This window comes from Rosa chinensis, chromosome 1 (genome assembly GCF_002994745.2).
Source record: "Rosa chinensis cultivar Old Blush chromosome 1, RchiOBHm-V2, whole genome shotgun sequence".
NCBI lineage: Eukaryota > Viridiplantae > Streptophyta > Magnoliopsida > Rosales > Rosaceae > Rosa > Rosa chinensis.
The window spans coordinates 19,130,812-19,202,900 of record NC_037088.1 but is presented as its reverse complement, the minus strand read 5'-3'; the positions used below and the strand labels follow the sequence as shown (position 1 = coordinate 19,202,900).

Sequence of the window (72,089 nt, the reverse complement as noted above, 5' to 3'; positions counted from 1 at the left end):
GCGTTCCACATGTCCACGAACTCGTATCGACGCGCTCTACAACTTTCGTGAAGGAAGTTTTCGGAGAATCCCAACGTATAAAAAGTCAACCTTTGGCAACCCCCTAAAACCATACTTTTCAAATAATTATTCGCCCGAAACACTTCCGCTCCATCCACGAGCCACGAAACGTCCAAAAATCACAATTTAGATTCCGGAAAATCCTCGGAAAATAAATACGAATTTCTGGGGCATCACACTATATGCCTATGTGTGCACTCAAAGTGCCTTGTCTGCTCTAAATAGGCGGCCAATTCCTTACTTCGTCAAATGATCGCTACCACCTAGTGGTAGGGTGAGACTAAGTGTCGTCGGATTTATCCTCCCGCCACAACATAGTAGGAAAACTATGCGTATGGTAATTATACTACGTTGTAATCGGGTTACATATCGAGTTATCTTTCCGTTATGTCACCGCTAAGTCAAAGCAAATAATGTTACCAGTAGAACGCTCTTTGCTAATTCGTGCCTAGTTGAATACGATTATTTGATATAGACTCATAATAGTACTTTAGGATGTTCTCTAGATGCTTATTGTAATCAGGGGTTTAGGCTCATTGTCCTCCCCCCTGTATTCAACAATTTCATTAATCAAAGCTTGAGAGCAGCCACACTAGCCCTTATTCAAAAAAAAAAAAACTTTTATGAAAATTTGCAGTCGAATATCTGGTTATTTTTTTTTCCTATTGAGGCGAACCATTATAAGTACATGTTGGTACAAAAGTACACAAACAAATGAGAACAAATAAAAAGACTTGTCTGAATTGTAACAATTGGACTAGGATGAAGGACTCTCACTGTTTATTCCGATGTTCTTCCTCCTCACACATATGTTATCTAGAATTGAAGAGGTTTATTTGGCCCACTCAAATGTTTGATGCCATTGTTACGTTTTATTTTCGATTGACAACACGACAACTTCTCCACATAGAGTTGCTCATCATTCTTAATCATCTCCCTGCATGCACCATCTAATTATAAAGAAGATCCTCCTCAAAATATGTCTTCATATATATACTAGAATTATGGCTATAGGACACCATCAAGTTTCTGTACTCATTGTTGACGAAGGCCACTGATAGCTTCAGTAGCCACTATACAGCCACCAATCACATGTCAGTCCCCTATGGAGAAGTTTCCATTGTTGCATAGACCACCATTTCAACATCGGTGGTTCGTTCTCATCATATTTTGCTTTAACATTTGAATAAAGTACACCTACCGAAAACTGCTGTGTCAGCTTTCGCGGTGGCAGTTCACACCATTTCCTATTCTCTTCGGTGTATTCAATTGGTGTCTAACATTATATTATATTAATTTTTTTTCATCATGCAGTTACAATTAAAATGGTGTCAATGTTCATTTATTTAAAAAATAATAATAATAGGCTCCAATCTGTATTTCCTATACCCATACCAGTTCCAATTACAACTAATGCCCGTCATGGCATGAAATTCATCTATTTTTATTTTTTGGCTTTCCTTCTTCTGGCCTTCACAGGCTGTTTCAACTTTCCTGTCAATTACAAAGTAACAATGTGTAAGCCACATACAGTCACACTCATAAAGATAATGAAAATATGGACAAACTATTGATTTCACAAATACCTTTGAGCATAGTCTGTGGGCTGTTTGACCTGTCAATTCCTGCCCAGTTTTACCAACATAAACCTGATGGCAAACACCAGAGCATTAGAACTAATGTAAATAAACGCACACGAAAATATTAATGTATGTAAATAAACAATTATAAACTCTTGTTTCTTTTGTAAGCAGAAATTAGAACAAATGTAGGATTTAACAGACATTATACTTTGTGATCGTAACTATAATGGCAGAAATTAATAACAATCCATGATGAACTTTTATAGCCTCCTAAACTGTCTATATGTATTAACATCAACCTAAGAAAAAGCTGACTCCCTAATTGCTACTAATATTAGATCTATGCAGAGTTACTGACAAAACCAGTAAAATGTAGAGTTTTTAACTTTTAACATACCTTCCTTCCACCAGGGACTGTATACCAATGACGACCAAGCACAGACCACAGAAGTTGGAACATCTGAAATATGATTCTTTTTTCTTCCAATGCTATGGTAGGATGATTGAGAAGTTAAAACTCCACTTCCATGCAATGGGACTTTAGGACTACTATAGGATGTTTGATATTGTGTTGACCGACGCACATCTGCTACAAATTTGGCAAACTTTGAAATAAACATATAATTTATGGTGTTCACAGACTCTTATCTTGCTCAAGTACAGACCACATATAGAGAAGCAAGAAAAGAAGCTTACAATCTGAATAATCAGTCAACCGCAACTAAATGAGATTGGGACTAAAAGTATCCCCAAAATTGGATCTGTCTACTAAAAGACTCATAACTTCTTGCATTGCAGATTGCATAGCGACCTGAACAACAGCTGCACCAAGAACAAAGCAACCAAAATCAGAAGGCCAAACCATATATGGCGAGATACAAATTGTAACTAACTCTGCCAATGATTAATCAACCGTTAAACCTGCTTGCTTATGCGCATAAATTTTTCAATGATTGAAGAGTAGTTATCAACCCTAAGATTTAACCCAATTCCGTTAAATCATCTGTTTACCATACATAGTTTCTTGTCATACTGCTAGACTTTAAAAGGCATTGTAACATAATGAAACCAAAAGTTTTTACCTTGTGGATCATTACCGCAACCCCCAAATTATCAAAGTCAGTCTCCTTCATCAAAACACCCATTAAATTACATCCGCAAATCTCAACAAATGCTAGATTGTTGATCTTATTGGTTACTGCTGGCTTTTTCTTCAAATTTGTAAATAAAACAAAAAGAGAAAAATTCACTTCCTCCTCCAAATTATGTTCTTCACATCATAAACAGAGACTAATCAACACCAATTAATAACAATCCCTCATTATTATTATTTTTCTCACAATTTCATCAAAAAAGATGAAAAATCAACTTTTTTTTTTCCACAAGAAATCGCAAAATCTCATCTCCACTCAAAACATCAATAAGCAAAAATCCAAAATATTAAGAGAAAAAGACAAAGAAATTACCTTGATAGTATCTTCGGGAGAAGAGAACTATTCTATATCATCTTCCATACTCCAAAACGGCTATGGATTGGTGATGTAGATTAGCGCATAGTTGAGAAGCTGGTCCAGTGAGAGCCAAATCGAGTATGGTGATGACGTGGCAAATGACCGCGGCGGCCACAACAACGCGATGGTGGAGATTGCTGTGGTGATGAGAATGGAGGAGAGAAGAACGATTTGGAATGAGAGAGAGGGGGGTTGGGGACTCGAGTGATTTTAGATCCCTAAATATTTTTATTTTTTGGGGAATGAAAACATCTTCTATATTTTCTTCTATGAGCGATATTTGCTTTTTTACTTAATTTTTATTAAAAGTGTGTACTGGTCTGTCAAAGTATGGCACGTAACTTGTACCAAAGAAAAAAGTATGGCCGTTGAGCCATCAAATATATTTAAAATTTAAATATCTATGTTGTCAAGGGCGAGTACAATGCACTGGTACTATTTATAATTTAATATAATAAGGCCAAGAAAAAATATAATATAATAGCCAAATGACTTCTAAGTTCTAAGAGCAAGTTCACCCGTATTCAAGAAAAGGCAAAGTCGAGAAGTCAAGAATTCGACCAGTCAAGTTACTATTCACTACCACTGGACATGGGTTTACACCCGTTGTTTTTCTTGCCCGGTCAACACAGTTCACTTTTACTGTTTATAATCACTGTTCACTTAATTTTGATGTTCACCAGTGATTTCACTATTTAAATTTACTGTTCATTTTTTTTTACTGTTCATCGAAATTTAAAAAAAAATTTTGAAAGATAAAATATATTTATGGATACTTAATGTTATAATTATGCAATTTACTTTTTTCAAAAATATTTTTCAGTGGACAAATTATGAGCCACCGACAATTTATCTTGAAATGAGTGAAAGCACAACGGACAAATTATGAGCCACTGACAATTTATCTTGAAATGAGTGAAGGCACAACAGACAAATTTCCTTGAAATGAGTGAAGACACAACTGACAATTTTTGAACAGACCAGATCATTTGCATACTATTCAATCTAACGATTATTGTTGATGTAATCTTATCTAAAATTTCGTATCAGATTACGTTGAACCAGGAGTGGACACGTGTCCTCGAAGTATGATCACGTTTTATGTGAAAATTGTAAATAAATTGAGCAAGATGCAGCACACCATTCCTCACAAGCTGATATTCACAAATCTCATTCGTTTTTATATTCTCCAGATCCAACACATTTCCTCTCCTTACCTCATTTCAATGAAGAGATTGTGGGCTAAGTATCGACAATCTCGAGATGAGGATCTTGAAGAGCTGTGTACGACTAATGCTCTTGTGGTAGCAGCAGTCGCTGAAGCTGAAGCTTCCTCCGGATCACGACGATGGGTTCTCAACCAGGGCGTGCACCGAATGAGGAGCGATTTAGGGAATCAAGAGGGAAAAACATGATGGAAGATTACTTTGTGGAGCGTCCAGTTTTCAGTGAAGAGGTATTCCAGACAAGGTATAGGATGAGTCACAATGTGTTCAACCGCATCTCCAGTGACCTTTGTCGCTATGACCCGTACTTTGTCCAGAAATCAGATGCTGCAGGCAAAGTCGGACTACTTCTCCAGCAGAAGCTGACATGTTCCTTAAGAATGCTTGCTTATGGTGCCGGGGCAAATCAATGTGCTGAGTATTGTCGGATGGCGAAATCTACCTCCATTGAGGCTCTGAAACTATTTACAAGAGGAATCGTTAATCTGTACTCGGCAGAATACCTCCGGGCTCCTAATCCGGCCAACCTCAGAAGACTTCTCGCCAAATCTAAGAGAAGGGGCTTTCCTAGGATGATTGGAAGCATCGACTGCATGCACTGGAAATGGAAGAATTGCCCAACAGGTTGGGCTGGAGAATACAGCGGTCGAAAACGTGTGCCCACTATCATCCTCGAAGCAGTCGCTTCTTATGACACATGGATATGGCATGCCTTCTTTGGAATGCCTGGATCATGCAACGACCTCAACGTCCTTGCTAAGTCCCCGTTGTTTGACGAGCTCACTGCTGGTCGAGCCCCTTGGATCCAATTTCAAGCAAATAACAGGATTCACAATTTAGGGTACTATCTCGCTGATGGTATCTATTCGCAATGGGCGACTTTCGTGAAATCAATTCCAAGGCCGACACGACCCAAGGATCTAAAGTTTTCCCAAGCTTAAGAGGGGTACAGGAAGGACGTGGAGAGATGTTTCGGCATTTTACAGACGCGCTTTAGTATTGTTCGAGGAGCGGCTCATGGCTGGGAAAGAGAAGACCTTCGATACATCATGCTGACTTGTATTATATTACACAACATGATAATCGAGGATGAAAGACCAGATGACAGCGATGAGGATTTGGAGTCCGACGAAGAAGAGGATAACAATATGAGGCCCAGGTTTGGGAAGAACCGACTGGTGATGACGTCAATCATGTTGGTAGAGATGGTTATTACTTCAACGGATTCATGGATCGATACGATGCCATTAGAAGTACAAACAGTGACTCAAACCTTCAAGAAGATCTGATAGAGCATTCCTGGAACGTTCAAGGCAACATGGAGATCTAGATCATAAATGAAAATTTTTTGGAATAATTGGCTAATATCTATGTTTTGTTATATTTGTGTGCTTTGAATTTGGCTTGTCTCTAATGACCAATATGGTGGTATCCTCATTTTATGGAATTCCTCTACTGTGAATTTAGAAGTGATTACTTCACATGCTAGATCTATCCATTGTCAAATTACTGATCTTGCTAATGATAAAACTTGGATCACTACCTTTATTTACGCCTATCCTCATAAACCTTTACAGAGTAATCTGTGGAATGATCTTAAGAACATTCATGCTCATAGTAATTTCCCAAGACTTTTGATCGGAGATTTTAACAATGTCATTGATTCTGAAGAAAAAATTGGTGGGAATTCCCCTTAGAATGTTTATATGCAGAACTTTATTAGATTTTGGAATGTTTATATGCAGACTTCCTTGAAGGCTGAAGGTCTACCCTTCACTTGGTCAAATAAACACAAAGATCACACTATAATCTTTGAAAGATTAGATAGAGTTGTGGCCAACTCTTGTTGGCTTAATTTATTTCCATATTATAAACTTGAGAATCTGCCCATGGTGGGCTCTGATCATGGCCCAATTATTTTGACAACTTTGTCTAGAACTATTATTAGAAAAAAGATGTTTAGATTTGAAGTAGCTTGGTTGTCTCATCCTGACTTCATTGATATCACTAAAAGAATTTGGTCTAATAGAATTGATTTGGATCCTATTAAGAATTTTGTTGCTATTACTGGTGCCTTTGGTCACCAACTTACTCTCTGGAACAGACATGTTTTTGGTAGCATTTCTAAGAAACTTAAACAATTGCATAATGATGTTAAGTTCTATCAGGATCAACTCATGCTTTTTCCTCATTCTTATTTCCTTCAGGAGAAGGTTTTTCAACTCAATAATTATTTATTAGAGGCTTAAAGAAATAAAGAGATTTTTTGGGCTCAACAAGCTAAAGCTAACTGGCTAGCTCTTGGTGACAAGAATACTAGATTTTTCCAAACTAAAGCTACTATAAGGAAGAAAACAAATAAGATTAGTAGAATCAAGAATGATGCAGGATTTTGGCTTCAGAACCATAATGATATTGCTGATCTCTTTGTGCAGGTTTTTCAGAAAAGATACAAGGTTCTAAACCAAGCTTCTGCAGAGGATATCTATAACTTTGTCAATATTATAGAACCAATTATTACAGAGGAAGATAACAATAGATTATTAAAAGAAGTTTGTCAAGATGAAATTCTAAATGCAGTTAATTCTATTGGTGCCCTGAAGGCCCCAGGACCTGATGGCATTCATGTCATATTCTACCAGAAACATTGGGAAGTAGTCAAGGGAAGTCTTTCTTCTCTTGTTTGTGATTTCTTTTTTAACAAGTCTTCTTTAAACTTGCTGAATCATACTAATATTGCCTTAATCCCTAAAGTTGAAAAACCTGACCTAGTTTCTCATTACAGACCAATAAGTCTTTGCAATGTGGCTTACAAGGTGATTTCCAAAATTATAGTTACTAGATTGAGGAAGATCTTATATAAATGTATTTCAAAAAATCAGGGGGCCTTTGCTCCTGGAAGACCTATCCTGGATAATATATTAGTGGCCCATGAGATGTTCTCAAATTTTAACAAAACCAAAGCGACTGATGGAGCAATGGCTGTTAAGCTTGATCTTGAAAAAGCTTATGACTATCTAAATTGGGACTATATTAGATGTTGTCTTGCTAGATTTGGTTTCCATTCTAGTTGGATTGAGATTGTAATTGAGAGCATTTCTTCTGTTTCTTTCTCTCTTATTATTAATGGGAAACAAGAGGGACACTTTACCCCTTCTAGGGGCTTCAGACAGGGAGACCCTCTCTCCCCTTATATCTTCATTCTTTGTATGGAACCACTTATAAGACATTTGAACAGTGCTTCTGTGAGAACAAAAAATCACATTGGTCTCCTCTCCTCTGCAGGAGGATTAAGAATTTCTAATTGCTGACGATTGTTTAATCTTTGGCAGGGCCATTTCGTCTACTGCAAATAACTTAAAGACTATTCTAACCAGATTTGCCAAAGCCTCTGGACAGAAGATCAACTTAGATAAGTCTTCGATCTATTTCTCTAATAAAATTTTGGCTAATAAAAAAGTTGTTATTTCTAACATCCTTGGGATCAAACACAGATCTACCATTGGTAAATATTTGGGTATCCATAACATTATTTTTTGGAAAGATCCAGTGAATGCTAAGGAATTGTTACTCAAAGTAACTAACAAGCTTAGTGGTTGGAAGAATTCTACTTTGTCTAGAGCTGGGAAACTAACCTTGATCAAATCTAATATTTCGGGAATTCCTAATCATGTTATGTCATGTTTCATATGCCCTACTAAGGTAACTAATGCTTTAGATAAAGAAGCTAGAAATTTCTTCTGGGGGAACGATGTCCATTCTCCTCCAGTTGCTTGGAGTCAGGTTTGTCTTCCTAAATCTGCTGGAGGTCTTGGAATTAGACCTACTGCCTCCTTCAACAAGGCTGCTTTAGCTAAATTAGGATGGAAAGTTCTCACCAGCCCTAACAACTGGTGGGTTGAGCTTGTCAGGAGAAAGTATCTTAGGAAACATTCGTTCTTTACTTTTAAAAAATCAAGCCAATCACTCTTTGGCTTGGAAAAGTAGTTTGGATTCTAGAGATCTTATCTTAGAGGGTATGAGATGGATTGTTGGAGATGGTTAGGATATTATGTTTTGGACATTTAATTCGGTTCTCCTTTTCCTTTTATTAACCTGCTTGTTGATACAAATGTTAGCTATCGTGTTGATTTGAATGACAAAGTGTGTGACTATATTCAGAATGGTTGTTGGAATGTTCCTAAACTTGGACTTGTTTTAGATCAGCATACTATTAGTACTATTCTTAGTATTCCTATTCCTTTTAGTGATTTTAAGGATGAGTTTGTTTAGGGCCCTGCTGCCAATGGACAATTTTCTATAAAATTTGCTACTTGGATGCAATATAGTGATATTCAACCTCACTTGAATGCCAAGATTATGAATGTTATTTGGAAATTAAATATCCCTCCCAAAGCAAAAATCTTTGCTTGGCTGCTTATGAGGGGTAAATTGAAAACTAAAGTAAGAATTGCTCATTTTAATAACAGCTTTGATACCAATTGTGATCTTTGCCATTTTGGTTTGGAAGATATTAACCATTTATTTTGCTCTTGCCCATTTACTGCAAGAGTTTGGAATTTGTCTAGAATCACTGCTGACTCCAATCTTCCTTGCAATTTTATCAATATCTTTGATTGATTTCATCATATTTTTAACATTTCGAAAAATCTCACCTTTATTGAGAATGCTATTGTGCTTTGTTGGAAAATCTAGCAAGCCAGAAATAATCTCATCTTCAGGAACATATCTGCTAACCCGAACATGGTGGTGCATGCTGCAGCTACAGCTGGGAATTCTTATAGAGCTCACAATCCTTCCCACACAAAGAGCTCTGTTAACAACTATGGACTGATCAGGTGGCTTCTCCCCTCGAAGAACAAATTCAAACTCAATTTTGATGGATCTGTGAAGCATGACAGGATGGCTACAGCTGGTTTTGTCATTAGAAACCATGCTGGCTCCCCTGTGGTGGCTGGAACTAGGAAGATTAGCTCCACTACTATTCTTGTGGCGGAGAGTAGCGCGCTCAAAGATGGTCTCCTCCATGCGCTGCATCTCAACTACTCTAAGATTCTAGTGGAGGGTGATTCAAAGCTAGCGATCGACTGTGTTAACAAGATTAGTGACCCTCTTTGAAAAATTCGTTCTCTTGTTCGTGACATCCAAGGCATCTCTAGTATGTTTGAGGAAATCTCTTTCTCTCATATTCCTCGTGAAGCAAATTTTGTGGCAGACGCAATTGTCTTCCTTGGACATCAATCTTCGGATGCGATTATATGGCGAGATAAACTTCCTCTTTCAGCTTGCTCAGCTTTTAATTTAGACCAATTTAGTTTTGGTGTTGTTAGAGACTTTGTGTTATAATTTTCTTTTCCTCTTAAAAAAAAAAACTTTCATAAATCATTAAAAATAGCTTGATTGTTCGAAAAGTCCTCCGAAAATTTTTACGAACTCGTAACGACGACATCTAGTTTAATCTTATGAGCTCGAAAGATAAATTTTGACAAATCAAAAATTTGAAAGCTATAAATAGTTTAGAACTAATAGAAATTTAACTAAAAATAGCTCAAAAATTAATTTTCCTTTTAAGAAAATAGGAAACCCAAATTCTGAGATCTCACACAACTGTTTAGAAGTCATAAGTTCATAACAACACAAACTTAAAAACTTATTACATAACCTCTCTTGGTTTCTCAGCCATGAGTTGGCATTAGAATAGTGACAAAGTGTTTTACTTAACTTCAAACTAAAAGTATTTTAGTATAAAATAAGCTACTATTATAAGTTTGGTTGAGTAAGTTTCTAGTTTTGGCTCTAAAAAAAAATTAAAAAAAAAAACTCTAATTTGAACTAAAAAACAAAAAAAAATTAAAAAATAAAAATAAACAGTGTTGTAAAAATAAACAGTGTTGTAAATATTATTATCTATGTAGATGTTCATGTAAATACTCATTAGTTATGTACTTTGATGTAAACCATACCTCTATATAAAGAAGGCTAATGAGACTGAATGATAATACTTCTATTTCCTCCCAACTATTCTCTCTCCGTCTTCTCTCCACTTTATAACACGTTATCAGCACGCTCTGTTATTTTTTTAAAAACTCTATGATGATCTACGAGTTTATAGTGCAATGTTGTTGCTCTTAACTATAACTCATGATCTATGAGTTTGTTTATAATCTATGTCAGTTATGCATATCAAGGTTTACAAAGATAATACGGCTATGATTTTCCAGCCAATGTTTGTTAATTACTCAATGCCATGAGCACTGTTCCTTATATATGCCATTTTGAGATATAGGAATCACAGCCCACTTTGCCCTTAATCATAAGGGTGCCATCGATTCCTACTTAATATACTGATTACATATGTTTATTTATTATAGATATATGTTATTTACCAGAGATAGTGTTACATATAGCTGTTATATTGACGAGAGATTTATAGCATGTTTTCATTGTATATTATGAAGATCTTAAAGACACATTGCTAAAAGCAAAATCTCAAAAGCAAAGTGTCATAATAAGCGTATTGCTTAACAAATCCTCATGGAATTCAAATAAATGAATGATTCAAGTTCATGAAAGGTTGAAAGAGCCTGAAGCTCACTCATGGAATCAAAGAGTCTAAAGCTAGCTCATATGTACTCATTTCGTTCTAGTCAACGAGATCTAAATTGCCTTAATGAGTACTATGAAGAGACTACTATCAAATTTGAATTATGAATATAATGTTGCAACTTATTCTAACTTTCGCAAAGTTATGAATTATTTAGAGATTATATGAGACATATCAATACACAAAGATATTGATGTGTATGACTAGGTATGCCATGATGATTTTTCAATGTTTTAAACTATACAGAGTTAAATGGGTCAATTTCTTTATATTGTTTAGCTATTACTTTGTGTATGATTTTGAGCATATGAAATTGTTTGCTAACCTTATCATATGAGGTAAGGCTTATTGAAAATCATCTACCTTTGTTAGTATTGCTTTAACTTTGTAAATATGAAATTTTTGATGAGCCCCTATATGCAAAGCAACAATGGTCTCACTTCAGTGATAGACACATCAAACTACTATACATGGTACATGTAGCTTATCGCATACATGAATGAGGCTTGCAACAATCAGGGGGAGATTCTCATTAGGGAGAGCATCCAGAAGCATGCTACCTAGGACATATGCATGTTGTGCTCTTTTTGTCCTTCAACCAGGGTTATTTTTGTCCCACTGGATTTTTGTTACCTGGCAAGGTTTTTAACGAGGCAACAATAAGCGCGTCCACTACCATCATTCATTGGTATTGACATCCAAGAGGGAGTGTTGTAAATATTATTATCTATGTGGATGTCCATGTAAATACTCATTAGTTATGTACTTTGATGTAAACCCTACCTCTATATAAAGAAGGCTAATGAGACTGAATGATAACATTTCTATTTCCTCCCAACTATTCTCTCTCCATCTTCTCTCCACTTTATAACACGTTATCAGCACGCTCTGTTATTTTTTTAAAAACTCTATGATGATCTACGAGTTTATAGTGCAACGTTGTTGCTCTTAACTATAACTCATGATCTATGAGTTTGTTTATAATCTATGTCAGTTATGCATATCAAGGTTTACAAAGATAATACGGCTATGATTATCCAGCCAATGTTTGTTAATTACTCAATGCCATGAGCACTATTCCTTATATATGCCCAGTGTTCTAAAACTCGGGCGCCCAGGCCGCCGTCGGCTCTCCGACTCGAGTAGTGTCAAATCGGAGTTTTTGGGCGGGCTGGGGTTGGGCGGCCGTCCAGGCGGCCTAGGCGGGCGATTAGGCGCCCGAACGGTTGGGCTAGGCGGGCTTTGGGCGTTTTTTCATGGTTATTCATAATTAAAGCTGGATGACCCTCTGGTCTGTGGACAAACTGATGATGAAGGTGAAGAAGACGAACTGGGTGAAGAAGATGAAAGTAAAGAAGACGAACCAGGTCAAAACGACAATGATTTAAAGCGTTTAATTAAAAACAAGCTGGACACGTATGTGTCCTTTGCCAGTCGATGAAAGTGTATGAATAAAAAATGAGTGGGCTAACTGACAGGCTTGATAGCATGCACTACACCAAAAAGAAAGCCGGTCAATGAAAATATATGAATAAAAAATGAGTTGGCTAACTGACAGGCTTGATAGCACTACACCCAAAAATAAATATTTATTTACATCAAACAATTAAACCAATAATTTGCTACTCTTTTATTTTTATCTATTCAATTGATCAATGAAAAAGAAAAAAGTTAACCGTACATTATTCTACCTTCATAATGCTGCTTAGTTGTTAAGTTATTAATTAAAAAAAAATTACTAGTTTCCTACTCTAATATAAAACTATGGACTATTTTGAGTATTTTCAATAAATCTTTATACTAGATAAGTCTTTATATATTCTTTTATATAATTATATGCTTAAAAAAAATAAAAACCGCCTAGGCACCCGCCTAGGCATCTGGGCGCTAGTCCCTTGGCCACCGCCCGACTAGCGCCTAGCGATTTTTCGAACCATGTATATGCCATTTTGAGATATAGGAATCACAGCCCGTCAGCCCACTTTGCCCTTAATCATAAGGGTGCCATCGATTCCTACTTAATATACTGATATACATATGTTTATTTATTATAGATATATGTTATTTACCAGAGATAGTGTTACATATAGCTGTTATATTGACGAGAGATTTATAGCATTTTGTCATTGTATATTATGAAGATCTTAAAGCCACATTGCTAAAAGCAAAATCTCAAAAGCAAAGTGTCATAATAAGCATATTGCTTAACAAATCCTCAAGGAATTCAAATACATGAATGATTCAAGTTCATGAAAGGTTGAAAGAGCCTGAAGCTCACTCATGGAATCAAAGAGTCTAAAGCTAGCTCATATGTACTCATTTCGTTCTAGTCAACGAGATCTAAATTGCCTTAATGAGTACTATGAAGAGACTACTATCAAATTCGAATTATGAATATAATGTTGCAACCTATTCTAACTTTCGCAAAGTTATGAATTATTTAGAGCTTATATGAGACATATCAATACACAAAGATATTGATGTGTATGGCTAGGTATGCCATGATGATTTTTCAATGTTTTAAACTATACAGAGTTAAATGCGTCAATTTCTTTATATTGTTTAGCTATTACTTTGTGTATGATTTTGAGCATATGAAATTGTTTTCTAATCTTATCATATGAGGTAAGGCTTATTGAAAATCATCTAGCTTTGTTAGTATTACTTTAACTTTGTAGATATGAAATTTTTGATGAGCCCCTATATGCAAAGCAACAATGGTCTCACTTCAATGATAGACACATCAAACCAATATACATGGTACATGTAGCTTATCGCATACATGAATGAGGCTTGCAACAATCAGGGGGAGATTCTCATCAGGGAGAGCATCCAGAAGCATGCTACCTAGGACATATGCATGTTGTGCTCTTTTTGTCCTTCAACCAGGGCTATTTTTGTCCCACTGGATTTTTGTTACCTGGCAAGGTTTTTAAAGAGGCAACAATAAGCGCGTCCACTATCATCATTCATTGGTATTGACATCCAAGAGGGAGTGTTGTAAATATTATTATTTATGTGGATGTCCATGTAAATACTCATTAGTTATGTACTTTGATGTAAACTCTACCTCTATATAAAGAAGGCTAATGAGACTTAATGATAACACTTCTTCTCCTCCCAACTATTTTCTCCTGCCATGATCCACTTCTGGTGGTATTTCATGATATAGTCATGTCAATCGGCTTTCTTATTATACAATGAGATCCATGAGCGGGAGAGGTTATACATCTCTGGTAATATTGGAGGCATAGGATGCAAAGAGACAATAATATGTGCTCTTCTAGAGCCATCAATCAGATATGTAAGATCTAAGATGATTGTTATATTAGTCCCATAAGCATAAGTCTCAGTAATGTTTTCTGGACACCATGGATAAAATTGCATTGCCTGAAAGTCACTCAAAACATAAAGTTTGAAGATGACACAAATCAAATTTGCAAGAATTGAACAGTGGATCTCATAGGATATACACGAAGTTTCTTGTTTGCCTTATACAGGTAAAACATGACGTTCAATTATTGTATTGTTGTTTGATGTAGATTAATAACATCAAATGCATTTTGAACTTCTGGCCAAAATGATTATTTGAAATATCGAGTTTAAACTTTATGACCATTGAGGGACTTTAGATAATCATTCACATAGATAATAATATTTACAACAAACGGTTGTTTTTAATTTTATCAAAAACACGATATTATTCATTACTTTTAGTTTAAATTGCTTATAAAGCTACCCAAACGCAGCCTGATCCCTCGTGTCCTTTTCGTTAAAGTGGGAGCAGAGCGGGTAAAAGACGAAAGAGAATAATTGAACTGGGACCCAGACAAAAGCTGTAAAAGGACTTGGTTTAAAATAGCGATAGTTCTCGAATAATTGGATCAATAGTAAATCTACAATCAATGCATCGTATTTTGGTTGTCAATTTTCTTGATGATTGATGGAAATGCATAGACCTCCTTTTCCAGAGTTCTCTTCGGTTATCATATTAGGACTGGTGCCTTTCGTGCAAGAACTTTTAGTAGTGGGTGACGAAGACCTAATCATAATGCAAGAACTTTAAGCATGAGTCATTCTCCCAATATTTTTTCCTGCATGGCTAGCTTTTTAATTAATCAACACATATTAGTGACTTTAGTAAAGTTGCCTGTTTGGATTTTTCTTGTCATCCTTTTCTGTGTATTATTAATTAGCTTTCTCGTACGTGATCGATATTACTAGTGAAGTCAGAATTGTTACTCTGCCAAAGCTATCTATCTTGATTTTTCAGAACCAGATCGATACATTATTTTTGTTCGTTTGGACTCATCAGGACGAAAGTGGTAGACAACTGCAGGGCTGATCGATCTGACTTTCTTTTTTCTTTTTTTTACTATTGAAAGGGTCAATCTGCTTTTTCTTTCACGTTATTGTTATTAATTTTGGAGATGAGCTCCCACCGGTTCCAATTTGTTTATTGACATTTTGAGCGAATTATTAGCATCTAACTATCCAAAGTGCAATAAAGTTATGTTTGAATCCAAAATTAACATTTTTTCCCGACAAGGGAGACTCGAAAAAAACCGGGCTAATATCAGTGGCCAAACCTATTTATTTTCGACAAGTTCGGAAAATATTGTTTAGAGGTTAAATAAGACCTACTTGGAGATCAAGCAATATCGAAGCAAATCTGAATATTCCTCGATTTACTATTTAATTATCAAATATTTTATAATTAATGGTGATTTGTATGCTTGATTACCAAGATTATGCAAAAGAGAACAATAACGTGGCCCTGTAAGTATTATGGTTTCCCATACAATTAATGTGCAATGGCATATATGGAAGCATGCAATCATGCTTGATAGTGGCCATAATGATGTATGTATGGTGGCTCATGCATGGTTAAATTAGGGAAAGTTACCATGCAATCAAACATGGCAACGTGCTGTGCTTCTCTACCTATATTCAAGAGTACTCATGCAATTAAGTACTATCTATGGTGGGCCATCATTCACTACCAATGGTGTGCAAGCGAGCAAGTCTTCCATGCAATTAAGGTTTCATGAAGGTGGAGCAGTTTGAGTAAGTTACAATCATGCTTAATTGCAATAAACAAGGGGTATATATTCCTGCATGCCACTATGCTACGGAGTTTTCGCAGAGATATATATACTAAGATACGTGCATATCCTACAGTTCGCATCCAAGAGTTTACATCCTAAGAGGCAATTAACCTTTACCTATACTCTAGCGGCGACAGAGGATAATTATTAATTATTGTACGATAGATATCAAAACTATTAAGTGTTTTGATTTGATTCAAGGCCAATAACTGTGGCCTAAAATATAGTATTGCATTCCTATTAAGAAGGAGAATCTACGAGTAGCCTATATATAGAGGCTAAAGACGATATACAGGGACAACTCTCAAATGAATAAATCCCTCGGATTATCAAGCCTCCCCGAAGCAAACCTTCAACCTCGTTGAAACTCGGCGACCGTGCTTCCAGTCCTAGTCTCTCCAAGAGCCGACTGTTAGTGCTACTGCCACCGATACGACCAGCGAAGCAAGGATAACGCCCTCGCAACCCCGCGAAGCTAAAGTCACGCTTTAGCAAAACCCGTGCTTTCTCCAATTTCCTAGTGATTGCTCTGCTTAGTCTACAACACTAAGTATCGATTCGGTGAATGCAAGAGACCACAACCAAAGCCCTTATCCGTAAGGCAAGAAGTCCTTTTCCGAAAGGCAAGAGAAGAACCTTGTGACGAGGTTGGTGCTCTCCTCGTCCACATCGTTTGAGAAGAAGTCAGGTCGAGGGACGCCCCGACGACTACACCCCACAGTGCTGGCACGCTCGCGCATTCAAAAAAGACAGTTTGTACCGCACTGATTTCCATGTCAAACAAGTTGTATAAAGTTATATTGCATTCACAATCAAAATTAATTGGCAGTGGTTAGTTGACTTGTGTTTCATAACTGAAAATGGCCCAAATTATTATAAACACATAAATCATCTTGTTTGTGTTTAAGGACACCTAGTTTGTGTGTCTAGCCCAAACTCTAGTTACTTGTCTAAATTGTAATAGGGTTAGTCTTACAGATAGATACTTGGATATTTCAATCATTTGTACGATTCAATTTCTTTGTAAGACTCTAATTCTTTACTTATAATCCTCTGTATAAAAAGGCCCCTATTATCAATGAAAGTACAAATCATTCTCCCCATATTCAGATTCCCTGAAACACGTTATCAGCGTGAGTCTCTAACCCTTATTCCAAAAATCCAAAACCCTGGAAAAGAAAAAAAAAAAAATATATATATATATATATATAGCTGCCGGTTAGGCTCGCTCCAGCCGCGTTATGTAACGTCCCGAACCTAAATTTACCAGTTTACGAGTCTTTCGATTGGTAAACGACACTTACATTTACTTTTTTGCTCCGTTTCGACCTTTTAGGGGGCCCTAAAAGTTGACTTTTTGTTCGGTTCAAAATTTGAGAAAATTTCCTTCCTGAAAGTCGTAGAGGACATTAAACCGGGTTCGTGGACATGCAGCACGTTAAAATTGGAGCTGTAACGAAAAAGTTATATAAGTTGGAATGCAATGGCAATTTTGTAAATTGGGGGATTTTTTTTTGGTATATGGGGGTTTCCCAAAGGGGAAATTATTTTCGGGGGCTTCCATTTCTGGAAGCTGAGGAGAGAAAGAGAGGGAACTCGAGAGAGAGAGGGAGATAGCCGGTAGTGGGCTTCCCGACCTCACCACTGGCGTTTCCGGCCACCCCCGGCCGTGCAACCGGGCTCCCATCGACGTCTCATCTTCCTCTTCCTCCCTATGGCAATGATGCATGATGACAATGGCAGAATATGGTGCAGTAAGCTTGATTTCCGGCGAGCTTGCTTTTTGGTTTTTTGGCCAATTAGCAATTTTTCGGCCATGTTAGACTACTCCACCATCTGGGCTTTTTAGCCCCTTCCTCCACGGTCCTAATCCACCAAGTTTCATGTTCCAATTCAACTGGAGGAAGGTGAATCGAAGATTTGAGCTAGATTTGGAGATTTCGGGTTTGAGGACAACGGATATGCGAGTTGAGGACGGGAAAGTTGGACGGCCGATGTAGCCGCAAACCTTGAGTGGACATTTATTTTAAATTAATTGTGCATGCAGTATATTATTATTTTCTAATTGAGGTTTAATTTATTATTTGAATTATTGAGTTTTATGATTTTATGAGCTTGATTTCTTGAGATTTATTATGCTCTATGAGTTACGGGATTATTAGTGGATTTCCTTCCCAAGGGCTTTCAATAGATTTTCAAACTATTTATTTATGAGTTATTGAGTTAATAAGTGATTTTCGGGAAGTGATTGATTAAGAAAATATTATGAGAATTATTGATTTCGAATATCGATTTATATGAGGATACATGAGTACGAATGTTTTATCAAATATTTGAGCATGATTGAATTATCGAGATTTCTTAAGTTATGAGCTCCGAATTTATCATCTTTGAAGTTATATATTGAGATTTCTTTCCAAAATCATTTATTGATTTATCGAGTATTGGATTTGTGCTTTCGAGGATTTGTTGAGATATTGAGCTTGAGTTATCGAGAAATTCCTGAGTTATGCTTTCGATGAATTATTGATGATTTAGTGAATTAATATCGAGTTTCTTTCCGAAAGCAATTATTTGAAAGAGCTTGATTCCATTTTATTGAGGAGGTAAATAAGTCAGCGCATGCATGTATTACCTGGTCGGCAGTCCCTTCCAGAATATTCCGGTCGACAGTTCCCTCCAATGCGTCATCTGGTCGGCAGTCCCCTCCAGATGGCATGAAGTAGTTAGTCGGCAGTCCTCTCTAACTACCTATGGTTAGTCGGCAGTCCCCTCTAACCATCACCTGCTCGTCCGGTCAGCAATCCCCTCCTATGTGTCACTGGTCGGCAATCCCCTCCAGGTGGCATGAGATGACTACTCAGCAGACCCCTTTAGTCATCGTCTATTTTGAGATATGATTTGAGATTTTAAAGAGATTTCGAGATGATCGACAGGACATAGTTGAGATTTTAATCAAGATGATGATTAAGAGTGTTTCTAAGATTTTTATTGCATGCGAGGTTTTAGAGAATAACTTGGGAAAGCATTAAGTTTCACTTGTTTATTCGAAATTACTTATTCTTCGTCCACTCACTCTAACGGTTTTCAAATGTTTTTCCCCTGGGCCCTTTGGTTTCAAATGCCCAGTTTGCAGGCCAGATTAGCTTGAGGTCAAGCGTACATGGGATTGAGGCATAGTTGTCATAGCTTTCGGATTATAAAAGTATATGTCCTTTATCTTGTATTCTATCTTCTTGTACGCATGTACATTAGATTGCTCTGATATTTGTTTTGTGAAACGGGAGATGTTGTGATTTAGGGAACATGGTGGCTCCAAAAGGGTGGATTATTTTAGAAGTGTAAATGTCTTTCTACAGGTTTTGGGTAATTCACTTTTAGAGGGAGTTCTGCCAAATTGTTGGTAGAATTTCTTCTAAGGTGGGCCCCGCAGGGCCACTTCGGATTTCAAGGTGAAATCCGGGGTGGGTCCTATCACGTTAGCCTCTCTAGCATCTACTTGCGTACGTCTGCACGCTCTCTGCGTACGTCCTGCAGGCATCAGCAGCCTTTGCTGAGTGCATTTCTGATTCTTGCACGATTCACTCTCGATAGCTTTCACGCACGTCTGCTGCACAAGACATCAACCAGCCTTGCCAGTTGCAATCTTGCACGTCCGCCTACACATGGCATTGAAGCTTGTCTGCAGTCCCACCCAAGGATCGAAAGCACCCTGCAATCCTACAATAAGGATCGAAAACCACCCTGCAATCCTACGAGGAGGATCGGAAAGCACTTTGTAATCCTAGAAGGTAAACTTTTCTAAAGTTCGTTCTTTTGAGTACTTTAATTCTCGTTTAATAAATATATTGGGTTTGGGTTTAAATTTTCAACATGATTATTAAATTGGTTGAGTTTGAGTTTGTCTTCTGTGACACGACAAATACCTTGACTTGACACGAACCCAACACAACACGATCCATTGACAGCCCTATTCAAGAGTGAGTACAACTCTTGGGTGAGAGAGTGAGTTCTTGGAAAATTCTATGAGTGTGGGTGTACAATGGTTACAAGTTTGAGTTATGGCGATTTAGCTCAATCATATCTCTTGTATTGTAATTGTTCTCATAGTGAAAAACATGTATCTCTCCGGATGAAGTATGCATGGATTTGTGTAGAACCTCGTTAAATTTCGGTGTTCTCTTATTGCTTGTTTTGTGATTTGTTTATTTTTCTATAGTTGTATTCTGTGAGCCTTGATGGGAAAGATTGTAATTACCTAATATCAAATCTTTATAAATCCATAAACAAAATTATATTTTTCCAACAATAGAGCTTTGTTTTTGTATTCCCACTTTCAACTAGGCCTCATCAAAAAGCCCGCGGATCAAGTGGGCCGATGGATGCCCGCCGGCCCGCAGGGCTTTTGGCTCGGCCCGGCCTGTCAAAAAACCCGCAAAACCCCGCCTTGGTGGGCCGATGGACGCCCGCAAAAACCCGGCCCGACCCATAGGCATGGCCCACCAAAAGCCCGCTAGGCCCGGCCCGTAAAAGCCCGTTAGGCCCGGCCCGTAAAAGCCCGCAAAATATTATATATATATATATATATATCTGTGTGTGTGTGTTTATAAATATATATATATATAGACACATATAGTATATATATTTGTGTGTGTGTTTATATAGATATATATATATATATATATATCAATATATCATATATGTGCATGTGTGTGTGTGTTTATATATATATATATGTGTGTGTGTGTGTGTGTGTGTGTGGAAGTTTTTATACTATTATATTTCTATATAAAATATGTGCATATACATATTCTACATATCGGTTGACCAATCCGATCGGATTGAAAATATGGTGAAATTGGCTAAATTTTTTACCACACTCATAATTTATTGTAATAAACTCATCCAACGGTCGGTTTTTCCATTTTCTTTGAATTGATAGGGGTTGCTCTTTGGAGTGTATGATATATAAATATAGGTTTATAAGAGTAACTACGTTTGACCTATTTGATCGAATTCGAAACGAGAACCAAATTGGCTGGATTTTCTACAACCACCATAAAACATTACAATCTCTCCATCGAGCGGTTGGTTTCTCCGAATTCATTTTCTACTTCATGGTTGCTTTAGAATGAACCTAAACAATTTAAATGCAATGTATAAGTCATACAACTATAGGAATAAAATTGGTATAGACCAATGTGTTTGTAATTAAAATTAATTTTTTTTTTATCTTATGTCCACGCACATCCATTGATGGAATATATACAAACGTGATGTGAAAAAATAAGCACGTTTCGCAGTTGTCACGGCATCGGTCAACCAATAAAACATATAAGTGACTACGGTTGACCAATCCGATCAGATTCGAAAATATGGTGAAATTGGCTAAATTTTTTACCACACTCATAATTTATTGTAATAAACTCATCCAACGGTCGGTTTTTCCATTTTCTTTGAATTGATAGGGGTTGCTCTTTGGAGTGTATGATATATAAATATAGATTTATATGAGTAACTACGTTTGATCTAGTTGATCGAATTCGAAACGATAACCAAATTGGCTGGATTTTCTACAATCACCATAAAACATTACAATCTCTCCATCGAGTGGTTGGTTTCTCCGAATTCATTTTCTACTTCATGGTTGCTTTAGAATGAACCTAAACAATTTAAATGCAATGTATAAGTCATACAACTTTAGGAATAAAATTGGTACAGACCAATGTGTTTGTAATTAAAATTAATTTTTTTTATCTTATGTCCACGCACATCCATTGATGGAATATATACAAACGTGATGTGAAAAAATAAGCATGTTTCGCGGTTGTCACGGCATCGGTCAACCAATAAAACATATAAGTGACTACGGTTGACCAATCCGATCGGATTCGAAAATATGGTGAAATTGGCTAAATTTTTTACCACACTCATATTTTATTGTAATAAACTCATCCAACGGTCGGTTTTTCCATTTTCTTTGAATTGATAGGGGTTGCACTTTAGAGTGTATGATATATAAATATTGGTTTATAAGAGTAACTACGTTTGACCTAGTTGATCGAATTCGAAACGTGAACCAAATTGGCTGGATTTTCTACAACCACCATAAAACATTACAATCTCTCCATCAAGCGGTTAGTTTCTCCGAATTCATTTTCCACTTCATGGTTGCTTTAGAATGAACCTAAACAATTTAAATGCAATATATAAGTCATATAACTTTAGGATTAAAATTGGTATAGTCCAATGTGTTTGTAATTAAAATTAATTTTTTTTTATCTTATGTCCACGCACATCCATCGATGGAATATATACAAACGTGATGTGAAAAAATAAGCACGTTTCGCGGTTGCCACGCCATCGGCCAACCAATAAAACATATAAGTGACTATGGTTGACCAATCCGATCGGATTCAAAAATATGGTGAAATTGGCTACATTTTTTACCACACTCATAATTTATTGTAATAAACTCATCCAACGGTCGGTTTCTCATTTTCTTTGAATTGCTATATGTAGCTCTTTGGAGTGTATGATGTATAAATATAGATTTATACAAAATTAGTGTCTTTAAAAATTTATTTATCGACAAATTAGTATCTATATATAAATATAGATTTTTTTTGGTAAAATATAGTTATATAGATTGTTATCTTTGGTTGTATTTGATCATTATCCATTGAATTTCCAAAGCTTGATTAAAAAAAAAATACTTGTGTCTTTAAATATTTATTTATAAATAAAGCCCGCAAGGCCCGGCCCAAAAAAGCCCGCAAGGCCCGCTTTATATGGACGGGCTTGGATCCTTTGATTTTTAATAAAGCCCGGCCCAACCCGACCCGTAATTATTTAAAAATATAGCAAGACCCGGCCCGGCCCGTTGACGACCCCTACTTTCAACAACCCTTTCCAGTGTTCTCTTCTTTTGGTGGGTGGGCAATCAAGAGGAGTCTGAATCAGTGAATCCCACGTTCATCACGCCAAAGATATCATATCATTTTAGATTCATGACCGCGTGGCAAAGTAAAAAAAGGATTCAAATAGTACGTTACGTGTACATTCCAATCACCGCATAGTGGCACCTAAAAAATAAAGAGTAGCTACAAGGAATCCAAGACAAAAGCTTAAACTGAATAATTAAGAATCTGATCATCATTCAATTTCCTTTGATTGTCATGTACTCATGTGGCGTGGACTGAATAGTGTTTAGGTCTAGTATTTACCAACTATTAATTGGAGATATAGTTAAGCGATAGATGGATAGAAAAGCTTAATACTGTTGTTTTGAAGAAGTAATATGACTGCTCTCTATGGATTATTTAAAGTTTGAAACTAAGTATAGTTTATACACTGATCATCGAATTTTCCATAATATCAAATATCGAAATGAAATTTTTATGAGAGGGCCTCCGAAACTTGAGGAGCGACCCGGTAAGATGAAACCTAGGTTTCAGTATGGCTGCGGGGAGTCTCGTGCTCTCCTGACCAAGCAGAGGCTAGACGACGGCGACGTAGGCTGGGAGCGTCCATGGTTTCTTAGGCAGCGGCGTTGGGATCTCGACAAAGGTTCTCCCAGGCCCCGGTTGAGGCGACTCTCGACTGAGGGTGTTTGGTTGGTTGTGGAGTGGTGGATCGTGTCAGAGAGGCGTGGGTGTCGGGGCCTGCCGTCTTCGAAACGATCAGCCTTTACATCGTGGAAGCGTCGGGTGGCCGAGGTCAGATCTGAGCGACAGGAGACGCTGGCTGTGGTGGCGTCTGGCCATGACGAAGGCGACTCGGGCTGTGATGCAGGCTTGCAGCTGGCAGCGATAGGAGATCTGGGACTGGTTTCTGTAGCGCAGTCGGTGGCTGGGTCGGGTCTGATGGCGGGAACAGGTCTAGTGCTGGAGACGAGTGCGACAGCGGCCTGAGGGTTAGAAGAGCCTTCGGAAAAATAGGCGGGAAACCCTAGTTTTGACCTAGGGTTGACCGCTGGTTTGACCGAGCTGATTATAGCTTCTGGGCCTGCTGGGTTCGGGGCTGCTTTCAGTGGGCCGTTCATGGTGATCACTGGACCTGATTGGGGAGGGCTCAAATTTGGAGACAAGCTGCAGTGCCTCAAGAATAGCCCAAGGAGCAAACTGTTTCCGAGGTTGTTGGCTACTGAGGAGACTGAAGATGGTGCAGGTTCCAACCCTAAGGAGGTGGGACTAGTGCTATCTTAAGTTCTCTCGGCTTTAGACATTCTGGACTCAAGCCTTTTGAAGTAGGGGTAATTTCTATAAGCTTTCCTAAGACGTGTCTAGTTGATATTTGTACCACAACTGCGTGACTGGCATATTAGACTAGATGAATATTTCTTCCTTAGAGAGCGAGACTACTGTTGCTTAGCTTAGGCTTGCTGTTCAGCGAGCGTCCCTTAGATCTTAATGAGTTTAGAGTGGCTTAGATAGGTTATCCGGTTTGTCCCGGGCTTTCTTATGTAAGTTCTGTTAGACTCTGGCCTGTTTTTCATGGCTTTGATATCTAATAAAATCAAATCCTTTAAAAAAAAAATAGTTTATACACTGAGTCCTGATTTGAACAAATGAAACATTGTTTTGCTGTTCGGTAAACAAACTTTTAATAATTCCTAGCTGTGTATGTTCTTTTTTTTTCTTTTTTTTTTTTGATAAAATAGCTGGTGCGGCTGCCCTCAAACCTTGATTAATGAAACTATCGAATACAAAGGGGGACATTGAGCCTAAACCCCTTATTACAATAGGCATCTAGAAAACATCCTGACATAATATCATGACTTTCTACTAAACAATTGTATTCAATTACGCACCAACTAGCAAAGAGCGCTCTACAAGCGACTCTATTTACTTTACAGCAATGACACAATGGAAAGATAACTCGATCTACAGGAGAAAAAAAAAATATTAACAAAGCATACGATAAATAAAAATTCATTTCTCCAAACTAATAGGATAAAAACTTTTGTGGATATTAAATAATTGGAACGCCAACCATGATTCCCATTCCTCTTTCCCAATATCTATAAGTTGCAAGGGTAGCAAGCACATGCTTTACTCATAAGAGAAACTTTAAATTGCAGAAACCCTCAAGTCCTATGGCCTTAGTAGTACATGGGAAAATGCTTCTTATGAAACGCTCATTAGTCTTATTAGCAGCTGCAACGACATTGCTAGCTGATAAAACCCCCTCGCCGCCTCAAGCCAAGCCCAACTGCCCAGACCGCTGTGGTAACCTGTCAATTCCATATCCATTTGGCATCGGTGAAGGCTGTTATTTACCACTGAAGGGAAAGAAAAAGCAATTCGAACTCGCTTGTAATTATTCTACTAAACCCCCATCATTGACCTGGCCGACGGACCGCTCCGCCAGTATCTCTGGTTTTCACCTTGCTGAGGGTGAGTTGGAAGTCATGAATTCGATAAGCAAGGATTGTTACAACAAGAGCGGTTTTAATGTAGAGGAATACTTCTCTCTCTCTTGGTCTCCTCCTTTCAGCCTTTCCGGTCGAAAAAACAGCTTCGTCGCCATAGGCTGCGACACTTCTGCTGCTTTCCTGGGTTTTCGTGGCCAAAAACAAATCATGACGGGGTGCATGTCCGTGTGCCTCGATATTAACACCGTGGATCTAAACTCTTGCACCGGTGTCGGTTGTTGCCAGACCAAGATCCCTGATGAACTGAATAATTTGACTGTGAGATTGGATAGCTATTTCAATCATTCGTATGTACGGGAATTCAATCCCTGCAGCTATGCCTTCGTTGTGAAAGATGGCTACTTTAACTTCAGCGGTACGAGGAGTTTCAAAGAGCTCAAGAACATGGAGCAGGTTCCACTTATCGGTAATTGGCAGATTGGAAATGAGACATGCGATGTAGCTAAAAAGAATGCCGTGAGTTATGCATGCAAGGCAAATTCCGTGTGCGTCAACCGGAGCAAGAGCCCATGGCCTGCAGGTTACTACTGCCAATGCTCACCAGGCTACGAAGGGAACCCATACATCGGTTGCCGAGGTGATCAGTTTGCCGATCGATACAGATCTAATTTATATTTAGGAATCATATATGATATAACTTTTATTTCCTTTCAGATATTGACGAGTGTTTGGCTGAAATTAACCCATGCGGGAATGGAACGTGCAAGAATATACCTGGAAGTTACTCTTGTAAATGTAAAAAAGGGTTCAAAAGTGATGGTCCTTTCAAGTGCATTGCTCGTCCCACGGCAAACAACAGTGCTCTGAAAATTTCACTGGGTATGTTGCAGCCATAGTAATAGCTATTTACATAAGGATGTTTGTACTATACAATATCTATACATGACAAACAAGTGACTATCTTACCTGTATTTCCAAACAAAAAGTTATTTTACAATGTTGAAGACCCACACACACACACACGAAGAGGATCAGAGGCGAACCTCCGCACTGCTCTAAAAGTGCAGACATCGATGCTTCTGCAGCGTTCAAGTGACGACGGAGGCGTGGGTCTTGTCGGACTGAGGCTAGGGGTTGATCTTGACCTTCTTCTTGCTGGCAGACTCGCCGGTGACCAGTTTGAAGTTTCACCTCGATCTCCATGGTGAAGCGGTCTGGGATGCCCCTGGCCTCTATCCAACAAGATTCGGGCCTCCGTCGGCACTTGAACGTTGTAGAAGCATCGACGTTCGCCACTAGATCAAATAGTATTAGGAAAATATATATATTTTTATTTAGTAAAAAAGAAAATTACTTTGATGAAAATATGCATGTATAGAAAAACATCATAACATGCATCCATTCATTTATAAGATCTTAACAACAGATCCTATGCGACCCTAAGCAACAGAATGAGGGACCATTGAAAACATGATCTTAAATAGTACTTGCATCTATAGTAGTATTAGAATTATTACTGATCGAACTCACCAAGCCCTAAAAAAACATATATGTGTGCGTGCGCCCGCACCAAGTTTACATATCAATGCTAATTATATAATTTGATGAGATAATATACAAATTGAAGTGCGATTGAGTTATGATTTTTTAACTGCAGGTATTTGTATAGGCTTCTTTGTTCTATTAGTCGTGATTTTTGGATTATATCGCGAATACAAGAGAAGACAGTTCAACGAAATGAAAAAAAAGTATTTTGAAGCAAACGGCGGGCCAAAATTACAACTACAATTGAAGCAATTGGCTAGTCAAAAAGAACCTCTTGCAGTGCAAATCTTTACTGAAGAAGAACTTAAGAAGGCAACAAAGAATTACGATGAAAATGAAAAACTTGGAGAAGGAGGCTATGGAATAGTCTACAAAGGCGTACTCGATAAAAGAGTGGTTGCAATAAAGATATCCAAAATGACTGCCCAGGTTGAAAGTGATCAATTTATCAATGAGGTCATTGTTCTTTCTCAAATCAGTCATAGAAATGTGGTGAGGCTGCTAGGCTGTTGTTTGGAGACAAAAACGCCTATGCTAGTTTACGAGTATGTTGGTAGTGGAACTCTTTATGACCACATTCATAAAAAGAAAGGACAACTACTTTCATTTGCACAACGATTGAAGATAGCAGCAGAAACTGCGACAGCACTTTCATACTTACATCACTCCACCACCACGCAAATTGTTCATCGAGATGTCAAGGCAACGAATATACTGTTGGATGAGAAACTTATGGCCAAAGTGTCGGACTTCGGAGCTTCAAAACTTATTCCTGACGACAAAACTCAACTTTCAACTCTAGTGCAGGGGACATTGGGATACTTGGACCCTGAATATCTTCAGTCCAACACTCTGACAGAAAAGAGTGACGTTTATAGCTTTGGAGTCGTCCTCGTGGAGCTACTGACAAGCGAGAATGTAATTCGTTTTGATAAAACCGAGGCAGAGAGAAACCTGGCCAACGTCTTTGTTTCTACAATTGAAAAAAAAGGCCTGCGCGCATTGGGTCCAATTCTTGACGATGAAATAGTCAAGGATGGAAACTGGGAGATCATCGAAAAAGTTGCCAATCTTGCCCAAAGATGCTTAAGTGTGAAAGGAGACGAAAGGCCTACCATGAAAGAAATAGAGAGGGAGCTAGATGAAATACGGAAAACTTCCGCAAAGCAACCAGATGGGAAGAAGCTTTATGCCTCCTCTTCCAAAGAGACGGACCCCTCTCTTGAGTCACATTCAGACGCTTACAATGTGGAGATCAGTGATGAAGGCGATGGTGGTTCTACTGGCATTATTAGCAGTACAGAGTATGACGCCAGCATGCAAAATCAAGCCCAAAAGTCGTCCAGTTATGGTCGATAAAAATTCTTCGGCCTTTTAGCCTTTTCGTATCGGATTAGGAAATCCAAACCTGTGTGTTCTCTATTCCAATTTCACTCCCATGTCTTGTAAAATAAAAGGTACATGAGTAGTGCTGTTAATACCTTAGCCAAGTGTCCACTAGTGATAGATCGATCACTGAAAATACACAACACTTAATAGTATTGTCAAACGCAAGAATTACTTTTATTTACAGTCACATGAAGAACCATTAATTCCATCATCTCCACAGATATAAGGCTAAACGCCTAAACATTGTTCTAGTTGAGATATATCCAAGGCCATTGCCAAAAGGTTTCTAATCCTACCAAATGCACAGTAAATAGAGAAGTCAAGTAACAGAACCAAACTTACACGCGTCCTTGTCCTTTAGTCTGGTAACATGTCTTGCACTCGTGTTCACTTGAGATTGAGGCCCCTGGATGAAGAAGAAAGTGAACCATCAGAAGAAGCAGCATTGCCAATGTCCTGTAATTCTTGTAGTTCAAAAAGCTTATGAGCAGCTAATTATTGTGGTGTAGGAGGCACACCAACTAAGGCTGAGGGAGCTACTTTCTCTCCTTCAAGGAGGCTATAGTATGTATCAAGTTGGTGGGATCGGGTCACAAGGACACATAAGATATCTTCCCTACAACAAACCACTGGACGACGACAGCAAACCGCCTGACCCAGAGGGGGAGTGGGTCTTGATCTTGTTCAACTCACATTCGAAAAGCACGGTGCTCCTCAAAAATCGATTTTGAAGATGAATGTCGACAGGGCTATGAGGCTCGAACAGAGTAAAAGTGAAGGAGCGGAATCAAAATCTTCTAACTCAGGAGTGAAACCGTAAGGGATACAACATATTCCAGGCCTCCTGCTTCAACCGGCATGTTCACGCCCCGACCTTGTAATAAGTAATAACCCTACTATACTCCTAGACCGTTATCTAGCTTCTTATGCAAAGTAGGCCTCATCAAAAAGCCCGCGGATCAAGTGGGCCGACGGAGGCCCGCCGGCCCGCAGGGCTTTTGGCCCGGCCCGGCCCGTCAAAAAACCCGCAAAAGCCCGCCTTAGTGGGCCGATGGAGGCCCGCAAAAAAGTCCGCAAAAACCCGGCCCGGCCCGTAAAAGCCCGCAAAATATTATATATATATATATATGTGTGTGTGTGTGTGTGTGTGTGTTTATATATATATTAATATATATATGTATATGTATATATGTGTATATATATATATATATGTATGTGTGTGTGTGTGTGTTTATAAATATATATATATATAGACACATATAGATATATATTTGTGTGTGTGTTTATATAGATATATATATATATATATATAGTCATATAGATATATATATATATATATATATCAATATATCATATGTGTGTGTGTTTATATATATATATATATAGAGATATATATATACATATGTGTGTGTGTTTATATATATATATATATATATATATATATCTGTGTGTGTGTGTGTGTTTATATATATATATAGAGAGAGAGAGATATATATATATATATATATATATATCAATATATCATATATGTGTGTGTTTATATATATATACATATATATATATATATTAATATATGTGTGTGTGTTTATATATATATATATACATATATATATATTAATATATATGTGTGCGTGTATAGAGATATATATATATATATATATATATATATATGTGTGTGTGTGTGTGTGTGTGTGTGTGGAAGTTCTTATACTATTATACTTCTATATAAAATATGTGCATATATATATTCTACATATCGGTTGACCAATCCGATCGGATTCGAAAATATGGTGAAATTGGCTAAATTTTTTACCACACTCATAATTTATTGTAATAAACTCATCCAACGGTCGGTTTTTCCATTTTCTTTGAATTGATAGGGGTTGCTCTTTGGAGAGTATGATATATAAATATAGGTTTATAAGAGTAACTACGTTTGACCTAGTTGATCGAATTCGAAACGAGAACCAAATTGGCTGAATTTTCTACAACCACCATAAAACATTACAATCTCTCCATCGAGCGGTTGGTTTCTCCGAATTCATTTTCTACTTCATGGTTGCTTTAGAATGAACCTAAACAATTTAAATGCAATGTATAAGTCATACAACTATAGGAATAAAATTAGTATAGACCAATGTGTTTGTAATTAAATTTTTTTTTTTTTATCTTATATCCACGCACATCCATTGATGGAATATATACAAACGTGATGTGAAAAAATAAGCACGTTTCGCAGTTGTCACGGCATCGGTCAACCAATAAAACATATAAGTGACTACGGTTGACCAATCCGATCGGATTTGAAAATATGGTGAAATTGGCTAAATTTTTTACCACACTCATAATTTATTATAATAAACTCATCCAACGGTCGGTTTTTCCATTTTCTTTGAATTGATAGGGGTTGCTCTTTGGAGTGTATGATATATAAATATAGATTTATATGAGTAACTACATTTGATCTAGTTGATCGAATTCGAAACGATAACCAAATTGGCTGGATTTTCTACAATCACCATAAAACATTACAATCTATCCATCGAGCAGTTGGTTTCTCCGAATTCATTTTCTACTTCATGGTTGCTTTAGAATGAACCTAAACAATTTAAATGCAATGTATAAGCCATACAACTTTAGGAATAAAATTGGTATAGACCAATGTGTTTGTAATTAAAATTAATTTTTTTTATCTTATGTCCACACACATCCATTGATGGAATATATACAAACGTGATGTGAAAAAATAAGCACGTTTCGCGGTTGTCACGGCATCGGTCAACCAATAAAACATATAAGTGACTACGGTTGACCAATCCGATCGGATTTGAAAATATGGTGAAATTGGCTAAATTTTTTATCACACTCATAATTTATTGTAATAAACTCATCCAACGGTCGGTTTTTCCATTTTCTTTGAATTGATAGGGGTTGCTCTTTGGAGTGTATGATATATAAATATAGGTTTATACGAGTAACTACGTTTGACCTAGTTGATCGAATTCGAAACGTGAACCAAATTGGCTGGATTTTCTACAACCATCATAAAACATTACAATCTCTCCATCAAGCGGTTGGTTTCTCCGAATTCATTTTCCACTTCATGGTTGCTTTAGAATGAACTTAAACAATTTAAATGCAATGTATAAGTCATATAACTTTAGGAATAAAATTGGTATACTCCAATGTGTTTGTAATTAAAATTAATTTTTTTTTATCTTATGTCCACGCACATCCATCGATGGAATATATACAAACGTGATGTGAAAAATAAGCACGTTTCGCGGTTGCCACGCCATCGGTCAACCAATAAAACATATAAGTGACTACGGTTGACCAATCCGATCGGATTCAAAAATATGGTGAAATTGGCTACATTTTTTACCACACTCATAATTTATTGTAATAAACTCATCCAACGGTCGGTTTCTCATTTTCTTTGAATTGCTATATGTAGCTCTTTGGAGTGTATGATGTATAAATATAGATTTATAAAAAATTAGTGTCTTTAAAAATTTATTTATCAACAAATTAGTATCTATATCTAAATATAGATTTTTTTTTGTACAATATAGTTATATAGATTGTTATCTTTGGTTGTATTTGATCATTATCCATTGAATTTCCAAAGCTTGATTAAAAAAAAAAAATACTTGTGTCTTTAAATATTTATTTATAAATAAAGCCCGCAAGGCCCGGCCCAAAAAAGCCCGCAAGGCTAAGCCCGGCCCTGCCCGAAAAAGCCCGCAAGGCCCGCTTTATATGGACGGGCTTGGATCCTTTGATTTTTAATAAAGCCCGGCCCGGCCCGGCCCGCAATTATTTAAAAATATAGCAAGGCCCGGCCCGGCCCGGCCCAAACCAGCTATGAATGGGCCCGGCCCGGCCCGTTAACGACCCCTAATGCAAAGGACATCAAAAGAGTAAATGAGTGTCCTTATCTGCTTTGCAAGCTTCAATTCAATCACAAGAAACGGGTGATCCGCAAAAGCAGAGTAAGGACCCCGCGAAATGGGAGCTTTCAGTCTTTCAGATTCTTGGGCGCAATTGAGAAGCAGCCACAATCACCCAAGTGTCAATCTAAAGGCTTGACTTCGTGGATGCCAGCATTGACTGGGAAGGTTGCCGTGCGTGAAAATTGACACAGGTGCCGCCCACAACTTTGTCTCGGAGACCGAAACACGCTAGTGTCTAGCAAGTTGCAGGAAGAAGAAACTCCACCTATGACCGCTTGCGAATACCGCAAAGAAGGGGTGATGGAAGAACCCGATCTCAAGGAGCACAACACCAGTGATACCGACATAGTTCTCCATGAATGATGGTGAAAGTAATGAAAAACCAACCCATTGGATAGTGTTCTCCCAACCTTAGCAGAACACGGCTACTAGATTTTTTCACAATACTTGCTTAACTTTATCTGTTCAATGACTGTAGGTGAGAAACGTTAAATTTTCCACAACTAAATAGAATTTGGGTGCAAACTTGAAGGTCGAAACTAAAGACTTCTTGTTAAAAATTGAAGTTTAACAACTGTTTAAGGTATCTTTTTATACAAGATTGGACAACACCCAATAGACTTCTAAGGTGAAGGTGAAGCACGGACAACAATTACAACTACTCCCATCCCATAGCTTTGTTCCAATCATCTTCCCTGATTAGCATAAGATCAACTCTTCCCTTTATCATTCTTACTTATGACATCTCCCGGAACCTAGCCAGTGCCTTCTTGTGAATGAGAGTTTTATAACTATCTCCAGCCTGAGCCTCAAGAGCCGGATCTAACTTCTTCTGCTGACTCCCAAGTCCGGCTCTCCTTTCCACACTCTGAGCCTGCACCGGTTCCACCATTCCACTCCCATCTCTTCCTAAACCCTGTAATCAGATCAATAACAAAACAAGAGAAACACATTCCCCAAATATGAGTTAGAAACCTGCCACAGATGCATCAACTAGTGAAGTCTCGTATTCAGACAACAACAACAACAAAAAAAAACTAAATTTGTATGAAAAGCAATGTGGTTTTATTTTACGTCAATCTTTTCTGTTAGAGAAAATAATGACACATCATCTGTTGGTAAATCCGTGAAATTGATGATCTATATTATATTATATTATATAATATTATATTATATATAACCAAATCCACTATTTGGCCAGTAAAAGAAATTAGACCACAATTTAAATCATTCAATCGGACTCAACAACAATCCATTCTTCAAAACATTTAAACAGATAGAATTCCACCTTCATCAATCTTCAGCAATTCAGAGATTTGGGATATCTTCTTTAAAGTCGAGTAAAGAGGTTTTTTTAGTAATGTTTTAAAAGTGCAAAAGAAGAAGTTGATACCAAGCCTTCGTGCCAGCCCATGCTGCGAAGCATCTTGTTGCCCACATTGCTCTCATCAATTGCTTTGTCGGCTGTAATAACCTCGTAACTGTCAATGGTTGCATCTCCGGTCCCACGTCCTCCACCAACACCAGGGGGGAAAGGCATTGAATCAAAAGAACCCTTCCTCAATGCCGAGTCTCGATCTTCACATCAAAAAATAAGCAATGAGAATTCTTAAAAGTCCTTTTGAAATATTTATAACAAAGAAACGCACAACAAAATTGGGGAATCATATCTACGTAAGAAGAACTCAAGTTTGACTTGCATGTTCATTAAAATTAAGCTGACATTATGAATGGTAGCTAAATTTATGGTCCTAATATGTTCAGGCACAATTATATTTACTTTGTAAGACAGAAAAGAAAGGACATTCTGATCAAAAGCAACATTTCAAGCTAATAAAATCAAAACAAATCTTAAAATAGCTTACTTGACTCCCCAAAACCATGTTCAGGCAAATCATCACCAAAAGAAGATGACGAGCCATACAAGCTCCTCCTTTCAGCCGCACGATCCCTGTATCCAGTATGAGGTTCTTTATGAGCAGAAGCTGGCATTTCAGAGAATCTTCTCTTGCCACTCCCAGCAGCCACAGGTGGTGTATAAGAACCTAGTGCCGATGCATCAGTTCTAAAGGGTGTCAAAACAGTGGAGATATCCGAATCTGTTGATGCAGAAGAACCTGCTATGCATGCAGCAGAAGTTGAAGGTGCGGAAACTCCACCAGATGCTGAAAAGGATGTATCTGATTTTACTACAGTTCTTCCAGATCCCCTTATCACTCCCATCAGTGTCCCTCCTATACTGTTGCCCACAGGCCTTGGCATGACTGAAGACTCTAAACCAAGAGTATCTGCAGTAGAAACATTGGCGGTAACCCCTGAGCTAGATATAGTATTCTCATTTTTGGTTGGTACATCAATTTTAGACTTTGTCTTTGTAGATGGAACAGAAGAAACCAGTCTATCATTAGCAGGTGCACTTGGCTGGTTATCATCTAGAGCTACACGGGTTACTTGCCCTTCATGACTCCTCTGCTTCCACATAGTCAATACATTACTCATTTTCTTCTTGTTAGCCAAAATACTACTCTTTGATGCCAACTTGATCTCTTTGGACTTTTCCTTTTCTTTTCTCTCTGCAGCTATCGCTGCTGTTGCAGCAGCCTGGACTGCATCTGGTAATGATGCAGCTGAGGTTGTAGCTGGTGCAGAGATGACTACTTTTTTGGTACTTGAACCGTCTGATGCCTTCGAAAGCTGAGATTGGTTAGCAGATTCTTTGATGCCATTCTGATCAGTGCAAGGGATGTACTGCAGAGTTTGGTGATCATATGAATACCAAATCCCATTGTTACCATCATAATAGAGACCTACATTACAAAGTGTCCTCAAGATTTAATAAATCATGAATTAAAAAGAAACTGTTTTTGAGCACACTAGAGAGATAAAGAGAATGGGATGAGGGGAAGAAACTGAATGTCTAACAGCACAATAAGCACACTCAGAATTAGGGTAAAAACTTGGGCACCGTGCACAATGAGAAAGTAAATTAATCTCAGAGCCAATTTGACAACACATATAGTAACGAAATTTATAGGTGTTAGATAAATCTTAGCGCTCCAAGGTCTGTGGAATTGATTTTATAAGCATTATCATTGTTGGGGAAAAAAGAAAAGTGTCCTTATGTTGTCAACCAGAAATTTTTCTAATTATACTAAAAGCAAAATGATGTAGCCTTATCATCTAATTCTCCACTGCCTTCAAAGGACCATCAATATACTCCAGATTAAAATAGGGAAACAAGACGAACATTTTCACTTGACTTCCTAACAAAATATCCATACAAAATCTTTAACAGAAAGGAGCATTCCACAAATAAATATCCATAGTGAATCCCCCAAAATGATGTGCATAAATAAAATAAAATAAATAAAAAAGTAAAACCATATAAAAAAAGAAAGACGGGAGGGGCAGTTGTCCAACAATGTTTTGGTATTTAACAGCCTTTGCACATAAATAGATCACAAAACACAGTTCGATTTTCAAACAGTTGAACAACATGCAATGGAGCAAGCGGATTTCAAGAAAAGTAAATAAAATTAACCTGTATTTCCATCATAGTAGAACCCGGAAGAAGCATCATAGTAGTAACCGGATGCCTCATCCCATACAAAACCAGTTTGTGGAGCCAAACCATCTTTTTCTGCTTTTAAATCCCCGCCACTTTGCTCCTTCCCTCCCGTGGATTGTTTGTCGTCTGGATTATATTCCTTTGGTGCCCATCCAACAGCATCATACTAGAAGAAGAGGATACGACTTCAGTTAAGTATAAAGTGAATTATACAACAGCATAAACAAGAGACAGTCCAGTGACACTCTCAGCACAAGTAATGAGTAAGCAAACCTATAAAAATGTATATTACTTGGCTGATTTTTTTTTTTTTTGGAAAGGTTACTTGGCTGATTATTAGCCTTGGAGGAACAGTCTGTTTGCACAAATACCTCTCAGATATTTGACCACCACACAAGCTTCTGAAGCAGAATATCAGCATATGTTCAATATTGGAATAAAGTATGGAAACCGTGTGCCTTAATGTTTTTTAATAATGGGGGCCCTTGATATACATTCCATGTAATAGTTGTAATATAATTATCAATCAATAATTCAACAACTACTCTACATAAATTTATTTACTGGAAATAGTAACTTTATTCAGAAAGTACAAATGAAACGTACATTACTGGTCACAAAGTCCAGAAATGCAACAGAGCTGAAATAGCCTCTAAATAGTCTACAAGTCCGATTGACTTCCTACCACAAATCTTAAATAAAAAAAATCAAAGATACAAACAGTTCCCCAATCAGCAAGAACATGGAGAAAAATACTCCAAACTTTAGCAGAAATGGAAGCCCCAAGCTACCTCCTCTTCCTTATTATCTTCAAAATTTTCTAGCATCTCTTTATCCAAATGCGCTAAAAGAAGGCCAATTGCAAATCGGCACAGAACTTTGGCCATAACACCTCACACCAAAAGCGCAATAATTTAAAGTTGAAGCTTGATTTGAAGTCATAATATATATTTGACTGCCACAATAGCTTCTGAAGCAGTGTTATTCTGCTTAAGCATAGTGTTCAACGTCGGAATAAGTATGGAAACCGTGTCGCCTAAATGTTTTCTAATAATGGGGGCCTTGATATACATTCCATGTAATAGTTGTATTATAATTATCGATCAATATTTCAAATACTGTAAATAAATTTATTTATTGGAAATAGTGACCTTTTTCAAAAAGTAAAAATGAAACATACATCACTGGTCACAAAGTCCACAGATGCAACACAGCTGAAATTGCCTCTAAATAGTCTAAAAGTCCGATTGACTTCCTACCACAAATCTTAATTTTAAAAAAATACATAAATAAATAAAATAAAAAAAATCCAAGCTATAAACAGTTCCCCAATCAGCAAGAATATGGAGAAAACTTCTCTAAACTTTAGCAGAAATGGAAGCTCCTAAACTACCTCCTCTTCCTTATTATCTTCAAAATTTCTAGCATATCTCTTTATCCAAATTACCTAAAAGAAGGCCAACTGCAAATCTCCAGAGAACTTTAGCCATAACACCACACACCAAAAGCACAATAATTAATAAACATCCTCTAGTATATACTGAATTACTGATATATTACTCTTATCTTATATTGTGGAAATTTAATATATATATATATATATATATATATATAATAACGTTAAAAAAATAAATAAATAAAAACATTTTTAATTCCCTTGGATGTCAGGCAAAACAAATATTAGCTGGTCCATTATTCTTTAACAGTAATGCTATCCTGTGATCAAATAACATTATAAATAAAATGAAATAACAGTATAGATAAGCCAAGAAGTGGCAAACACGAAAGTGCAGAACATTGTATAAAATAACCTGTTGAGCAAATGTTGCTGCCTCAATTGCAGCAGCTGCCAGGCTGCTTGACTGTGAAGATCCTGACATGCCTGATCCTGGACCAAGAATGCTTTTTGCATATGCTACTCTTAAAATCTGCCCATTCCTTTCAAGTGGTGTTCCATTTGTTGCTTCAAGAGCTTTCGTAGCATCTTCCACCTGAAAAACATAGGGTTGTAGCTTAAACAACATAATCTTTGAAAAGAACTCTGAGGAAATCTTCATTTTTCCCCATATTGGAATTCAACTGGACAGAGGAACAGGTCCCTTAGGGCTGACAGAGAATCAAGACTGTACGTACAAAATATCACTGCTGAACCTACACAGAGTTGTTCAGCATACTTAAAGATGGACATACCGAATGGAAGTGTACAAACGCAAATCCCCGTGAAACATGAGTGAATTTGTCTCTGACAAGACGTAGATCCTGCAGGATAATACCCATCAATATACTTTCCATGCACATGCTTCACAGGAAAATAAATTATTCCTTGTTTTAACTTCTCCAGAATGGAAGTTTAACAAGTAAATATATGTAATCCAGACATTTGTTCAGATTTTGTACCTTGATAGGAGCATGTTTGGAAAATTCATAGCGCAGCATTTCCTCATCAGCATTTTCATCCAGTCCACGAACAACCAAAACATGAGTAGGACCTGATTGCATACATACTTAGTGAACTGCAAAAAAAATATAAGCAACTATGCCAGCTAAAAGCAACAAGGTAAACCAACCAGCCTCTGATCCTTTCTTTCCTGTCAATTGATTGGATGAAGAAATATCTGCTGCGGGAGCATCCTCAGTTCGTGCCTCATTACACTGCAATTGACAAGAAAACAAATAGATCCATTATAGCATAACCAATTACCATCTGAGCAGTCCCATAAGAACCCGCAGGCAGGGACTTGATCAGCATAAATCACAAGAAAAATAAATAAATACCTGAAAGCAGGATGTTCTTCGTGCAAAATTAACATATCCACAGCTGATACACATCCAATCAGATGGCACAGTGATGCTTTTATGGTTAGCATGGCCAGATTTCCCAGTACTGTCCTGACCAAAAGATCCACCTGCACCCCCAGTTGGCTTACTACTGCAACAAAACAGTTGAAACGGAAATAATTCCACTAGCAGTAAAACAATACCTATATGTATATATACATATACACATAACATAGTAGAGAGAATAAATATCACCAGTTGTTGATTATAGTTATAGAACTACATCAGGATTTGACAATCTGATCCATATTAATTCCTCAACATATCTAGAAGGTAAATATATTAACGCAGAACTTTCTACCTTTATGAAAAATAAAATTCAAAGTAGACGAACATATGACATACAGTCGAGAAATAATACCTGTACTCAAAAAATAGTTTCCTGCCATCCACCACATGCCCATTGTCCCCGAGTTTGTCCATCATAATACGAGCTGCTCCCTATTCAAGAATCACAAACTCCATTGTCAGTTATTAATTCAAAGAAGATATAGAGCATATAAAGATAAAGAGAGATAGATACCACGGAAGGGAAATCAATAAAAGCAAATCCACGGGAAATGCCGGAATTACGTTCTTTGATCACACGGACATGACGAAGAGGTCCCCATTCAGCCTGATAGATAATTCAACTTGAAGTGTTATCAAGAAAATAGATAGAAGTTGAACTGTATATTTCATAGCCAAAACATCAAATGACGCATTACAAGGATCTGGTATAGATCTTCCTCAGTGGTCTTCTGTGAAAGACCCTTCACAACAATAGTTGCAGATGGGGCCTGCAAAAGAATATCATATTTAAGAAGTTATCAAATATAACCAACACCAGAGGCAGATAGGTTTAACGCAGACATCAAAACTTACCACAGAATAATGCTCTCTCTGGCGTTTCTCATCCCTGTCTCTTCGCTTATCAGTTCTCTCATACCTTCCATCATCATAGCTGTCCTCTCGATGACTTCGGCCATGGCTTCGACTTCTAGGTGACCTTGATCTGGGATGATCATCATGCCCATGAGATCGAGACCGAGATCTAGAACGCTCATGCCTTCTATATGGACTCATTTCTCTTTCCCTACTTAAACATTTCTTGTCACGCTCACGGTCACGAGATTCACGACGCCTCCAATTGCCCTCTCTCCTACTACCTCTGTCATAATCAGAATCATAACTATGCCGACCATAGTCATAATCCCTTTCACAACTGTCCCCCCTGGTCTTATGGGTAATACCGGACCTATAGTCAAAATCATCATATGCATAATCATCACGATCACGTCCCCCAAGCCTTGAAGTCCTCTCAAACCCAGGATCCCGATAGTTGTCAACACTGTGATAGCCATCCCGTAATTTATCAAATTCCTGAAATGTATCAATCTCATGATCACGGAGGTTATCCATCTCATGATATGAATCCATGTACTGTTTCTCATGCCTCCTAGGTTCCCTATCAATGGGAAATTCTTCTTCGTAACTTCTCCTTCTTGAATTTGGCCATATACCAACAGCATGAGGTGGTGGTGGGTAGTTATCCCTATCCAGAACATCACGGTGGAATGTGCTTCTTGGATAAACATTGTCCCTTGAGTACCTTTCCTCTATAAACCTTCTCTCATCATATGAACCACCGACCCTGACATAAGGGGAAAAAGAAATTACAGCGGGACAACAGGAAAAGACAACATGTAATAAGCACTCAGTATATAAAGATACATCACAATATTAAAGCAAGCAGAGTGTCAAAAACAATATCAATAAAAAAAAAAACTACAAAGAAATTTTTTCAATCAGCATTACATACAAAATTCAGAGCTAGTTTTATTCTGAGCACTAAATTGCCTTGGTGAAAATTAAAAGCAACACTCAATAACACTCACCGAAAGTTTGGCTCATGAACTGCACCATACCCCTCCGGAGCCTGTGGATTCAAGAGAATAAGGTTATGTCAGCAAGAGATCAATGATGATATGAGGTTAGGCAAATCCAGTGAGTCCATATCCTTATTGCCCCACAGCTCTCTCATTTTTCTCCCAAAAAAAATGGACAGTCAGATTGGACCCTAATAAATTCTTGTATTTATCATCATTTCATCCGATATAGGTGATTTTATTAAGGAGGAAACCACAATTACGCTGTTATTATCCCATCCTTGCTGAAGACCATAGCGACCGGAATCCATTTCTTTCAAGCAAAACCAGACAAAGCTCCCGATGATGGTATCGCTCAGAATTTGGATACCTTTCCCCTGTAATATAATGCACAAACACACATACACAGTTACGCCCGTGACGAACCAATAACCAATAATTCCCATGACTATGACCTTGTTGGCCTCCCCTCTTCACAAAATTCACTACCGGAATTACCAAAATCCTAATTCTCTTAAAAGACAACACCACCATGGCAGGCATCATCGTCAGCTCATATATTTAATCAATACAATTCAACCAAATAATAAAATAGCATTCAAAACGTTAGATAACCGAGTCATTGATAATCCCTAATTCAAAATCTAAATCAGCTAAAACCTAAAACCAAACTCCAATCGAACCAAATACAAAATCCGAAAAACACTTCAACGTAACAAAACGCAGGCTTGAACGAATTAAAACACACGCAAAATTGAAAACAACTGAACAATGCGTTGAACCTGAACGAAAAAACAGAGACGAATCCGATGAAAAATTGGTCGGAAAATTTAATTTTGATTAAGAAAAGGGTTTATAAGATTGAAAATTGCAGCAATCCTGAAGCCAAGGTAGCACCGAAGGAAGGAAGAAAGAGAAGAAAGACTTACCGTAGATCGTCCTAGGGTTCAGATCTCAGACCAACTTTGCGCGTGCTCTCTCTCTCTCTCTCTCTCTCTTTCTTCGTCGTCCGTCTCCTCACTTTGTTTCGACTGTTCAAAAGAATAATGAAAAACTATTGTTTTTTTTTTTTCTATATTTATGGAAGATGTTTTTAAGGTTTAAATTGAAATCTTCCTTTTAATTTCCGAAATTACCCTCTATTACTGTTTTTTTTCTAATAAAAAATTGGAGAATTTATGCGCACACGTCCTAAAAAAGCATTTTACTAGAAACACCAGCTCCAAATTTTCTAAGAGTGTGTTTGGATGAGAGAAAAAATAATGGAATTTAATTGAAAGTAAGGATTTCATAATTAATTCCCTTGTTTGGCATTATCAGATTGGAAATTTTAAATTTCTCTGTGGAAAAAAAACAAAGGAATTCATTATTTAAATTCTCCACTTCAATTTCCACTAAAATATGTGTCATTTACAAATTCTTCTGCAATATTCAATTTTTATTTCCAAAACAAAACTTTTTTCTATTTTAATTTTTTATTTGTTTTAAACTTTCTTAATTTAAAATCCTAAATAAATACAACCAAACAGTAGAAATTGCAATTAATGGAATTTTAAATTGATGGAGTTAAAGATTCTATCATTTATAAATTCATACGGATTTCATAATTTTCTTATCCAAACGCACCGTAAGTCATCCTTAGATCACAATACACATCAATATAAGAAGTGTGTTTCTAAATGTACCCAGCAAAAATCTTAATACACCTAGCAAACTTTTTACACCTAATAAATTTTTAATTTTTATTAAAATTTATGTAACCAACAACTTTTCCTACAATACTCTCATCTCGACAAACCCAGCAAAACTCTTCTTTTCCTATATTATCAGCGAAGGTTTTTATCAGAGCTTGTTTTCTGATAGAGTTCATGAGCAACAGCTTGTTTTCCATCGCATTGAAGAAGTATGACAAATTTGTTGTTCTTCGAGAATGGGATGTATGTACCTTGTTCGTTCTTCACAATAGTGCGGATGATCTGAAAATGTGGTCAGACCTAACTGTATTCAACCAATCTTCAAGGAGGGCTTCATCTATAATCTTGTCGTTAGGCTCAGAGAGTGATTCTATCAAATAATGGTATCAACGAAATGGATGTTTCTCTGCTCTTAATTCCAACACATATGGTATAAACTAAATGAAGAGATCAATTATGATTCCCAATGTCAAACTCATCCTATGGTACAGCATCAACAAAGAATATATGAATAAGGATTCCAGGTTTCTCAAAGAATGAAACAAATAAAAAAAGAAGTAAAAAAACAGAACCAAATGTCATCGAATAACATGGAATGTAGAACCCAGCTATGCAAGATGTAAAACCCCAAATTCAGTTAGAAAATTAAGACCCAATTACATGAGCAATACAACTTCAATATAATAAATATCCAGAAAGAACAAAATAAATTTAGTAAAGAAAGATAAATTCTCAACGACAGAGCAAGAAGAAGATATTGACTTCAACATGGCATCAAATGCAGAGTATGTATAATAGATCAAACTCGACAATCTGACTTGCTGGAAATGGAAATCAACCGCGAAAGAAGAAGGCCTCTTCTTTCATTTTGCCATGTTGGTAAAAACCTTCGCTGATGCTATAGCCTATAGGGAAAGAAAACCTTTTGTGAAGACGAGGGTATTGAGGGAAAAGTGGCTGGGCGTATTTAAAATGATACCTGAACTTTCAAAGTTATCAATGTAATACATGGACTCATTTTTTCGTATCAACGTTGTAGCTGCAGTCGATTTCCATTACAGAATCATTAACTATGACCACGTGCCCAGCACGTGAGGCACTTAATGAGGTTAAAAGACTAATTTACCCTCAAAAGTATATACTTCAACAGTGTCTGAACTCTTCGAGGACTTTTGAAATGATACCTGAATTTTCAAAGTTATCAATGTGATACCTGAACTCATTTTTTCGTATCAACGTCGTACCTGCGGTCGATTTCCGTCACAGAACCGTTAACTATGACCACGTGCCCAGTACGTGAGGCACAAAATTAGGGTAAAAATGACCTTTCCCACTTCCTTTAGTTCTTCACGTGTCTCATCGTACCTTCAGTTCTTCTTCTCCATTTATTTTTCCTTTTTCATCTGCAAAATGCAATCAGATGGGATGATGACATTTCCTAGCAAAATGCAAAACCCAAAGCAAAACTTGAATCCAATTCTCTGATGGACGGACACCGTCGGGGACTCCATCTTGTCGGAGTTCTCCAAGCACAACTTGCTCGACGGCTTTGCTTCTCTGAATTTATTGCAGGCCGGAGCGGTGTAGACGGTTTCACGACTCTTGGCCTCCAGATCTAAGACTTGGAATTTACCTGAAATCAGACAGAGGGATCAGAAAGAGAGAGAGAGAGAGAGAGAGAGAGAGAATATGGCAGGCGGCAATCCAGACCTTCTTGTGCAGCTTGCCGGAGATATGACGGAGGCAGGTCACGCCATCGTGGCACTCGGCTTCCTCACCACAACTAACATCACAGCATAAGTTCATGAATTTCAAAAATAGTCTGTGTCTTTGTAATTGAATCAAAATCTGCAAACGTGAAGGAGACTGAGAGTCTCTCTCTTTCTCTCTCTGCAACTCTCTTTCTCTCTCTCAACAGCGGCGAAAATGCGAAGGATGGTGATGATGGGAGAAAACCCAAAACTGATTTTTCTGCTACTGCGTGTCTATGTATAACTATATCTATCTGTATATGATTTATCGAACAATGGGGCAATGATCATTTCACTGATGCCAGCTTCTAATCAATTTGTCCAAAAAAGAACTGGCCTTTGGTTATTTGTAGATGTAATATTAGTACTTAGTGGGAGCATCGGACGAGGTACTCCAGCGAGGTAATCGGCGGCGGTCGGGACGGGTGAGGAACAATCTGAGGGTTTTACGGCGGCGGAGGTGGATGACGGGGCTGGAGGATGGGCTGCGCGTGGGGCTTCAGGCGACGACGGTGCATTGAGTGGTGAGGAGCTTGAAGTTTTGCAAGGTAGCCATATCAATCTAGCTGAGTTCAATGTGGTTGTAGTCAGGTAGTGCTTGGAAAGGGTTGGGTGGTTGAGAGAGAAGGTGAGATCTAATTTGTGGCCATGGCTTCCAATAGGAGGGGACAAATCAGAGGGAAGAAGACGTCGAAAAAGAAAAACAAGAAAGAAAAAAAGAAAGAAAGAAAGCAAAAAAATAAAAAACAATACTTTTGAGGGTAAATTAGTCTTTTAACCTCATTAAGTGTCTCACATGCAGGGCACGTGGTCATAGTTAACGGTTCTGTGACGGAAATCGACCGCAGGTACGACGTTGATACGAAAAGATGAGTCCAGGTATCACATTGATAACTTTAAAAGTTCAGGTATCATTTTAAAAGTCCTCGAAGAGTTCAGACATTGTTGAAGTAAAAAACCCCGTGAAGAACTAAAGGAAGTGGGAAATGTCATTTTTACCCTTATTTTGTGCCTCACGTGCTGGGCATGTGGTCATAGATAACAGTTCTGTGACGGAAATCGACCGCAGGTACGACGTTGATACGAAAAAATGAGTTCAGGTATCACATTGATAACTTTGAAAGTTCAGGTATTATTTCAAAAGTCCTCGAAGAGTTCAGACACTGTTGAAGTAAAAAAACCCTTTAAAAATGGCTAGATGTAAATAGTTTGCTGGGTGTGTTAAAAACTTTTATGGATACATTTAGAATGACCCATATAAGAATCATCTATTATTTTCAAAAAAAAAAAAGAGAAATTTCCCTCTTTTGGTAGGATTCAACCCAATTTCATAGGCGATGGATATCAACACATCACCTAAGAGGACCACCCATATGCTCTTTCAAATGTGATGAGAAGAACCTTATAGAAGTATGCATGATTACTTAAGGCATGAACTGTCAGCATGATGATTATGTTGTTTCCGATACTTGTGTGATTTATAATCATCATGCTTTCTATGGGCATGAACTGACGATCTGCCATCGATATTACTCGTAATCTTGCAAGCAAGTAGGATGACTAAAAATTCTATATTAGTTACCTTTTAATCCCTCAACAATTTCTTTGATCAAGATCCTAAAATAGTTTTTGCAAGATATTTCTGAAACCCAAAGTCTTTCTGCGATTACAGTCTAAATGTCCTGCAATATCGTATTCATCAATTGATTCTCTTCATAACTACATTCTAAAGGACTAGTTATGTGTGTATGTGTGTGTGTCGGATCAGAAGCTGACGTTCACATAGATGCAAAAGTGCTGACGTCCATCCTCAGGCCTCGATCAGGTGTCGATGGCGGCGCTGCTGTTGTCAGACGGAGACCATGGGCATCTCGACGACGTCACCATCAAAGCGAAGGCTCATGATCAAGGTCGAAGGTTCTGGGCAGCGACCTCACCCGAAACCTCAAGCCCGATCAAGGTCGACTTCGAACTCTTTATCGACGAGTCCAGCAGTAAGCAGAGGCTCGATATTGAGGCCTGGTTCTACACTGGCAATCGTAGCGCCGCCTGATCGAGGCCTGAGGATGGACGTCCGCACTTTTTCTGTTTTGCAGACGTCTCGCTTATATATTTATATATATATATACACACACACACACACACATATGTATATATACACACAGAGAGAGACACACACACACACACACATGAAACCGTTCAGAAGCGGACGTCCATAAAACCAAAAAGTGTTGATTCGAAGCCTGCGTCCATCCTCTCACCTCGAATAGGCGCTGATGACGGTGCTGCTCTTACCGGACGAAGACCAGGCCTCGATCTTGAGCTTCTTCTTGCCGGAGGACTCGTCGACTACAAGTTTACAGTCGACCTTGATATTGCGTGAAGTTTCGGGTGAGCTCGCCACCCAGACCTTCGACCTTGATCACTTTGGCCTTCATCTTCCTTAGGCCTCATCAAAAAGCCCGCGGATCAAGTGGGCCGATGGAGGCCCGCCGGCCCTGAGGGCTAAAAGCCCGGCCCAACCAGTTAACAAGCCCGCAAAAGCCCGCCTCAGTGGGTAGTGGGCCGGCCACCCAAAAACCCGCAAAAACCAGGCCCGGCCTGTAAAAGCCCGTAAAATATTATATATATATATGTGTGTGTGTGTGTGTGTGTGTGTGTTTATATGTTTATATATATATATATATATATATATATATATGTAGATATGTGTGTGTGTTTATAAATATATATATATATATACACACACACACACATATAGATTTATATTTGTGTGTGTATATATATATATGTAGATATGTGTGTGTGTGTTTATAAATACACACACACACACACACACACACATATATATATATATATATATATATTTATAAACACACACACAAATATATATCTATATGTGTGTGTGTAGGCCAACATCTTTGTAATTAAAATTGAAATTTTTATCTTATGTTCACGCATATCCATAGATGAAATATTTAGAGACGTGATGTGAAAAAATAAGCACGTTTCGCAGTCGTCATGCCATCGGTCAACCAAGAAAACATACAAGTGACGGCAGTTGACCAATTCGATCGGATTCGAAAATATGGTGAAATTGGCTAAATTTTTTACCACATTCATAATTTATTGTAATAATCTCAACCAACGGTCCATTTTTCCATTTTCTTTGAATTGATAGGGGTTGCTCTTAAGAGTAAATAAATTTGACCTAATTGATCGAATTCGAAACGAGAATCAAATTAGCTGAATTTTTTACAATCACCATAAAACATTACAATCTCTCAATTGAGCGGTTGATTTCTCTAAATTCATTTTCCACTTCATGGTTGCTTTAGAATGAACCTCAACAATTTAAATGCAATATACAACTCATACGACTTTAGGAGACAAATTGATATAGGCCAACATCTTTGCAATTAAAATTGAAATTTTTATCTTATGTCCACGCACATCCATCAATGGAATATTTACAGACATGATGTGCAAAAATAAGCACGTTTCGCGGTCGTCATGTCATCGGTTAACCAAGAAAACATACAAGTGACGACGGTTGACCAATTCGATCAGATTCGAAAATATGGTGAAATTGGCTAAATTTTTTACCACACTTATAATTTATTGTAATAATCTCATCCAACGGTCCATTTTTCCATTTTCTTTGAATTGATAGGGGTTACTTTTTGGAGTGTATGATATATAGATATAGGTTTATAAGAGTAACTAAATTTGACATAGTTGATCGAATTTGAAACGAGAATCAAATTAGCTGAATTTTTTACAATCACCATAAAACATTACATTCTCTCAATCGAGCGGTTGAGTTCTCTAAATTCATTTTCCACTTCATGGTTGCTTTAGAATGAACCTCAACAATTTAAATCCAATATACTAGTCATACAACTTTAGGAGACAAATTAATATAGGCCAACATCTTTGAAATTAAAATTGAAATTTTTATCTTATGTTCACGCACATCCATCAATGAAATATTTACAGACGTGATGTGAAAAATTAGCACGTTTCGCGGTCGTCATGCCATCGGTCAATCAAGAAAACATACAAGTGACGACGGTTGACCAATTCGATCGGATTCGAAAATATGGTGAAATTGGCTAAATTTTTTACCACACTCATAATTTATTGTAATAATGTCATCCAACGGTCTATTTTTCCATTTTCTTTGAATTGATAGGGGTTGCTCTTTGGAGTGTATGATATATAGATATAAGTTTATAAGAGTAACTAAATTTGACCTAATTGATCGAATTCGAAACGAGAATCAAATTAGCTGAATTTCTTACAATCACCATAAAACATTACAATCTCTCAATCGAGCGGTTCTCTCTAAATTCATTTTCCACTTCATGGTTGCTTTAGAATAAACCTCAACAATTTAAATGCAATATACAAGTCATACGACTTTAGGAGGCAAATTGATATAGGCCAACATCTTTGCAATTAAAATTGAAATTTTTATCTTATGTCCACGCAGATCCATCGATGGAATATTTACAGACATGATGTGAAAAAATAAGCACGTTTCGCTGTTGTCATGCCATCGGTCAACCAAGAAAACATACAAGTGACAACGGTTGACCAATTCGATCGGATTCGAAAATATGGTGAAATTGGCTAATTTTTTTACCACACTCATAATTTATTATAATAATCTCATCTAACGGTCGGTTTTCCCATTTTATTTAAGTTGATAGAGGTTTCTCTTTGGAGTGTATGATATATAAATATAAGTTTATAAAAAATATTATCTTTAAGGATTTATTTGTAAATAAAGCATGCAAGGCCCGGCCCAAAAAAGCCAGTGAAGCCCGCATTAAATGGATGGGCTTAGATCCTTCAATTTACAATAAACCCCGGCCAGGCCCAAGCCTGATACCAATGGGCCGGGCTGCCCGTTGATGAGGCCTAATCTTCATGGTGACGCTGTCCGGGATACCCGTGGTCTCCGTACAGCAAGAGCAGTGCCGCCGTCAACACTTAATGCAGTTGTGAGGATGGACGTCCACACTTTTGCTGCACTGCAGACGTCCTCCTCTCATTGGGTGTGTATATATATATTTTACATGAGTCAATTTTGGTTATTTTATCTACCAATCGTCACCGGTGCTAGCAGGCCTGTAGAAAGAAAGTTGGTCGCGATGGCCAGTTTGAGGCTGTTGCGGTCGGTTCTCGATTCCTGGGATCGATGGCTACTATGTGGCCAAAGGTGGTTGCAAGGGGCGGACTAGAAAGGTCTGAACCGGTAGAGGATTTTAGCAGCCGGTTCAGTGCTTCTGAGGCCAGTTCGCTGCTTTTCTGGCCGATTCTCTAGATTCTGCCGCTAGTTCGCTGGTCCTAAGGTCGGGGGCTACTCTGTCGGCGGCGGAGGCTGTTAGGGTTTCAAGGTTTTGTTTTGGGTATCAAGATTTTGGCTATCTATTTCAGGGTTAGAGCTTCATGCTGATAAGGTGTTTTAGAGAAATTGAATTGGGAGAATGAATTGTGTATTCCATTGATAATAGGATGTAAAAACTAAGATGAACGTGTTTTTGGATATCAGAGATTGATAACTTTGTTGCAATCCTTACTGGACAGATAATCGAAATTTACATAAACAACACAAATTTGTTTACCCAGTGAAAACCTCAATTTGAGGTTAAAAACACTGCAGGGCTCTAACTCTTGGGAACCCAAAATACGTAACCAATCAACTAAAGGTGAAGAACAAGTTTTGTTACAAACACAAGTAGCACTACACTCAACTACAATCACTAGACTAACTAGATGAGGTGTTTGTCTTGAATCGTCACAGCCTTCTTCACTTGAATATTCTTCAACGATCACTCTTCTTGCACCAATGACTTCTCTACTGATCTTGAGAGAACCATGCAAATGAATGAATAAATGATGAAACACTTTGACACAGAACAAGTGTTTCCAGGACGTCTATGATACTCTTTCTAAGCAAGCAAGATGCACACAAATATTGCGTAAAAGTCACACCAAATGAACGCACACTGTTCTGAATATATGGAGGAAAACAAATCATATTCAATCAATGACTTTACCCTAATTGACTCCTAATAGGAATCATCTTTTAATAAAAGATTGCCAATTAAAATAAACATATCCTAAATCAATTAGAACTTCAATGGTACGATTTAAACAGGTGAAAAATATCTTTGTAAAATAATATTTGAAAATCAGAAAGATGCTTTCCGAAAAAGAACTTCCTAAAACCGAACACTTACTCAGGGTTGCAATCCCAGTGCATATGCTGACTCATGAGATATATTTACCTGTAGGGTTTCTCCGAAACCAGTTTGTAGGCTTCCTCAGTGCTTTGTATGGGAATGCCAACAAGACATGTACAAACCTTGTACCTACATTATATAAAGGATTATAGGCGAAAAATTTGAGTCTTATAAGAAAAGATAATCACACAATGATTAGGATATATTAGAAGATATCTACAAAACTTTTCCTATTACAACTTGTTCGTTACTAGAATTTAGACCAAACACATATTCTATGTATCCTTAAACAAGAGACAGAATATGAGAGATCTAGAAGTCATTCTCATATAAAATTAGAATTTACATCATAAACACATAACTAATGAGCATTTAGGTAAACAACCACATATATATAATATAATGTTATTATTTCCACCTACTCCTATTTTGGATTAGTTGGTGCTTCCAATTAGGGCTGGGCTTAGGCTCGACCCGTGTAAAATTTATAGAGCCCGGACAAGGACCAGAATTTTCGGGCCAGGCCTAAATAATATTTTTTCAATTTTGGGACTGAGTTAGGCTCGAACCCTTTTTTTGGGCCGGCTTTTCAAGCCCAAAAGGCTAAAAAAAAAAACAGCAGCAGATCTGAGAACAGATCTTGCTCCAAACCCAAATTCCTCCTCCCCCCAAAGCCACCTAACCACCACCATCCAAAGTCTGGGTTTATCTATACTGATCATTAATTAGTATACAAAATAATCAGTTTATTGTGATGTGAACAAGGGTTCTGAGACTACTCAAGGAGGAGAATCCAAAAGCTGGGAGCAAGAAGAGACATGGATGAAACCAGTTGAAAGGGAATCTCAGCATATGTAGAGAGAAGGTGGCGGACCAAGTGAAAAAAACCAGCCAAGAAACTGCTCAATTACAAAGGGAGGCAGCTTGAGAGGTGTACTGGGGTGCTAGGAACCCTCTCTAATGATCTACAATTGATCTGATGGGGAAGGAGGACTAGGAAGAGAAGGGAAAAGAGAAAGGAGGCGTATGGGAAGAAGAAGATAAGAAGACAGAAGAAGAAGAAAAAAAAAGAATGGAGAAAAGGAACAAGAGACCGGAATCTCTTGAAAGAAGAGGAAAGTGAAGAAGATAAAAGAGAGAAAAGAATAAGGGACCTTGACCATTTACACAATTTGAGCCTAAAAATTGCCCACTTACTCCACCAAGAAGTTTTTAATCACATTTACCCAATTTAAACATCAATGACAGTTTTTCCCTCATTTTAATTAACAAACCACACTCCTCTCAATCTCTCTCTCTCTCTCTCTCTCTCTCTCTCTCTCTCTCTCTCTCTCTCTCTCTCTCTCTCTCTCTCTCTCTCTCTCTCTCTCTCTCTCTCTCTCTCTCTCTCTCGGCAAGCACGTCCCACTTGCCATCTTCATCGACCTCGTGCCCACCGTCATCGACGAGGTCCGCACCAGAACCTACTGCCAGCTCTTCTACCAGGAGCAACTCATCTCCGACAAGGAGGACACCACTAACAGCTTCGCCCGTGGTCACTACACCATCGGCAAAGTGATCGTCGATCTCTGCCTGGATCAGATCCGGAAGCTCGCTGATAACTGCACCGGGCTCCAGGGATCCCTGGTCTTCAATGCCATCGGTGGCGGTATAGGGTCGGGTCTCGGGTCGCTTCTATTGGAGAGGCTTTTTGTGGACTATGGGAAAAAGTCCAAGCTCGGATTCACTGTGTATCCTTCTCCTCAGGTTTCTACGTCTATTGTGGAGCCCTATAACAGTGTGTTCTCCACTCATTCTCTGCTTGAGCACACCGATGTGTCTGTGTTGCTCAATTACTAATGATTAATTGAAGATGTATTTATAGTCAAATTTTTTTGTGCTTAACTAAAACTCTTGTGTTTTTGAACTGGATGACTGGTTATAATTTGCGTAATTAATACCTGTGTGCTTTGAATCTCCTTATTGGGGGGCAATAATCTCCTTATTGGAGGGCAATAATACGATTATTGGGGGTCAATAATACAATAATTGAGGGGCAACAATATGATTACTGAATATTATTAAGGAGCTATAAAATCGGACGCCGGAATCCAGTCATTGGTCATGTAGCCGGATTCAAGATTCCGGTCACCGGTTGCAGGATTCTGGTCACCGGAGTCCACGGCTGGCCACCCATCACGAGAGTCCGACGAGGTCTCCGATGACTTCTCTCTCTAAGAGACAAAGAAGGAGAGAGCAAAATTATCCTAAAAGTAAATAAAAAGCAATAAAAAAATACTTCATTGGGTATTAGGGCAAAATATATATAAAATATTGTATAAGTAAGCAATCTCTTAGAGTGTTTGGATAAGTTGAGTTAATTAACCTCAAAATTGAGTAAATAATCATTTTCCCAAAGAAGGGGATAGTCTAAGCAATTATACATGACTCGAGCCTTCAGGCTTTTTTTTTCTTATAATTCTAAGGCCTGAGCCCGGCCTGTTATATAATGATTTCAGGCCGGGTTTTATAAAACTGACAAATTTTTTTAAAAGACCAGACCATTCGGGCCGGGTTTCAGGTTTACTTCCAATAATTAAATAAGTTAATTCAGATTAACTTCAATTTGAATGACTAATGTAACAATAGGGGGGCTTATTATACCCGAGCCAACTTGAACAAGTTTCGGATCATCATGATATGCGAAGTAAATAGAACAAGTCGAAATTAATTGTAATAGTAACCACAAGGAAAGTGACGAAGCGTCAATAAAAAGAGCTTTCCTTTCGTATAGAAGAAAATGCTTTCAAAAACAATCTTGCACATCATTGACAAGTGGACCACCTGATGAAGCAGAAGATTTATGGCTTAAATCTGCTTGAAGAGGAAAACAAGTCCTGTCCAATAGTTCAAGGAACGCTCAATTCCAAAGCGTAAATTTGTCAGGCACCTCAATTTGGGAGCAACTTGATTTCATTCTCTATGTTGTTATCGGCAGATTTGGTTTGGCCACTTGCCTTTCGAGGGGTACAAGCAACTTGTTTAACAATAGAGGAATAAAGGTCGAATTCCGTCTTCAGTTTCAAGCAGCAGGCTTCTATCCACTTCTCAGCTACACTGGTTGCTACACTGTCTTGGCTGTCCCTTTCATGTTCTTCAATGGCAGGTCGTATCTCATTGTATAAAGATTCAAGATGAGTGGCAGCATCACTTCTCATCTCCTGTGAAGAAAATTTTCAATGTGAACAAACTAATAAATTCATGTGCTTTAAGAGTTTCATAACCAAGAATATAGAATTATACTACAATATTTCGTTAGGAAAAGAGATGCTTGCATTAGGGAGGGAGGAGGAGGAGGAGGAGGAGGAGGAGGACAGGGGGGGAAAAGAAATCAGGATCCCAAAAACTTACAAACAAGGGAGAAGAGACATTCGCAATCACAAAAACCAGAAAAAAGAAACCATCTAATCTACATTCATATAATGCTTCTGAAGCATCAACCACTATTAGAAAGGAAAAATAAAACACAAATTTTTTTTTAAACATGACATGACAATCTCAAAGGAAAATATTTCCACTAAATTTGTTACCAGTGTGGGTGTGTCTGTATAAGTATCAGACTGAAAAGAAAAGTAAATGAGGAAAATTAGCTTTATCTACAAAATAATACAACTTGTTCAGGAGGTATCCAAACTATATTTGTCGTGTCAATTACAATGACAGAAATTTATGACTACACATACAAATAATGTAACACATGTCATAGGAGGGTCATGCACGTATCTGCACATCATACATTAATGCTAAAAAGTATTAATTTGATTATTCATATGATTTAGAATTGATAATAGATGCTTCAAAACATTTAAACAGATAATGATGACTCATTAAAATGTAAGTGATGTGTGTTCTGCAATGAGATAATAACATAAAAGAATGGTAGATTTTATCAACATTTTGTCCACTATTATTCCGAGACATTTATACTTCAATATACTATAGATGAGCAAAAAAGAAATAAAAGAAGAAAAAAAGGCCAGATTAAATACCTCATGTTTCAAAATTTCATCTTGTGCCTCATTTGATGCTAAAAGCAAAGCTATAGATTTGGCATCGATTTGCTTTTGTGCATAATGTTTCAACTTTCCACTAGAACCTTGTTTCGATCTCTTGTTTGAAATTGATCCTGATCCAATGTGATAGTTTCGACACGCAGTATTGCTACGGATTCGAGATATCATTGCATTCTTTTTTAAGAAAGCCGGTTGATTACCTCGTGAATAAAGTTTCGTCACCTCACTCGCTTCACTTTTTACCTCCATAACTACACCCTCCATTGGATCTGAATCAAGTGATTGGACAACTAGAGCAGTGGACATCAACTGATGTTCAGAATCAGCATTGACATTGATCATCATCCCTTTTACATCAAATTCAGAATTTGTGTTGACAGTCTTGAAGAGCATAGAAGAAGGCTCATCCTCTGCCGAATCATAAAGCGGAATTTTCTCAACTGAATACCTGTCATCAAAAGGCAATTAAAAATAAATGAAATGCAGCCAAAAAAAGAAAAAAGAAAAGAAAAAGAAAACCAAAGAATGCACATGCAAAAATCTCTAAATAAGTAAATAGGTATTAATTGATGCAAGTGAGTGAAGCATGTCTCAGAAACAATTAGTTGCATAAACAAAAGACATATTCAATACAAAAGAGACATAGACCAGATTCAAACCACCTGATGAATTTCAAGTAAAAAGACCACATTATTTAAAAAGTGCAACATCCTATCAAGAGAAAAAGTTCACCTCATCTGTCACATCAGGTGGTTTACATCTGGTATGAAAAAATGTGGTCTCTTTAGCACATTTGTCAAATAAAAATGCCTTGTAAACCACACCTTTCAGCGTGAGTCATGATGGTCCCCAAAATATGACCCAATACAGGTTTAAGGCTGAAAGTTAAAAAGAATGAAAGAATGCCAGCTATCTAGAGAACAGGAAAATTAGCAACTGCTTGGTACATCATCCTAAAAAAAATAATAATAAATAAAAAAAAAATTAAAAAAAAACTCAAGTTTTGGGAGATGTTGTGTACTTGTGTTTAACCAAAACTACTAGGCAAAGTTTACATGCATATATTCATCTTTATGCACGAAATATTAGCTTGTAATTTATCTATCTAAAAAATAATTGGTCAAAAACTTCATTGCATCCAAAGAATACAATAAATGTAAACATTGAGGACTCATGACCTGCTTGTAATAAACTAATAATAATGATAATGATAAAACCTCCAAAACCATGTTCCTCTTTACTGACTGTATAAAAGATAAGTACTCCAATATCTCTGATGGGCGTGGATCCATGGGCAGTCCACCATAAATAGATCTAAGACTTTCTTCTAATATATAGAATCCCACAAAGATGTTTAAAAAAATAAATAAATAACCACACAAAAAAAGCATCTAAATGGGTGAACATTACCTTTCATCATCATCTTCCCACAAGTATGTATCCTCCTGTTGGGAAAATATTGCATAATGAGGGTTAAAAAAAAATAGCGAAGACATCAATAGAAGCAAATGCTTTATTGAAAAAAAAAAACAGAGAGAGAGAATGCACAACAGAAATTTAATCAATAGGAAATGCCAACTGCTAAGAATTTATATGCAATGAGATACGAAAAGCCTACCTTACAAGACAAGCATGCTAATCAATCAACAATAAACAGAAAATGCAAGATCAAGAGGAACAAGATATTATAAGATGGAGATTTAATGTATTTACTGTTCTTATTTGGGCTGATATGTGCAGCAAATCAATAATATAGACTGAAAACATAACCATCAACACACACCACGTGTAGTAAAGCTACCCTTTCGCTTTCATATTCTTCAAAGAGCTGGACTTTGAAGGACTTAGGGCCACAATAGATATATCGTTAGTTATTTATGTTTTTATCCAAGAAACTTAAGCTTCAGTTGCATTTCATGTAAGCCAACCACACTATGGACTATCTGTAACTAAAACCAAAGCTAGTACACGGTGTTGCATCAAAAATTGCAAAGAAATTGAAAGTTCTTTAACATTATTATATATCTTAAACTGCTTCAAATAAAAGATGCAAGCAAAAATGCACAGGTGCACACAGATGTAAATGTAGTATCACTAAAGACTGATCAGTGTTCTAGAATCGCTAGCAAGTAGGTAAGTCCTACGTGTATAACTAAAAAGAACAGCCATCAGCATACAATACTTCATCAGCAGCTGATTGGACTGTCTGAGGTATATCACGTGGCACTGGAGGATACACAGTTCCATAGAATGATAAGCAAAATTTCAAAGGAGAAGGCATAATGATCTTGCAACGCAAGACAAACACGTAAGCCTTCAGGCAAAGAGGTGGTTTTTTGACTCACATTTTGTACGAAAAGACAACTTAATCGATGCCTTGAGCCCCAATTTTTAGGACTATATGCACCCTTAAACTTGATCAGTTCATCCAATTACTTGACCCAATTCCTAAACATTTACAAAAAATATTCTCGCTTCTAAGACTGTCAGTGTTCTAAACCATCATAAGCCCAAGTTAATTGATCCTTTCTCTAAGTGTCGCACACTCTACCTTCACCCCTACTGCCAAAATGTTTTCTGTGAAAACCCCATCTACATTCTGACTTACCTACTCAACCGGTCTTCTAAACTTGAATTTTGAAGAGCATCGTCTCCAAAGTATAACCTAAAAGTGGCAAGAACTTTTTAAGTAGCGTGCATGTGTTTAATATAGTTCGATATGCTTTGTGATGATGGACGTGTGATTTCAGGTTTTTCTATGGAAAATGACTTGGCTTTTGGTTTGGTTCTTGGGCTTTTTAAGACTCAACTCTGGGCCCTGTTTGGGAGCGACATCCACTTCACGAGATCCCTTCAATGCCGGGTACAATATAAAGGACATGATCGAGCCTTACCATCCTAAGCATGTTTTGCAACTCCTCCAGCTCCACTCACACCTGACTGAGTCAAATGTTATCCGAGCGGGCAAGCAACTGGAAGTGTGCAATACAATCAGTATATATAGTATCCCACCCTTTTGCAGCTTGTGTATGATATCTGATCCAATTAGACTCAATGGGTGGTACAGGATGTCCTGGCTTTAAGAAGACCTACAAGACAAATATGTTATATTAATCTAATAAATATGTTTTTACAAGTGATAAAGCACACCATTATTATACATCGTACCTCAACATAATGGGAATCATTAACAAGACCAATAGCAATATGTCTACGCATTGGCAAAGGAACAGGTGTTGATCGAAGAGGTAGGAAGGTAAGGCATTGAGTAGCTGAAAAGTGGAAGAGTACAATCTTATAGCATGATGCTATGAGATGACCCATGTCAGGCATTGTCATGCATCTGTCAAATGGCGCTGTACCCTCATTGAAGAATGAAAGTGATTGTGCCAAGTCACGAACCTTCTCTGCGCTGCCGTATAGCTCACCATAATGTGCAGAATAGGAAGACAATTCAGTCAGTAGGTCATTTCTCACTTGCAAGTATGCGTTCTCGCCCAATCCTACTAAATCAGCGACCGCTCTAAACCCACAGTTACCATCATCACATACATCCTTGACTTGGTCTATGTAAGGCATCAATCCCACTGGAAATGAATCAATATATGACATAACTTTTGCTGAAAGTGTCCGGTAAACCTGTGTGTATGATATAAATTGTCACATATGAAAGGTAAATATACACACACACACATATATATAGATATATATATATATATTTCAAGTTACATTTAAGAACAGTATCTTTATTACCTTCTCCTTCATCGGCCCTGTCTGCTTATGTGTTGATTTTTTCAAAACATCCATTGTACCACCAGTCACACTAGGTGAATGACTATCCACAGATGCAGATTGTATTAACTCAAACACAGATGCGTTTTTCTGAATGGGCATATCAATTCTCTCCTTCAATTGACCTCGTGTTCTGGACTTCACCCCTGGTTCAATAAGAGTTGCTAGGGATGGTACAAGTTCTCTCACTCTTTTCCGCAGCATCAACCGATTATCAGCATTTGTCTTTAAAAAGTACTGTTGAAGCAACTCCAACTCAGGAAATTCATTAACATCCATATTATCATTAACAGGATCAGAAGAGGGTGACATATGAAGTTTTCTCCAATGGGGGTCAAGAGAATCGAGCGGAATTGGTTGACCATCCCTCTTATATTTGGCAATTTCATGGGCACAAGGTAAACCATGGGTGCGACGTATGACACAACCACAATGAAAATCATCAATTCCAATTGAGGTGGCTAGCTTAAACTGAGATAATACCTTGTCCAATGCAAAAGTAGAAACTACTCCTCTTAGATGTTTGAATTCTAAAGGCAAGGAGCTATGTCGTACAACAGTCAAACATTTCTCGAAAGATGCCTTAATGTCAGTGTGTTGTAACTCAAGCAGAGCGTGTATCTTCTCAAAAGAACCCTCAAAATTCCCCTGACTCAAACCAAGTTGCCTCTTAAGCTTAGAATGTGCACTCTCCGCCCTATTACAACATAAAAGAGTACAAGAAAATTAACACAACTTCAAAATAAACCAAGATGTATCACTGCATAAGTAACATACTAAGGCCCCGTTTGGGATTGCTTCGCTTTTAAAAAAAATCAGCTATTGTTTAAAATTTTAGATTTTATTGTGTTTGGTAAATAAATAAAAATAAGCTTTAATTAGAAGTTATAGGTCACTGGCAGTAGATTTTAGAAGCAGCCTAGAGGTTGCTTTTAGAAGCTGTTGTAGATCAAAACACACTCTACAGTTGTTTTATGTACTGACAGCACTTTTAAAAATATTATCTACCAAACACGAAACTATTTTAATTCACAGTTGATTATTCTCACAACACAGCAACAGCAGTTTTTTTTAAAAGTCACAGCAATCCCAAACTAACCCTAAGTTCATTACCTGTTTGATGCCACATTACCAAAATGCATGATTACGTCTGTCCAGGCCGACACAAATCGGTCCCTAAAAGGATTCAACCAAGTGTTTGTAACATAGTCCAAGACGTCTGTGTAATTCCTAAATTCACTCTGTAGCACTGCTAGCTCTTGTATGTAGTCTTCTTCAGTAGGTGACATCACAAGCACATTCCACTTCATAATAAACATATCCCACTTTTCCTTGGACTCAAACAGATTTCTGCATTTTGCCAACACATTCTTATTGATATGCCATTTGCACAGCATATGTCTAGCTGAAGGAAATACCATCTCAACGGCTCTCATCAATTCCAAATCCTTGTCTGTGACAATAACATTGGGCATAGCACACCCATCCAACACATCACGTAATCTATTCAAGGCCCACACATAATTATCTTCCTTTTCAGAATCCAAAAATACAAATGCAATTGAGAATGTCATATTAGTCGATGTCACACCCACAACCTCTAGGAGAGGATAACGATACCTATTGGTTTTAAAAGTGCAATCCATCATCAAGATGGTTGGAAATACACGTAACAATTCCAAGCTCACAGGGTGTGCCCAAAACAAGTCCAGCACACTCCCTGAAATAGGGCAACTCCTGTGCCACTCAAGATAATTATGCTCATTCAACTTACATAAAAGTTGTTCCATTTGAGACCTCCCTGCTTTCTCTTTAACTCTTTGCCTCTGGCGTGCATTGTAGATAGTTCTTATAGTTGTAACATTGAGTGAATCCCTTTGCTTCAATTTGTTCAAGATTTCTTTGGGTCGTACTAAACTCTTTGATAAGTCTATCAAGAGTGAAGTCTCCTCCTCTGACAACCTCCCTGCATATGAGTGCCCTTCAAGAGACTCGGTTAAGGCATGATTGTGCACACCACATACTACCTTTAGCATCCATCCATCACCAGTTGTTAACTTCTCTCCCTTTAATGTGAAAGGACAGCCACACTTCTTGCTGCCAGTCCCACATCTTTGCTTCCCACCTTTATCACATCTTTCTTTGTGAACCTTAAATTTTCCTCCACGCTCACACCCTAATGTAACTCTTGGTTTCAAAGTTTTACCACCCAAATCAGATCGTACCGTCACAACAACAAACCCGTTTCGTTTCCCGGCCTCACGAGCCCACAGCATCAAGGATTCTCTACTCTTGAAAATCTAAAGAACAAAAAAAACCATTGCATGTAAGGATCCAAATATACAATAAAAAAATTTACTTTGAATGCACCCAAAGCTTTACAATAACTAGGGTTACCTCATAAGTAGTAAATTCACTTGTGAAATCCATTACACATTCTGAGTCGACCTCACTACCTCGAGTATAAGTGTGGGCCTGCATTGAAGATAACAACATTAAATAAAGTTTATTGTCAAGACTGAACAGGATACTCATGTGGCCAATTTGGCCACATGCCCAACACACCAAAGCTATTTAAGCTACAATTGTTTACCTCATGAGTACTAGATTGAGTCGTGGAATCCATTGCAGTATCAGACCCAACCCCACTACCTCGACTAGAAGTATCACCCTGCATTATAGAGAACAAGTTTTAGTGAGTCAGCATTCGGTTAGATAACAGAGAACACTCTGCAGCCATTATTGGATTGGTGTGCAGCCAATTTCAGCCACACACCAAAGGTGTTGTGCAGGCACATGTGTCCACGCTCAAGGAACATTATTCAGCTATATATGGCTGGACACCATTAAGACCGAGCTACCATATATACACAAACTGTACATATGGTGCTTAGCTCTATATAGCTCACAAAGCATGAATTCAATTTTCAAAATACCAAAAAAAATTTCAATCAATGTTGCAATCAACATACCTTTTCATCCTTAGAGCCGTCATAGATGATGATTTGATGCTGCATTGACCAAGAAAATCTCAATGGAGGTGATATAATGCGATTTGGGTATGTATGGTTGCTTGGGATCGTTGGCAGGGTGAATATAAGATTTGGTGAGAGCTATAGGTGTCTTGAGTAATTGGAAACTCTACAGAAGTTTATGGCTCTTTTCAGTCATTTCGCAAAGGGATGTGACTGTCGGTAAAAAATACTGAAGTTTCGGAGCACCGATGAAACTTAAGGGTGAACGTAATAGCCCACTTATTTTATCCACACTTATACAAGTCCATAGAATAGCCTAAACAACATTAGAATTATGCAGTAGGCAAGCCCACATTTTCAGTCCATTTTATCATGTTAAGAAAAACCAAATTTGAGTCCCGTTAAACAAAGCAAAAACTAGTAACCCAATACGGTCCGTATTAAAACTCAACTAGGTGCGCAAATGGAGACAAACTACGAAATCATGCATTGAGCACTGTGATAATTGGAGAGTTTTTCTTCAGGCTGTTCTACTGAAAAAAGAAGAAACTAGAATTCACTCCAGCTAGACCACTGTGCACTTATAAAGTCTTTTGGTTGTGTAGGGGGTCTTTAGAAAATATAATGTGTTTGCTAACAAATACGCCTCCACAATATGGCATATGGCTTTGAGAAATTCCAGATGTGAATGCCTATAGCAAAAGGAAGCATTGCTGTGAGGCATACCCAAGGTTTGAAATATTGAAATATTGGCCAATATGTCAAAACCTATTCGGCCGATATATCCTTTTCCCAATATGTCAGAACATATTCGGCCTATATCCTTTTCCTGAAGGACCCAGAATCCTATCGCTAATATATAGCAGACATCGGTTTATAGTATGATCATGTATAACAATTAAGGATGTCTCATGTGAGACAAAACCTCTAAGCTCTAAGCAGGCCTTTGGACGAATTCCTAGATAAATATTATAGGATAATTTCAAACTCCATGGAACCTCAAATCACTTAAACTAAAACTCACTATTTTTCTTTATCAGTACACAATGCGTAGTTATATTTGAGAGTGTTGATAGCATTTTTTATTCTAAATTTATGCTAATTCTCAAGTTTCACCATCCTCCTAGCCAAAAGCACATCTAATCTACACATATCTACTGGTTCTATAACGTTGCAGTACATGCAATGTAATGATGCATAATACATAAAATAATGTGCAATCATACAAGCACTGACACTTGCATCCTTCATTATCTAAAATGAAAAATCATAACTGAAATTGTCAATCAATGAATTACCTGAAAACCACGAGATTTTGCCCCAAGAAATCCCGAACAGCTGGGTGCACCACAGAGGCAGCGAACCTTCACACCCCCATACCATTCAAAATTGTAGTCATATGCCAACTCAGTTCCAGCTAATATATCTTGTTTTGCAAATATTCCAACCCTAATTTCCCCCAGCACATTCCACTTTCTTGTCTCACAATTTGGTTGGCTGATCAAGCATAATTACGAAATATTTAAAATTAAAATTAAAGTTGAATCTACGTTTTTTCCTTACTGAGTTGTTATCTGGACTCCCTAACGCCCTTCTGCACTCCAAATAATATTTTATTATTCATATCCACTTACAGAATAAGTGTAGAGGATGGCAGAATGACTTTCTGGAAGTGCCAGTAACATTCCCCTTTCAATTGACATGTCTAATTTTCCAACATTTAATTACTCTGTTTTGAGTGGCTCACCAAGAATGATTTATAAATCTTGCTAGGCTTCCCTTCACAGTGGCATCAATAGACTCAGAGGCATTGAGAGAAATAATAAATGCATCCCTGATACCTGCATCAGTGCCACACATGCTAAACTCAGTTTTAAAATAATGTCACATCTGCAATTCATGACTTTATTAAACCACCTTCAACTTCATAAGCATGAGATCTTTTCTTTGCTTCCTTCCATGATATCACTTCTCCACAGTATTCAATAATAAACTGCCCTGCCTGCTTCAGATAGAGTAAGTTAAATAACTTAATAAGAAACATACAATATACTTCAAAAGAGGAACAAACTTCTAACAGTCCCATCTGTGTTCAAATCATATATATATATATATATATATATATATATATATATATATATAAAAATCAATATTTCCAATGCGTTTAGAAAAAGTGCCAAACATAAATCAGACCAAGATACACATTATAAAATATAAACTTCATATTCCAAAGATGCAGTGAACAAAGAAAATTATTATCTTGCCTCAAACCCAGGAAATGTTAGACTAGCAGAAAATCCAAGAAATTAGATGTCATTTTATGATTGGAAGAGATCAAGATAATGCGTATGCAATTACCTTAATGTTCTCATTGGCTAAAAGACCCCAACCACGGCCTTCTGTTTTAAACAATTTTGTCTTGGCATATTCACATTTCTGAAATCTCTGTTGACAGTAAATAAACGAGACATCAGAAATAGGTAATAATGGTTTCATAACACTTGCACAGGAAATATGAATATTCACATTTTAATCTGTCTTGCACTTTCTTCTCAAACATAGTAATAATGGGGTCATGTACTTATAAGGTGGCCAAGCTAAAACAACACCTAAGAATGTATAACATCAAATCAATGATCCATTTCTGTATTAGTTTACAAGGGATAATTTGTTGAAACTACTAAGAAGGATGCCTAACTCCTTTTCTCAGAGATTCAGAGTCTCAATTCTTTACGTGACCCACTCTCTTTACAACTCCAAAATAGCTTACTTTCACTACTCTCGTTCCAGTACTTACCAAACCCTTAAAAACATTAATTTCCCATCACTACATCTAGCTACCAACCTCTCCACCCTAACCACAAACAATCTAGAAACCCTAAAGTCACAATTTTCTAATTTACCCAATCCTTGGCCAACCACAAATGCAAGCATGGATAACTCTCATGTGCATGCAAACATATAATACACACACACCTCCTAGAAGAGTGACGGCATCTTTTTTCTTTTCTTTTTTGGTAAATAACTGAAATTTTCAGATGGAAGAAAATTAGACTCAACATACCTAACAAAAATGATGATGGTGAATATCGAGAGAGCTTACCTGATTCTTACAATAGACACCACAAGGGCAATATCCAGGAGTGCATTCCGTGCTGGTCAACACATTCAAGCACCTTTCTCCACATGCACTTTCAGGATCCTTTTCATCATACTTGCATTCACATATGACAATCTCCTCCTCCTCCTGCTTCTTGTGCCTGCAAATATTGGGAAGGGAACCAAAATCATGTCATACTAGTAAAAGACAGATATTGCATCAGAAGGTAATATTGTTCTGTCCATGGCCAAGAGGGAATCCATAAACAACATTTCCAAGAGCAGATTAACAGATATAAATACTAAATTAACCATGGGAAGACGAGGGATATCATTTTCAAGAAAAAAAAAACTATAAACCCCAATCCTATGTCAAAGGGGTAGTTCATTCCTAGATCTCAGTTTTCAATTCAATAAAGACCATTATCCAAACTTCAAGCCACCTTACATTTTCCAAGACACATGTTGCAAACTGAATGCAATAGGCTGTGCATCCAGTAAAAAACTATTTGTATACTGAGATGCATCAGTTCCATTAATAGTTATAGGCGAGTAAGATCCATGTAAGATAGTTCAAAAGGTGGCTAGGCATTGCTTGCCCACTCAACCAGAATGTATATTTCTCTCTACAAAACCTGAAACTTGCCTCATATTGTAAACTCAAACTAAAATGAAATGTAAAACATCAAGTCATTTACACTTCTTGTGTATGACACCACTAAACAGACCCCCAAAGATTTTTGAGCAAGATCAAATTGAGAAGCCCAGCAGAGCAATGGACGAGTCATGAACCATAGTTTTTCCCATTCCATAAACTCAATTGCAAGAATATCGTGCCAAGCTATAAATTACACCAAATCATAAAGCAAGTATTAATTTAAAAAGAGAAGAGAAAGAAGGTTGAGTTACCTTCTCTGTGAGAATTCATTCTGGTCAATATGTGTGTACTGTGGCTCTTCTTCAACACGTTGATCTGTGGTAGAGACCATAGTCTCTGACTCCATGTTTCCCACAATTCTAGCTGCTCACAAGAACATGGCTTTAAATTATTCAATTCCTTATTATAATTCTCAAACATTGACATATGACAACAGGTTTTTACCTACAGTAGCAATCAAATGTCAATAACAATCTTGAGCACATCCTTTACTAAAAATTAATTATTATTCTGTATTCTTCCTTTGATTGACAAGATGGTTTAAGCTTTACAATTTTTGGTCTGAATAATACTTCGATTAAAGACTCGAAGTGAGCACAGCAATACAAGGAGAAAAGAACTGGAAAATACAACAAAGAAGAAACTACAAACATAATAAGAAAAGCATAGCAGCAAGCTGCAACAAAACCAGTCAAAAGAACATCAATTTGAAAAATTTGTTAACCAAAAGTCAGAAAAATTTGTTATGAGAGAGAGATGATGTTCAGTGTCTAAAAGCTTCCTATACTAACAAAAGTCAGCAACAACCAAAAGACACCCACCAACACTGATGCCCACATCCTTACTACTAATATACTTCGATTAAGTTTCATCGATTATCACAATAAAACACAACAATCTCTTGCTTTACCCGTACCCGTTACTATAGCCTTTGCATTGTGCTTAAACAGGTGCTAACAAAGATGTTCCATTTTCATTTTTCTACGGTACTGAACAATGCACTGTGCCAAATGCAACAATATTTCATAAAGTAGGTAGCTCAAATATTTAGGCCCCAAAAAATGAAGCTTCTGGATTAAAGCTAAGAATAGTATCTCGACAACAAGGATTGTAATTACTCCTGGACCCAAAAGTGACCACAGGCTTAACACAAAAATCAAATCTTTCCAATTCAGACAAATTCATCTGACCATTGGCATAACAAATCAAAAACCCAACTGAATTCCCACTTCCCATAACCAAAAATCAAATCAAAATCCCCAAACGAAGACGACCCAGTAGCAAAGACAACAACTTTACCTCAGGAATCACATCAAATCACGAAAAAAGAAATCGAAACAATCAAAAGCAAAGCAAAATCGGAGGGGTACCATGAAGGGCAAGAAGCTGCTGTGCGGTCTCGTTGGGATCCATGTTACATTCCTTAGAGCATTTGCGTCTCTCTCTCTCTTTGATCGTCTTCCTCGCACTGTCTAATGCTAAACCCTAAAACGACCGGTACTGCCGATCATCTAATGTCAGCCGCAAGATCAGAATATCAAACAATCGGACGGCTCTATTCAACTCCTTCATCCCCCAACGCTTCAAAATTGGAATAGACCAGCATACCCCCTACTATGGACCCAAGAGAAGCCCTCGTACAGCCTAACGGGGCCGTCTTAAAGATCTTGGAGGCACTGTGTGAAACTAAAAATGAGGCTCTCCTTTTGCGGTTCATGAATATATTATTGAAAATTTTTCAGAGAAAATATTATACAAAATTATTTTTTAGATTAAATTTTTTTTTATCTTATATTATCTTTTCACTTCTTGAAAAGAAAAATTTAGATAGAGAGGACTAAAGCTTGTTACAAAACTTTCATTAAAAGAAGCAACATTATAATTGAATTATTTAAAAAGAAGATAAGCATAAAAAATTGAACGAATTTGAAGGACCAAAGATAAATACAATATGCACTCTGTAGTATCCACTAAAAAATAAAACCAGGAAAGTAGAGGAAGGGAAGGGGAGAAGGAAAAAAAGAAGCAAGAGACATGCAATAGGGGGAATCGAACTGCTAGAGGGGAGGTAAAAGAAAAGTTCAATGCTACCTAAGCTACTATTGAATTATGCCTTTAGGCCCTTTTCTGTATATGTTAAACCTACTTAGAACTTAAAATAGGGCCCCAAAATTTGGGGGCCCTGTTCCGTCACCCAAGTCGCACCTGCTCTAAACTGGCTCTACAGCTCTACAGCCTAGGCCCAAAAGCTGAGGCCCAAGCCCAATAAGCTTTCCGGTTGTCACCCTATGTCACGACCATAACTCGCATCACCATGGTTACAGGTTTTGCCATGCCTTCCACCATGTCCGTTGTCATGACCATTAGTAAAAATAGCATTCACTTGAGGGAATGGTTGTGATCTTGTAGGGCGAGACTAATGGTTCTTTATTAAGAGCTCATTATTTTACTTAGCCACTAAAGACAAGAGATGAGATTAGAGTATTTGGTGAATCCTCTTTCTCATATTATTGCTGTAAAACCACATTCAAAGCATGAAAAGTGGAGAACGTCTTTCAAGCATCATATCCTAAGTGACAGTTTCTCCACAAATGTTCATTTGGGAGGTGATCCTGAACATGGCGGAATTGTAGTTTATCACAAAATTGTAATCTTGAAGGCGCAGATGTGCCCATTCATAACGTGCCTTGGAAGCACAACAGTCTTTTGGTGAGCAAACTTATCTGCCAAGCCTGTCCATAGCTCAAGTGGGTATTTGACAGTTAAATACTCATCCTTCAATCCCTGATGGAGATGGTGACGCAGAAAAATCATGGCCTTAGCTTTATTCTGCTGGGATGTTGAGTTTCCTTCCTTGATTGTAGGCCCAAGGTTTCGGGCTTCAAGATGGATCGCGGCGTAAAGGGCCAAAGATAGGTACTTCTTGCCAGAGATGTCAAGGGCACAAAAGTCCAATTTTGCCAAATTGGTCATCTTTCTACACACAATGAAGATGAGATATATTATGATCCATATATATATATATAGTGTTAGAACTACAGATTTTTAACAAATAAAAACATCAAAACTTCTGGTTCGAAAAATTTGGTGAACATAGTATCTCTTATATATGCATGAAGCTTCAGGTTCGTGTTCTTATGATTAGAACTTCAGGTTCTAAAATTTCGTATTTTTGAACTTCATGTTCAAAATGATATGTACTCGAAGCTTCTAGCTCGAGTAATGATAGTGAAACTTCAGGTTCACTTGTATTATGAATATTAAATATGTTTAATAAAAATATAAGATATATATAATTACAAAAATATTTAAATATGTGACAAACGATGAAATAGTAAAGATTATATCCATTACGTTTCACAAAATATAGAGAAGTTTTATAACACACCCCTAATTATTTAATGCACACACCTTTTTTTTTTGTCATTAAACTTCCATATTTACCCCTCCTCATTAATAAATAAATAAAAATAAAAACAAAGAAGAATCTACAAAAATAAAGTAAGAATTAAATGCTATAAATATATTGGTTGAAACATATTGAATGAGGTTATAAAACAATCAAATATATCTTGGATACATGAATACATCATCACCAATCACTTCGTTTGCAAAACTACCACCATGGCTCATTATCTACCGATTTTACTATTGATTATGACTATATGGATCATGAAGATATTAACATCTATTAAATCTTTAAAAATCATAGAGGCATGAAAATCTTCTAGCGATATATCAACCTAATTGATGTAAGAAAGAAGAAATGTAATTAGTAATTACTATATTGATATGTGCGGGAATTAATTGGCAATTAATTCCACAATAAATCTAAAAATTATTATAAAAGAATGTATTAAATAAAAATTTATGATACATAGTCAACCTAATTTTTTTTTAATTCTCATTTATTTATTTAATGAGGAGGGGCATAGATGGAAGTTTGATGAAAAAAGAAGACAAAAAAAATATAAGGGATGTGTATTAAGTAATTGAGGGGGTTGTATTTAAAATTTGGGTTTTTGTCTATTCACCCCATTTCCAGAGATTCTTTTCTCACTTACCCCATTAAGTTTTTTTAATTCTCTCTTATCCAAAACACTCTAAAAAGGTCTTCCTTAATACCCCATTAATTTTTTTTTGTTTTTTATTTTATTTTAATAACATTTTACCCTTACCCTTTTATTACTTAGAGAGAGAGAGAGAGAGAAACCATAGGAGACTTCGCCGGAGCCCTATCACTGGCCACCGGAATCTGGTTACCAGTCGTCGAAATCTGGTCACCGGCCACCGCCTACAAGATTTTTCAGAAAACCTTACCGGAAAGGTTTACTGCCCCAATGACATCTATTGCCCTCCAATAGACTTCTATTACCCCTCAATAGACGTCTATCAGCCATGTATTGCTCCCCAATAGATGCCTATTATCCTCCAATAGAACTTTTGGTTACCAGAATATGAACTAATCTCCCAAAATTTAGACAATAAAACTTTGTTTAAAGAAAAAGAGGAAGAGATTATATCAATTTTAAAACGTCTATTGCCCCCCAATAGACATTCAAAACTTTTTTTTTTTTCCTTTTCCTTTTGTCCCATTACTTTAAAAAAAAAAAATTGAGCTGCTTCGTCAATAGTTGGACGCCATTCTCACCGGTGCTTCGAAGCTCCGACTCCAAGATAGCTGTAAATACGGGAATCTGAAAACAAACAGAAGACAGACATGTGTACAAAAATAATAATTTTATTAATTTAAGTGTGGGTTACAATTTTTGGTAATCCTTGGATTCTATCTCTGACGATGAATTTCACTCAAGGGCTTGACGCTTGATCTTGAGTTATACGATGGTCACGAGAGTCGACACATGACGAGCGTTTTGACTTGAGGTTGGTGAGGAACCGGCTATTTGGCAGCTTGAGGGTTCTTCACGCAAGGTTAGGTGGCTTCAGAAATTTTGAGAGTGTTTTCTTCTCTTTTTTTGGCTGAAGTCATTCTCTTGATTTGAGAGGGGGTATTTATAGTGTCGACGTCTCTCTTAATTTGGAATGCCTTGATGACACGTAATTAATTGCATTTTCCTTAATAGCATAATTGAATCAATCAATTTTAATTAATCGATTTAATCATAACTATTAAGGAATTAGCCAATCAATTTGATGGTTGATTTTAATTGTATTTCATTAATAGCATAATCAAATCAATCAGTTTTAATTAATCGATTTAATCACGACTAGTAAGGAATTAGCCAATTAATTTGATGGCTGATTTTTATCTTGATTATCAATTGATACCTAATCAGTAGACGAAATTTAATACTTGATTTGACTGGGAATCAATTGATTTAATTTAATTGATCCGCCTTAATATAAGCTAATTAAGTTGGAACAAATTTATTTATTGCCGTCGGGCTTTTCGTATGCCACCACGTGTCATTCCCTGAGTCTGCTTGGTTTTGCTTACTCATAAGCCACGTGCACATTTTGTGGGACCCACATGCCGAAGAAATTTGTTCGGTCATAATTTCAAGTGTTGACCAAATTATTTAATGAATTTTATTTTCATTAAATTTTTGGTGTCTGCAAATGCCCCCACTTCAAGGTGCGCCATAAACATGTTGTCATGTGTTGGAGATGTGACTTGAAGTTTGAATTTGACTTCATTTTTTTTTATAACTTAACGCGGCACTTTGCTTCACTGTAGCCAACTTCTAGAACTCCAAAGTTGTAGAGATTCCAAGGGATTTAAAATTGTAGAGAGTCTCCTGAAATCTTGATTTAATTTAGTAGAGATTTTCTTTCAATCAAGATTTAATTTTTGCAGATTTGGCAAGGACTCCAAATGGGCAAGTGACAAACCCCATAATATAGAAGTATTTTTTTTTTGTTGAATATTTATGGAATGGATCTTTGATTTTTCCTGAATGAGATGTTTGTTCACAAAATTTAAGCAATCAATATAAGCATCACATAAATTGGTGCCATATATAGCAGGAAATTTTAGATTCCCGCCATATTTTCCTAGTCTCAACTAGGAAATTCCTTGCGTAAATAACTCTAGCCTTTCAATATAAATAAAGGCAGGCCCTCCTCCAACTCATCCTTCAACATTCAGTATCAGAGCTGGCAAGACTTGATTGACTATAGCTCTCAAATTTGCAGCCCAGTTGCGCCGTGTGGTTGGCGCTGCAAGGTGCTTTGTTGTTTACTGAATTATCAGTCAAGGTGGTCACTTATTCTCTCTTTCTCCATCCTCTGATAGGAGCTTGATTTCTTTAATTTGAGAATTTCACGTGTCGTTGGTGCAATAAGGGAGACTGAGGTATGTCTCTCTCTCTCTCTCTAGTCTCTATCTTCTTTTGATTCCCTTTATCATGAATTTTTTCTTTCTTTCACGGAGGAGGCTGGAATGCGCTGGCTGTAACTTACAACCTCTGATAAGGGCATAGGTGGCGCAAGCATATCCACATATTTTGAATAAGTTGGGGTAATCAGTAATTGCATACTTACGGACGTTATAAGCTAAAAGTTATGGGTGTTACGGTAAAAAATGATGGGTTTGGAGACAATTCGCAGAACACGAAAATATTAGAGGAGGCTCTGATCCTTTCCTCATCTTTTACTTCCTCTCATATAGCCTCATGTCTACTCGCGGCTATCCAAGGCCATGATTCACTTTCTGTCTTCTTTCTTCTATATACCAAACCCAGTGTTTTTGGTTCCCTGATCGGCTTCTCCTTTCTTCCTCTTCTCTTCCCTTGACTTTTCTTCGTCTCCTCATATTAGGTCCTTTCTATAACACCATTCTTCTGCATAAGGAATTTATTTCCTCTGTTATTGGGTTTGGTTTTGATTTAGATGGAGGCTAAAGAAGAGATGCAAATCCAACCCATCTCTGACAAAATTGCAAGGCATCCAATATCAAAGAAATACTATCTAATGTTATTTCAATATGCGACATACAATTCAATTTGGATGTGATTATGTCTTACACTAATCCTTTATTGATCCATTATTTTCACTATAATTGGAACGAACTAGGAAGAAGATAAGAGATGAGATTGAGTTCATTCATATGATGGTCTAAATTGAATCAAAGGTATCAGATTGATCTGATTCATCCAAATTAACTGAGGGCGAGCGAGAATGATTTACACCCAAAATCAATTTGTCCTCATAATTCTGATA

The 72,089-nt window shown here is 37.3% G+C and overlaps 5 protein-coding genes and 1 long non-coding RNA gene across 13 annotated transcripts; 3 read left to right on the top strand and 3 right to left on the bottom strand.

The window, feature by feature from the left end:
• Positions 1–1,329: 1,329 nt before the first annotated feature.
• On the bottom strand, positions 1,330–3,455 carry LOC112188637. 2 transcript variants are annotated; one of them, XR_002931493.2, is made up of 5 exons: positions 3,110–3,455; positions 2,340–2,465; positions 2,041–2,232; positions 1,647–1,709; positions 1,330–1,554 (listed from the first exon to the last, which is right to left on the bottom strand). It is a non-coding gene; the product is annotated as an uncharacterized LOC112188637 (long non-coding RNA). The 2 variants fall into 2 exon arrangements; XR_002931494.2 differs by having other exon boundaries at positions 2,041–2,229; positions 3,110–3,451.
• A 1,047-nt stretch (positions 3,456–4,502) lies between these two features.
• On the top strand, positions 4,503–5,321 carry LOC112203057. Its single transcript, XM_024344084.1, has one exon. It carries the CDS (start codon positions 4,503–4,505, stop codon positions 5,319–5,321), a length of 819 nt encoding a protein of 272 aa, XP_024199852.1.
• Positions 5,322–25,059: 19,738 nt separating this feature from the next.
• On the top strand, positions 25,060–28,575 carry LOC112203046 (wall-associated receptor kinase 2). Its single transcript, XM_040514731.1, has 3 exons — positions 25,060–26,105; positions 26,183–26,347; positions 27,126–28,575. Exons 1-3 carry the CDS (start codon positions 25,190–25,192, stop codon positions 28,370–28,372), a joined length of 2,328 nt encoding a protein of 775 aa, XP_040370665.1. The 5' UTR covers positions 25,060–25,189; the 3' UTR covers positions 28,373–28,575.
• A 4,309-nt stretch (positions 28,576–32,884) lies between these two features.
• Positions 32,885–41,688, bottom strand: LOC112188618 (SUPPRESSOR OF ABI3-5). Of its 3 annotated transcripts, none has more exons than XM_024327774.2 (16): positions 41,562–41,688; positions 40,896–41,009; positions 40,642–40,682; positions 39,629–40,397; positions 39,472–39,543; positions 39,288–39,380; positions 39,126–39,205; positions 38,702–38,855; positions 38,494–38,578; positions 38,324–38,415; positions 38,117–38,185; positions 37,738–37,917; positions 35,900–36,092; positions 34,224–35,165; positions 33,752–33,936; positions 32,885–33,274 (listed from the first exon to the last, which is right to left on the bottom strand). In XM_024327774.2, exons 2-16 carry the CDS (start codon positions 40,941–40,943, stop codon positions 33,095–33,097), a joined length of 3,183 nt encoding a protein of 1,060 aa, XP_024183542.1. In that variant the 5' UTR covers positions 40,944–41,009; positions 41,562–41,688; the 3' UTR covers positions 32,885–33,094. The 3 variants fall into 3 exon arrangements, with proteins under 3 accessions (XP_024183542.1, XP_024183547.1, XP_024183555.1); XM_024327779.2 differs by having other exon boundaries at positions 38,702–38,852; XM_024327787.2 differs by lacking the exon at positions 40,896–41,009 and having other exon boundaries at positions 41,562–41,643.
• Positions 41,689–48,996: 7,308 nt separating this feature from the next.
• Positions 48,997–52,170, top strand: LOC112203035 (tubulin alpha chain-like). The gene is made up of 2 exons (XM_024344067.1): positions 48,997–49,140; positions 51,730–52,170. The coding sequence occupies exons 1-2, from the start codon at positions 48,997–48,999 to the stop codon at positions 52,168–52,170; spliced, it is 585 nt and encodes a 194-aa protein (XP_024199835.1).
• A 683-nt stretch (positions 52,171–52,853) lies between these two features.
• LOC112199492 (histone-lysine N-methyltransferase ASHH1) lies at positions 52,854–66,514 on the bottom strand. 5 transcript variants are annotated; one of them, XM_040512671.1, is made up of 16 exons: positions 66,278–66,513; positions 65,159–65,270; positions 64,254–64,410; positions 63,509–63,595; positions 63,068–63,152; positions 62,898–62,991; positions 62,449–62,647; positions 61,148–61,186; positions 60,769–60,846; positions 60,573–60,650; positions 59,289–60,475; positions 58,137–58,872; positions 57,552–58,022; positions 57,278–57,472; positions 55,794–55,828; positions 54,725–54,831 (listed from the first exon to the last, which is right to left on the bottom strand). In XM_040512671.1, exons 1-14 carry the CDS (start codon positions 66,318–66,320, stop codon positions 57,329–57,331), a joined length of 3,510 nt encoding a protein of 1,169 aa, XP_040368605.1. In that variant the 5' UTR covers positions 66,321–66,513; the 3' UTR covers positions 54,725–54,831; positions 55,794–55,828; positions 57,278–57,328. The 5 variants fall into 5 exon arrangements, with proteins under 5 accessions (XP_024196381.1, XP_040368605.1, XP_040368606.1 ...); XM_040512672.1 differs by lacking the exon at positions 61,148–61,186 and having other exon boundaries at positions 66,278–66,514; XM_024340556.2 differs by lacking the exon at positions 54,725–54,831 and having other exon boundaries at positions 55,805–55,828; positions 56,992–57,472; positions 66,278–66,514.
• Positions 66,515–72,089: the final 5,575 nt, after the last annotated feature.

Excerpts from the sequence above, each read along its gene's own strand:
- LOC112203057 (XM_024344084.1), top strand. The coding sequence starts at position 4,503 with ATGGGTTCTCAACCAGGGCGTGCACCGAATGAGGAGCGATTTAGGGAA.
- LOC112203046 (XM_040514731.1), top strand. The coding sequence starts at position 25,190 with ATGGCCTTAGTAGTACATGGGAAAATGCTTCTTATGAAACGCTCATTA. Across the intron at positions 26,106-26,182 it reads CCCATACATCGGTTGCCGAG|ATATTGACGAGTGTTTGGCT; the intron begins GTGATCAGTTTG and ends ATTTCCTTTCAG. Across the intron at positions 26,348-27,125 it reads TGCTCTGAAAATTTCACTGG|GTATTTGTATAGGCTTCTTT; the intron begins GTATGTTGCAGC and ends TTTTAACTGCAG.
- LOC112188618 (XM_024327774.2), bottom strand. The coding sequence starts at position 40,943 with ATGGATTCCGGTCGCTATGGTCTTCAGCAAGGATGGGATAATAACAGC. Across the intron at positions 39,381-39,471 it reads AAGATCTATACCAGATCCTT|GCTGAATGGGGACCTCTTCG; the intron begins GTAATGCGTCAT and ends ATTATCTATCAG. Across the intron at positions 33,937-34,223 it reads ACATGGTTTTGGGGAGTCAA|ATCGAGACTCGGCATTGAGG; the intron begins GTAAGCTATTTT and ends TTTGATGTGAAG.
- LOC112203035 (XM_024344067.1), top strand. The coding sequence starts at position 48,997 with ATGAGGCCTAATCTTCATGGTGACGCTGTCCGGGATACCCGTGGTCTC. Across the intron at positions 49,141-51,729 it reads AGACGTCCTCCTCTCATTGG|CACGTCCCACTTGCCATCTT; the intron begins GTGTGTATATAT and ends TCTCTCGGCAAG.
- LOC112199492 (XM_024340556.2), bottom strand. The coding sequence starts at position 66,320 with ATGGATCCCAACGAGACCGCACAGCAGCTTCTTGCCCTTCATG. Across the intron at positions 64,411-65,158 it reads AATGAATTCTCACAGAGAAG|GCACAAGAAGCAGGAGGAGG; the intron begins GTAACTCAACCT and ends CAATATTTGCAG. Across the intron at positions 58,873-59,288 it reads GGTAATGTGGCATCAAACAG|GGCGGAGAGTGCACATTCTA; the intron begins GTAATGAACTTA and ends ATGTTGTAATAG.